At 48.3% G+C, this 71245-nt stretch overlaps 5 protein-coding genes across 5 annotated transcripts; 3 read left to right on the forward strand and 2 right to left on the reverse strand.

Moving 5' to 3' along the window:
- The first annotated feature begins 6043 nt into the window (after positions 1 to 6043).
- On the forward strand, positions 6044 to 7006 carry LOC123355753 (olfactory receptor 52K1-like). Its single transcript, XM_044998393.1, has one exon. The coding sequence runs from the start codon at positions 6044 to 6046 to the stop codon at positions 7004 to 7006; it is 963 nt and encodes a 320-aa protein (XP_044854328.1).
- A 15378-nt stretch (positions 7007 to 22384) lies between these two features.
- Positions 22385 to 23965, forward strand: LOC123348618 (olfactory receptor 51E2-like). The gene has a single exon (XM_044986192.1). The coding sequence runs from the start codon at positions 22580 to 22582 to the stop codon at positions 23765 to 23767; it is 1188 nt and encodes a 395-aa protein (XP_044842127.1). The 5' UTR covers positions 22385 to 22579; the 3' UTR covers positions 23768 to 23965.
- Positions 23966 to 29152: 5187 nt separating this feature from the next.
- On the reverse strand, positions 29153 to 30115 carry LOC123348624 (olfactory receptor 52K1-like). The gene has a single exon (XM_044986203.1). The coding sequence runs from the start codon at positions 30113 to 30115 to the stop codon at positions 29153 to 29155; it is 963 nt and encodes a 320-aa protein (XP_044842138.1).
- Positions 30116 to 41672: 11557 nt separating this feature from the next.
- On the forward strand, positions 41673 to 42629 carry LOC123362024 (olfactory receptor 52E4-like). The gene has a single exon (XM_045002286.1). The coding sequence runs from the start codon at positions 41673 to 41675 to the stop codon at positions 42627 to 42629; it is 957 nt and encodes a 318-aa protein (XP_044858221.1).
- Positions 42630 to 57213: 14584 nt separating this feature from the next.
- Positions 57214 to 58371, reverse strand: LOC123351398 (olfactory receptor 52K1-like). The gene has a single exon (XM_044990711.1). It carries the CDS (start codon positions 58230 to 58232, stop codon positions 57270 to 57272), a length of 963 nt encoding a protein of 320 aa, XP_044846646.1. The 5' UTR covers positions 58233 to 58371; the 3' UTR covers positions 57214 to 57269.
- Between the last annotated feature and the right edge of the window lie 12874 nt (positions 58372 to 71245).

A 71245-nucleotide genomic window follows, 5' to 3' on the forward strand; every position in this document is an offset into this window, starting at 1 on the left:
CATTGGAGATTTTTAAGAGTAGGTTGGACAAACACCTGTCAGGGATGGTCTAGATAAGTTAGTCCTGCCATGAAAGCAGTGGACTGGACTAGACGACCTTTTGAGGTCCCTTCCAGTCCTAGGATTCTATGATTACCTGTTCTGTTCATTCCCTCTAAAGCAGCTGGCCTTGGTCACTGTCCGAAGACAGGATACTGGATTAGATGAGCCATTGGTCTGACCAAGTACGGCTGTTCTTATATTCTTAGGTTCTTAACAGTGATATTGCTGAAACTGGCCTATACCATAATGCTGTTCATTCACTTATGCTAAGTACCCCATAACACCTTGCATTTGCTTAACTAATCATTTGGACATCACTGCTGAGATCCTATGGCCAATTTTCCCTGGAAAACTTCTGATTTCTGGCACTGTGTGGGGTAGCATAAAGAGAAATGGACCCTTGGTCTCCACGACAGAGCTCGAGGTCCTTTCCCCATAGTGCCAGGGGGTATGGGCGGAGTTTGTAGCACTGCGGGGGTGGGGCACTTCCCCCCAAACTGCATATGTTGCTAGTGGGAGAGGGGACAATTTAAAGGTTCAGCTGCCTTCCCTGAACAACTCAAGTCATAGCCCCCACCCTGGGCAGGCCCCTCCCAGCCGCAAGGCACCCGGCACCGCCATGTACAACTGGGAAGTGGACAGCGCTGAGGAGTCCTGTGCCAGGACCAGCCCCAGGCCACCGCTGGTGGAGTGGTGTCGGGCAATGGCCCCCGCCCAGGGCCGGAGGAGCCCAGTGTCTCTGGCAGGTGACAGAGGGCAAAGTGGAGCTGCCAGGAGTGGGCGAGGAGAAGTGGCCGTCCCCGAGAGGAGGTGGTTGCCAGGTGGCTGGAGGATTCATGGCTGTTCCTGCTCTGAGCCGCCGCACCCCATGATCAATGGCTGTTGAGCCCCCTGGAGTATCGGCCCTGCTGCCCCGCAGGGGCTGGGGCTGGGCGGTGCCACTCTGTTTCCACCTGGACAATGCCGTGATCTGGACCAGCATAGGTAGTAGCTGGGCCCCGCATGAGTGTGTCCCTCTGCCCAGCACTGATGGCCCCTGCGTCCTTCAGTCATTCCTGAGCAGGTCTTGCCTGTGAGGTGCACCAGGTTACTGGGTGGTGCCTGCGGCAGGGCTGCCGGGTGATGACAGGGTTGTTGCCGGGTGTCCGGTTTTTGTCCAGAATGTCGAGTCGAAAAGGGAAACTCAGGATTCGGTTAGGGCCTCAGAGGAAGAGGAGTGGGGCAGTCCCGGTCCTGCCCCGAGCTCTTGGAAGCTGGGTGGTTTCCAGCCGTCGCTTCCAAGGCCCCTGCCCCGGTTGTGGACACCTGCGCATTAGCCACACTATGACCATGGTTAAATTCCACCCTCCAGTCCCCGCATCCCTATGGAAGACTTGAACAAACACCAGGGCAGGTGCCTGGCCCCACCGGCGAGCAGTGTCCCCACAGTGGGCCCAGCACTGCAACCCTGGGGTAGGCGCAGAATTTGTCCCACAAATGTGGCCCCATTGTCCTGGCTGGAGCTGCCCCCCAAATACTGAAGTCAAACTATGCCTATGCAGGGGGGGCCTTCTTCCTACCCAAAGAGGAAGTGGTAGCAGCTGCAATTGTGTAGTGTTGCTGCTTATGTTCCACCCCAGACCTGGCTGCATGTCTGCAATGGGCGAGTGGGTCTGTCTAGAATGAGGTTTGGGGGGGTTGTTCTGGATAAAAGAGGCCGTGTACATGTAAGATGTCATTATCCATTCCTTTCCCAAACCAGTGTTCAGTTGGCTTCATAGTCAAGTCCAAGCAGAGCCCTAACACACAGGGTGAAGTCCTGCACACTGTGTGCGCACTTTTTCACCTGCCCAGTTTAGGTATAAGCAGCAAAGAATCCTGTGGCACCTTATAGACTAACAGATGTTTTGCAGCATGAGCTTTCGTGGGTGAATCCCCACTTCGTCGGATGCAAGTAGTGGAAATTTCCAGGGGCAGGTATATATATATACAATATGGCCTACACTTGCATGCACTCTGCTGAGGGTTTGGCCCACACTTTTTCATGTAGCTGTCGATATGAACAGCCACCCAGGAGGAAAGACCTGGGTTAATCTACATTCACCACTTGCTGTGACTCCCTAGGCTCCAAAACAAATGTGCTGCTATAATGACCCAAGTCTCTCAACTCCCACCTGGGGAATAAAGTCAGCAGGGAGTCATTAGAAGGTATAAACACTCTCACCCGGTTGATCCTGGCTGACTGGAGAGTCTGCAGTTTGTGTGTGACTTCAGCATGTGCTGAGAGGGAAGAAGACTCAGCCAGGGTTCAGGTGAGCTGGGGTAGTTTATATTAAAGCTAATCCAGGATCTTTTTAAATATGAGATTTTTAAAGTAAATGTAAAACTTGGGGCAAAATCTGCTGTTGGTCATCCTGGTGTAAAACTGGAATGATTCTGGATTTACACCCTTATCAGTGAGAGCAGAGTGAGTTTGGTCATTTTGAAGGGAACTATTTAATTTCATCAAAAAACAAAGAACCAAAAAAATGATGGGAAGAGTGTTCCAAAACATTGGGGGCATTCAGGTTACACACACACAGCCATAGTTCTCGCCCCATGCACAATTGGATTGTGAGAGACTCTTTACTGTGTAACAAATTTATTTAGCTTATTTTGAGCTTATGCTCAAATAAATTTGTTAGTCTCTAAGAACTTGGAGTGATGATGTATAACCAGCTGTACATGAGGTCCCAGTGCAGTGTGGTGATGAAGAGAACAAATGCCCTCCTTGAATGTATAAGCAGGGAAATATCAAGTGGCTATAGAGAGGTGTGAGGCTTGGAGACACTGTTTCTAGGTCCGGTGTCCACATTTCAAAAAGGTTGTTGACAGATTGAAAAGGGTTCAGAAAAGAGCAACAAGAATGATTTCAGAGCTGGAGAACGTGGCTTATAGCCAGAGACTGAAGAAGCTCAGTTTATTTAGTTTATCCGAGAGAAGGTCAAGAGGTGACCTGATCACAGTCTCCAAGTCCATAGATGGGAAGAGATTTCTGACTGTAGAAGGTTCTTTAATCATAAGAACAGTCATACTGGATGAGATTGTTAGCTTGACAAGCCCAGTGTCCTCTCTTCTGACCATAGCCAATGCCACATGTTTCAGAGGCAAAGAACAGAACAGGACAATGATTGAGTGATCCATTCTCTGTCATCCAGTCCCAGCTTCTGGCAGTTAGAGGCTTAGGACACCCAGATCATGGAAAAGCAGCAAAGAATCCTGTGGCACCTTACAGACTAACAGACGTTTTGCAGCATGAGCTTTCTTGGGTGAATACCCACTTCGTCGGATGCAAGCAGTGGAAATTTCCAGGGGCAGGTATATATATGCAAGCAAGAAGCAAGCTAGAGATAACGAGGTTAGTTCAATCAGGGAGGATGAGGCCCTGTTCTAGCAGTTGAGGTGTGAAAACCAAGGGAGGAGAAACTGGTGTTGGCAAGCCATTCACAGTCTTTGTTTAATCCTGAGCTGATGGTGTCAAATTTGCAGATGAACTGAAGCTCAGCAGTTTCTCTTTGAAGTCTGGTCCTGAAGTTTTTTTGCTGCAGGATGGCCACCTTAAGATCTGCTATTGTGTGGCCAGGGAGGCTGAAGTGTTCTCCTACAGGTTTTTGTATATTGCCATTCCTAATATCCAGATCATGGAGTTGCATCACTGACCATCTGGACTGATAGCCATTGATGGACCTATCCTCCAGGAATTGATCTAATTCTTTTTTAACCCAATTAGACTTTTGGCCTTCACAGCATCCCTTGGCAACAAGGTCTCCAGATTGACTATGTGCTGCATGAAGAAGTACTTCCTCCTGTTTGTTTTAAACCTGCTGCCTATTAATTTCATTGGGTTACCCTGGTTCTTTTATTATGGGAAGGAGTAAATAACACTTCCCTGTTCTCTTCCTCCACATCAGTCATGATTTTATAGACCTCTATTATATACCCCATAGTCATCTTTTCCTTTCTCTGTGCCTTTTCCAATTCTAATAAATCTGTTTTGAGATGTGGTGACCTAAACTACATGCAGTATTCAAGATGTGGCGTACCATGGATTTATATAGTGGCAATATGGTATTTTCTGTTTTATTATCTATCCCTTTCCTAATGATTCCCTAATGATTTTTTGACCGCTGCTGAACACTGAGTGGATGTTTTCAGAGAACTATCCACAGTGACTCCAAGATCTCTTTCTTGAGTGGTAACAGCTAATTTAGATCTCATCATTTTGTATGTGTATTTGGGATGATGTTTTCCAATGTGCATTACTTTGCACTTGTCAACATTGAATTTCATTTGCTATTTTGTTGCCCAGTCACCTAGTTTTGTGAGATATCTTTGTAACCTTCACAGTCTTCTTTGGAGTAATGTCTTGAGTAATTTTGTATCATCTCCAAATGTCACCACTCACTGTTTACCCACTTTTCCAGATCATTTATGACTATGTTGAACAGCACTGGTCCCAGTTCAGATCTCTGGGGGACACCACTATTTACCTCTCTCCATTCTGAAAACTGACCATTCATTCCTACCTTTTGTTTCCTATCTTTTAACCAGTTATTGACCCATGAGAGAACCTTCCCTCTTATGCCATGACAACTTACTTTGCTTAAGAGCTTTTGGTGTGGAAACTTGTCAAAAGCTTTCTGAAAGTCTAAGTACACTATAGCCACTGGATCACCCTTGTCCATGTTTGTTGACCTCCTCTAAGAATTCTACTAGATTGGTGAGGAATGATTTCCTTTTACAGAAGCCAGGTTGACTCTTACCCAACAAATCTTGTTCATGTCCAGAAATTCTGTTCTTTATTATCATTTTAATCAATTTCCCTGGTTCTGGAGTTAGGCTCACTGGGCTGTAACTACAAGAATCGCCTCTGGAACTTTCTTTAAAAATTAGCATCACATTAGCTATCCTCTAGTCATCTGTTACAGAGGCTGATTTAAGTGATATGTCACATACCACATTTGGTAGTTCTGCAATTTGATATTTGAGTTCCTTCAGAACTCTTGGGTGAATCCCATCTGGTCCTGGTGACTTATTACTGTTTAATTTATCAGTTTGTTCCAAAACCACCTCTATTGATACCTGGGACAGTTCCTCAGATTTGTCATCTAAAATGAACAGCTTGATTATTCCAGAAGCCGGTGGGGAGTTCTCCCCCTGACTTCAATGGGAGTGGGATCAGACTCATAGGCTCTTTGGGGATGTCTACGCAATGAGCAGCAGGTAGTCTCACAGCTCAGGTTGACAGATGCAGGCTCGTGCTTCTCGGGGTACCGCACTAAGAATAGCTGTGTAGATGTTGAGACTCGGGCTCTGAAGCTGCTGGGCTGGAGTCCCAAGCTTGTTTTAGGGAGGTACCCCGAATCTGTCGATCCGAGCTCTGAGACCTGCTGCCATGGACTGCCACTTCCTGTGTAGATGTACCCTGGGTCATTGCTGAGCTCAAAATAGCCCTACTCATGCATGTTCTGCAATGTACTACGTACATCCGGGCTGAATACCCAGAATGTGCTGCTGAATGTACCAGGTACATCTTCCTACATGCAGCTTAACATGACAGGTATTTCTGAAAGCATGTTCCGTGTGGCTATATATATTAAGTACTTATTTTTTAGTCTGTAAGGTGCCACAAGTACTCCTGTTCTTTTTGCAGATACAGACTAATGTGGCTGTTACTCTGAAACCAAATAATGTGCATCTCCTAGTACGGAGGTTCACCAGGTATGATACTTGTAACCAAGTGGGGTTCATTATTCAAGACTTGTAATGACATTCTGAAAACTCTAAATGAGTTTGCACAGAAAAATATAAGGGTTTGTATGATTAGTTTTATTGCAACATGACTGATGAACTCAACAAAAGGTCAGTCCACTTCTTCCAGAGCTGAGACTGGCCCCTAGTATGTATTTCATTTACAGGGTCTGTTCATTCCATGTATTATGTTTTGTTGAAAGGAAAGATATTGATGTGAGACTTGCAAAAGATGCCACAACAAGACAACATGTCAGGTCCCAACAGCACAGGCTCTGATCCATCAGTGTTCTTCCTGACAGGCATCCCGGGGCTGGAAACTCTGCACCTCTGGATCTCCATCCCCTTCTCATCAGTGTTCACCATGATCCTTCTAGGAAACTGTACCCTCTTGTATGTTATCAAGACAGAGCCCTCCCTACACAAGCCCATGTTCTATTTCCTCGCCATGCTGGCCGTCATCAACCTGGTTTTATCCATAACCACCGTGCCGAAAATACTGAGCATCTTCTGGTTTAATTCCAGGGAGATCAGCTTTAATGCCTGCCTGGTGCAGATGTTTTTCATTCACTCAATGTCCATGATGGAGTCTGCTCTGCTGCTGGCCATGGCCTTCGACAGGTACGTGGCCATCTGCAACCCCCTGAGATACGCCACCATCCTGACCAATTCAATGATAGCAAAGATCGGGCTGGCAGCTTTGGCCCGGGCTGTTCTGTTCATGGTCCCCCTGCCCTTCCTCGTCAGGAGGCTGCCCTTCTGCGAGTCCCACATCATCTCCCATTGCTCCTGTGATCACATGGCCGTGGCGAAGCTGGCTTGTGCCAGCACTACGATCAATAACATCTATGGGATCATCGTAGCTATCTTCATTGTGGGGCTGGATCTGCTGTTCATTGTCCTGTCATACGTCAAGATCCTGAGGACTGTCTTTAGCCTGGCATCCAAGGAAGAGCAGCTCAAGGCTTTTGGCACCTGTGTTGCCCATGTTTGTGCCATCTTAGTGGTCTACATACCAGGGGTTCTCTCCTCAGTAATTCACAGGTTCAGCCACCAAATCGCCCCGTACGTACATGTCCTGATGGGCACTTTCTACCTCCTCTTTCCTCCCATGATGAACCCCATCGTGTACGGTGTGAAAACCAAACAGATTCGCGACAGAGTTCATCTCCTGTTCCGAAGGAAAAGCTTCTAGGCTGCACCTTGTGTGGAGTCTAGTGCTGGGAAACCCATCAGTAAGTGCCCCACCCCTCTAAATGCACCGGAATCATTAGTGCTGATGTATCTTTCTGCAGCATTTTGCATCCTGAACAAATTTAAAGCTCTTCACAAACCATGGAGTGAAAGTCTGTGCATGCTGGTGTGGGAACACTGTCACCTTTGCAGGGGGCGCAGCATACAGTCCCCATGTTCTCCCTGGGCTGTGGTGGTCACCATGGAAGTTACACGTGGCTGTGGTCCTGTCTCATTTGTCCATCACTGGCAAGAGAGCTAGGCCTGCTCACTCCTTCAATGTAGGGGGGTGAAGTGTCTTACCTAATCTCACCCAGCAGCCCAATGACTGAACTAAGAATAGATCCTAGGTCTCTGGCATCCCAGTCCAGTGTTTTATCCATTAAGCCCTACTGCCTCCATGACAATGAGATTATTTCAATTTTAAGAAAATGATTTCCTGGGTTATAATGCGTGTGAATGGTGTTTCTCTCATAGCCAGTTCCCTACTCTATTATCTTTCAATCTAACTGAAGAATCTTGAACAGAACTTGAATACAATTCAGCACCTTGTTTTTGGCTGAAATAAGGCCCAGCCAAATTCTTACAAAATCAGTGACCTGAAGAAGAACTCTGTATAGCTCGAAAACTCGTGTCTTTCACCAATAGAAATTGGTCCAATAAAAGATATTACCTCTCATACCTTGTCTCTCTAGGTCAATGCGAGTCCATCTATTCACTTTAATGGGCTCATGTCAGTAATGAGTATGAAATGGGATCACATTTTAACCCCTTTCAGATCAAAAAGTTCTGCAAGAACTGTGGGGCTAGTCCTCAGATGCGATGAACTCCCACAATCCTCATTGGCTACAGTGGGAGTTCATTGGTCCCCATCTGTCAGGATCAGACCCCATATTAGTGTAGGCTACCCTAGAAAGCCTTTGCCAGTATAGCTACACCAGCAGAACCTTCTAGAGGAAATGAAGTGCATACCAGAATAAGGAGATCTTTCATTGGTATAGGTAAATCTGCTCCTTGAATGATATAAGCTCTATTGTCAAAAGGACTCTTTTGCTGATATAGTTGTTGTGATGGGATGTACTCCGTTGTTGAAGCCTGGAAGCTGTTGGGACCGCTGTGCCCCCTAACTGTTCAGCTGGGTTGGCCTCTAAAACTTTTCTTCTGATGACCCACAGCCAACCCCTCCTGGTCCTGTTATCACCCAACATGACAGCAGATGGCGCCACACACCCATCTAAGTTACCTGAGTGCTTTACCTAAGCCACTCATGGACCAACAATGGAGGCACCAGCCAATTTCCCAGCTCCCCAGCCTTGCACTCCTACTGGAGTATAGACCGTCTTGCACTGCACAGCGATCTGTACAGCATAAAGTCATTAAATAGTCCGCTCCCCCCTCGATGAGGGGAAGATCTGCACCAGCCTTTGCTAACGGAGCTAAGATTCCCAAACACCTCACTCAAAAACACACTGGTTAAGATAAAACATAAATCAGGTGTATTAACTACAGAAGGACAGATGTTCAGTGATTATAAGTGATAGCAAACAGATCAAAGCAGGTTACCTAGGAAATCAAACAAACTTGCAATCTAAGACTTGTACTCACTAGATAAGGTTGGAATGATCAATATCTCACCCTGACCAATGCTACAAGGAGGCTTACAGATTATTGAGGCACAGGCTGTATCTGCTTTGCAGCCTGGGTTCCTCTCCCCCGTTCAAAGTCCTTTGTCTTCCAGAGCTTCTTGCAGGTGTTGAGTTGTGGGGGAGTGAAGACAAGTGATGATGTCACTCCCCATCCTTTATAGTTTCTTCCCGCTTGTTGGAAGGTCTATGTATGTGATGTGGCGTGTGTGCCCCCATTGGCCAAATATTTTCCATTGTCTGCATGCTCCCTCCGAGGAGGCTTCCTTACACAGAGTTCCTGTGCTAGTGGATTCTTCCCTCAATGAGTGTTGACAACAACAATTAACACCGTCTAGCTACTCCATTGACATACCTGAAAGGCTGGTTTTGGGTGTTTCCAGCCTCACATCCCACTTTAGTAACTCAGACATAGCAAGATTTCATAGCTTCACATACAATGATCACACATACAAGCCAGCAAGATATCACTGTTTAGCAGATCAAGACTTTTAGAATGGTACCCAACAAGGCATACTTTGTACAAAACTTATCATAATTCCATCACCGTGGTAAATATGGGGAGCTTTGGGGTGCAGTGTCACAGTTGTGTCTACACAAGGGTTTTCCTGGCATGGCTATGTCTATCAGGGGTGTGTATTTTTCACACTCCTGACTGGAATAGCTGTGCCAACAAACCTCTGTAGTGTAGACCTGGCCTATCCCATTGGGGTCTGGAGAATCAGTTCATTTCAAGTCTGTGTGCGTGTTAGGGGCATGGGGACGGGGAAGCAGAGAGTGTCTAATCTTCATATTTCAAATATTTGTATTTGTTCTTATGTGTTTTGAAGTGGGGTCCCTAATTACTCATGAAGCCAGGTGTATAGGGCTAAAATAATATGAGATCTGAGCTGCATTCTATTTCAAGAAATAAAGAGTAAAATGTGGTGTCATCAAATAATTTGTACTTTATATTAGTAAAAACCAACAAGAAAAAATCCAAAGAAAAGTCTCCAAGAAGACGCGGGAGAGAGAAGACTCATAAAATATTTAAACAAGCCACCTAACTGAACCCGTCTAGTATCTCTGTGCATCAGAGTGTTTGAAATCTAAGTTCGCTTGCTTCCAGGCTCCCTGCCTAGGATTCATATAATGCTACCGTCTCTCCTCTCCAGGGTTATACCCCACGTGAGCACTTTTACGTGCTTGTTTTATGGAATGAAGATTTAAGCTAGTTCAATAAACTCTTTAGGAAACCTCTGCCTACAAGCAGTGACTGAATGCCCATCTAATACGTGTGGCTAAGATGACACCTCTCTCACTATAAAATGTCCATGATGATTACCTGTTCTGGTCATTCCCTCTGTGCCACCTGGCATTGGCCACTGTCGGAAGATAGGTTACTGGGCTAGATGGATCATTGGTATGATCCAGTATGGCCATTCTTATTTTCTTAACAGTGATATATCTGCAACTGGCCTATACCATAATCCTGTTGATTCACTTAAGCTAAATATCCCATAACACCTTGCATTTGCTTAATTAAGCATTTGGCACAAGCAGATAGAAAACTTGTCAAAATCAAGATTCATTTGTTTCTCTGTCTTAATAAGAGTCAGGAAGTATCTTCTTAGGTCAGTACCTGGAATGCTACTATCTAAAACAAAGCTAAGGAAGGAACAGAACAACAAGGTAGGGAACTGGAACAAATTGATGGGTTGGATTCTACTGATGTGTAACTTGTAAAATCATATAAATAATAGCAGCTGAAATTTGTAATGCGGGGAGCGCACCGACAGTGTAAGGTGAATGCAGTATCGGTGCATGGGATGGCTGTTTGGAGACTGGTATTATATCGAACCGTTTTCCTGCGCCATTTTAATAAACCTGCCTGACATTGGTTATTTGGTCTCTTGAGTATATTTCATAACAAAATAATGAACCAAAGTGCGGTCAAACGATACAATTTATCAACAATTCCAGATAGTTTGAATAACCACATATAGATATCACTGCAGAGATCCTATGGCCCAAATTCCCTGGAAAAGTTCTGATTTCTGGCACCCTGTGGAGTAGCATAACGAGAAATGATCCCTCGGCCTCCACGACAGTGGCTCCCCACTGCTGACAGAGGCCTTTTCCCCATAATGCAAGGGGAGAATGGGTGAAGTTTGGATGTATATGGGGGGTGCTTCCCCTCAAACTACATACATTGACAAGGTCATGGCCAAGATCACCTTCTGGCCAGCAGCGCTAAGCTCATGTAGGGGCCGGTGTATGGCTCCCTGTGAGTCGGAGGTGGAGTTCCCATCCCAGTGTACACAAAGCCCTCACAAACATGCTGCTTCCTGATTGCTCAGCAGCCCCCTCCTGGTCAGGCTAGAAGGTTTTCCCTTGGAACAGGAGAAGAACTCGGTCATGAATCTGTTGGTCTTCACACTGTACACCATGGGGTTCATCATGGGAGGAAAGAGGAAGTAGAAATTGGCCATCAGGATGTATACGTGTGGTTCTACTGGGTGGCTGAACCTGTGAATTATTGAGGAGAGAACCACTGGTGTGTAGACCACTAAGATGGTGCAAAGGTGGGAAACACAAATGCCAAAAGCCTTGAAATAAACACATAAACAGAATACGTACAGAGACTGCAGGGCGCAGGCAGGGGGATATCATGGGAAGGCTGTGGTGAGCACACTGTGGGGTAGGTGACCTGGAGGAAAAAGAGGCCATTTCTGCAGGGGATCATCCAGGTCGGCACTGACCTCTTTGTTTCAGGTGATTTGCTCTGCCAGCCAGTAAAAATGAGAACAACAGTAGAACCAGGAAACTCAGACCTCACTGAATTGGCAGTCACGTATGAATTCCCAAACATATTCAGAGACACAGGATTTTTGCCAAGATGTGGCAAAATACAGAGCTCAGGTTTCATGCGTTGACTGAGGCCCGGTGATTTCCTTAGGGTTCTGTCTGAAGAACATGCTCTGGAATTCAGAAATCCAGAGAAGGGGGGATGTGGGGAATGCACTAAATTAGCCGGGAGCTCTCAAAACAGTGTCTCAGAACAATTCAGAGCAGCGTTTTGTTGTTCTGACATTACCAAGTTCCTTAAAAAACCCTCATTGGGTCTGAAATCCCTTCTTTTGTTTTCAAAAGAGAAGACGCCATCTTGTACGTAATTCAACCGTGTACCACCGGACACTGCCCTCTAGAGTTAAGCTGGTGTCAGTGTTTAGAGGGCACAAGGGAGTGTTTTAAGCTGTTGAGTTACAAGTGATTTTATCCCAGGTCAATATAGTTTAGAGCATAGAAAAGCAAAGCCTGGGAGGGTAACTCCTCATAACTGTTTCGGTACCGATTCAAGGAGGTGACTCCCCCACTATTTTGAGTCACACGTTGTTCTTCTTGTACAAACACTTTTACCATATTTGCCCTCTGACCAACTGGTTTGTACATTTATAACCTACAGTTTCGAATAACCACATTTGCAATTAGAGCAGAGATCCCCAAAGTGTGGGGCTCACTCCCCTAGGGGGGCCGGGAGGAACATCCGGGGGGGCATAGCAGGGCCCGGGCCAGCCCCCATGGGGGGTGGGAAGGTAGCACCACCCAGCCTATTCCCGCCCCCGGCTCTCTTCTGGTCCTGCCCCCAGCAATGTCCCTGGCCCCGGGCCTTGCACCTGGCCCCATCCCTAGCCTCAGTAGGGCTCCGCCTCAGCCTCTACACCCCTGTTTGCATTGCCCCCCCCAAGATCCGTAGCCCAGCTCCTAGCCCAACTCTGGCGGGGGGGGGGGAGGGTTGTGGGGGTGTGGAGAGAGTTAAGGGGGGGCACAACCCTGAAAAGTTTGGGGACTGCTGAAGTAGAGACTTCTTTCAAATACTCTACATAAGGCAGAAATCACCTGAATTCACATTTATAGCTGTTTTTCAAACATAATATAAAAAAAACCTATGAACTCTACCCTGACATCTGGTGGTGAATTGCGGCAAGTTGTGGAAAAGAACTTCAGGGGCTGGTCTTGTTTGCATAGGCACACCCACCCCGCCTAGCATGAGCCCACGGCTGCCCAAATGGTCACTGGATGGTTTGGGATCCCCAGTTTCTCTGTTATTGGGGCAGGAAGAATAAAGTGTTGTTACCCTGATTACGTGAATCAAGGCCAGTGAAACTGTTTTATGACAGAGGGACTCACCATCAACTAAGTAGCACTCACTTGACAAGGGACATGGGTTCCAAAACCTAATAAATGGAGAGGAAGAGGGGGCGTGGCGTGGCGTGGCGTGGCGTGGCGTGGCGTGGCGTGGCGTTGCGTTGTATGGGATGGTATGGACCCCTTTTGAGTGTCTGAAACACCAATTGCACCTCTTCCTCATGGTTTGTGTTATGAATCCTGTTTGTGGTGTTTCCCCAACATAATGCCACATTGTTTCCCTCCTTTAAATGTTAAAAGTAGGGAGATATACCTATCTCATAGAACTGGAAGGGACCCTGAAAGGTCATTGACAGAGGCCTCCTGCATGCCTTTTATTAAAAGGATTTTGCTACACTCAGACTCCATGCTTGTGAGAGGGGAAGTGTTGCCTCTTATTGGTGTCCAGGGGGTGGTATGTAATTGTCCCAGGTCACTGGGTGTGGGCGTGAGCCGTTTTTGCATTGTGTTATTGAAATGGAACCCTTGGATACTGAACCCAGCCCTTGTTGCTGCCTGCTTAGACGAGCAGAAGGGTTACACACATTTAGAAGCAAAGTAGAAGCTGTAAAACTGCATTCCAGGATCTGTGTAAGCAGATAGACATTTTATAGCAAGAGAGGTATCATCTTAGCCACGTGTGTTAGATTGGCATTCAGTCACTGCTTAAAGTCAGAGGTTTCCTAAAGAATTTATTGAACTAGCTTAAATCTTCATTTCATAAAACAAGCAAGTAAAAGTGCTCACATGGGGTATAGCCCTGGAGAGGAGAGACAGTAGCATTTTTATATGCATCCTAGGCAGAGAGCCTGGAAGCAAGCAAACTTAGATTTCAAAAGCTCTGATGCACAGAGATTCTAGAAGCGTTCAGTTAGGTGGCTTGTTTAAATATTTTATGAATCTTCTCTATGGAAGAATTTTCTTTTGTTTTTTTTTCTTGGGGTTTTTCTCTCTAGTATAAAGTACAAATTATTTGACGAGACTGCATTTTACTCTTTATTTCTGGAAATAGAACACAGATCAGATCTTATATTATATTAGCCCTATACACCCAGTTTCATGTGCAATTAAGGACCCCACTTCAAAACACATAACAGGCACACAGACTTGCAATGAACTGATTCTCTAGAACCCAATGGGATAGGCCGGGTCTACACAACAGAGGTTTGTTGGCAAGGCTATTCCAGTCAGGAGTGTGAAAAATACACACCCCCTGATAGACATAGCCATGCCAGAACAATCCCTGTGTAGACACAACTGTGACTTTGCACCTCAAAGCTCCCCATATTTACCACGGTGATGGAATTATGATAAGTTTTGTACAAAGCATGCCTTGTTAGGTACCATTCTAAAAGTCTTGATCTGCTAAACAGTGATATCTCGCTGGCTCGTATGTGTGATCATTGTATGTGAAGCTATGAAATCTTGTTATGTGAGTTACTAAAATGTGATGTGAGGCTGGAAACACCCAAAACTAGCCTTTCACGTACAACAATGGAGCAGCCAGACAGAATCCAGTGCTTATACATTGAAGGAGGGCATTTGTTCTCTCCATCACCGCACTGCACTGGGATCTCATGTATAGTTGATACATCATGACTTCGAGTTCTTTTCTGAGCCCCCCATCTTGTAAGTGTGATGGGGACCTGGTTCCTCGATGCAGGACCTCGGATTTAGTTGTAATCAACTGCAGGTTGTTCAAGTGAGCCCAGTTTAGCAAGCAATTGAGATTGTTTTATAGGACTGCCCTGTCCTAATCATGGTTTGTCTCTCTGCCAAAACATATGTCCCCAGACTGAAATCTCCCATGATAACACAGACACACAGTAAAGAGTCTCTCACAGTGATATTGTACAAGGGGAGAGAACTATGGCTCTGTGTGTGTAACCCGAACATCCCGGATATTTTGGAACACTCAATGGTATCTTCCCATTGTTTTTTTTTGTTTTTTGTTTTTTGATGGAATTAAATAGTTTGCTTCTGAATGACCAACCTCACTCTGCTCTCACTAATACGGGTGTAAATCCAGAATCATTCCAGGTTTACACCAGTGTGACTGACAGCAGTTTTGGCCCCAAGCTTTCCATTTACTTTAAAAATCTCCTATTTAGAAAGATCCTGGATTAGCTTTAATATAAACTACCCCAGCTCACCTGAACCCTGGCTGCGTCTTCTTCACTCTCAGCACATGCTGAAGTCACACACAAACTGCAGGACTCTGCACTCAGCCAGGATCAAGTGGGTGGGAGTATTTACACCTCCTAATGACACCCTGCTGACTTTACTCCCCAGGTGGGAATTGAGAGACTTTATATGGGTCATTATAGCGGTACATTTGCGTTGGAGCCTAGAGAGTCACAGCAAGTGAGTGTTAGGGCTCTGCTTGGACTATGAAGACAACTGAAGACAACTGAACACTGGTTTGGGAAAGAGATGTGTAATGATGTCTTACATATACGTGGCCTCTTTTATCCAGAAGAATCCCCCAAATGTCATTCTAGACCAGGGGTGGCAAACCTGTGGCTCCGGAGACACATGCGGCTCTTCAGAAGTTAATATGCGGCTCCTTGTATAGGCACCGACTCTGGGGCTGGAGCTACAGGCACCAACTTTCCAATGTGCCAGTGGGGGCTCACTGCTCAACCCCTGGCTCTGCCACAGGCTCTGCCCCCACTCCACTCCTTCCCGCCCCTTCCCCTGAGCCTGCCTTGCCCTCGCTCCTCCCTCTTCCCCCCCAGAGCCTCCTGCACCAGAATACAGCTGATTGGGAGGTGTGGAGAGGGAGGGGGAGGCACTGATGGGCGGGGCTTGCAGTGGGTGGGAGGCACTGGGAGGAGGGGCGGGCAGCTGAAAAGGGGGCTGCTGATGTATTATTGTGGCTCTTTGGCAACATACATTGGTAAATTCTGGCTCCTTCTCAGGCTCAGGTTGGCCACCCCTGTTCTAGACAGACCCACTCACCCATTGCAGACATGCAGCCAGCTCTGGGGTGGAACATAAGCAGCAACACTACACAACTGCAGCTGCTACCACTTCCTCTTTGGGTAGGAAGAGGGGCCCCCCTGCATAGGCACAGTTTGACTTCAATATTTGGGGGGCGGCTCCAGCCAGGACAATGGGGCCACGTTTGGGGGACAAATTCCACGCCTACCCCAGGCTTGCAGTGCTGGGCCCACTATAGGGTCGCTGCTGGCCCGTAGGCCCGGGCACCTGCCCTGGTGTTTGCTCAGGTCTTCCACAGTGACCCAGGGTGGGGAGGGGACTTAACCATGGCCACATGGTGGCTAATGCGCATGTGTCCACAGCTGGGGGGGAAGCCATCGCTGGAAAGCACCCAGCTTTCAGGAGCTCAGGGTGGGGCCGGGGCTGCCCCACTCCTGTGCGTGGGTTTCCTGCGGACTCAGAACCAGCCCCTGCTCGGTCACATGGTGCTGCCGGGCTCCTTCCCTGTATGGCAGCTGGTCGGAGCCGAGCCAGTCAAGTGAGCTCGGAGGCCAGGTGAACTGAAAGCTGCACCCCGGGGGAGAGGCAGGAGCTACAGCTGGGCGCGGCAGGGCGAGGGCGGCTTCTTTCTGGGAGGGGAGAGGGAGGGTAAGGGTGGGGCCTTCCTGGGGTGGGGGCGTGACTCAACTTGTTTAGGGGGTGGCCGAACTTTTACATTCTCCCCCCCCCACAAATATATGCAGGTTGATAGTGCCCCCTCCCGCCTCGCCCACCGGGCCGGCAGCTCCCCTCAGACTGACCAAATGGGAAATCAGGCCAGGGGCTGTGAGCACCAGCCTGGCCTCCCCCACCTGCAGGGCGTGCGCGGCCCCTCACCTCAGCTGGGACCAGGGCCAGCCAGAGGGCGACGGGACCAGGCAGGTGCCACAGTCAGACCCCGCCAACACGCTGCACCTCAGCAGCCCACTGTGTGCCTGGAGCTCATCACCGGGGGTTGGCAACTTTCTAATGCCTGAAAGTTGCACACCCCTGTCCCACCCCTCCCCCTGAGGCTCCGCCCCTCCCCACCTCTTCCTCTGAGGCCACGCCCCTTTCCCTCCTGTATCTCCCCTGCATCGCTCATTCCCCCACCCCCGGGACTCACCTGCCACCTGCAGAGCCTGCCCAATTGGGACACTGGTGGGGGGGAGGGGAATAGAGGTACAGCGGGAGGGGGGGGGGTCAGACAGGTTACCACCCCGGCCCCCCAGCCCCGGCCGGCGCTGGTACCTACTTTATGCCGGGAGCAGCCGGGTTGCTTGAGGTTCCAGCTGCAGCTGCTGCTCTTCTCGGCCCCGGTGGCGGAGGCGGGTTACTGCAGCGGTGCTGTCCGGACGCTGACAGCTTCCCCTTCCCGACCGGACATTCCGGTCAAACTGGACACCCGGCAACATCCCTGTCATCACCCGGCAGCCCTGCCGCAGGCACCACCCAGTAACCTGGTGCACCTCACAGGCACCCCCCGCCCGGGAATGATGCAGGGGCCACCAGTGCTGGGCAGAGGGACACACTCATGCAGGGCCCAGCTACTACCTATGCTGGTCCAGATCACGGCATTGTCCAGGTGGAAACAGAGTGGCACCGCCCAGCCCCAGTCCCTGGGGGGCAGCAGGGCCGATACTCCAGGGGGCCCAACAGCCACGGCCCATGGGGTGTGACGGCCCTGAGCAGGAACAGCCATGAACCCTCCAGCCACCTGGCAACCACCTCCTCTCGGGGCCTGCTCCTTCTCCTCGCCCACTCCTGGTAGCTCTGCTTTGCTCTCTGCCACCCACTGGAGATGCTGGGCTCCTCTGGCTTTGGGTGGGGGCCATTGCCGGACACCACCCCACCAGCAGAGGGCTGCTGGCACAGGACTCCTCATCGCTGTCCACTTCTCAGGTGTACATGGCGGTGCCGGGTGCCTTGCGGCTGGGAGGGGCCTGCCCAGGGTGGGGGCTCTGACTTGAGCTTCTTCAGGGGAGCGGCTGAACCTTTAAATTGTGCCCCCCCATTAGTAACCTATGCAGTTTGGGGAGAAGTGTCCCCCATAAGCCTACAAACTCCACCCGTGACCCCTGGCACTATGGGGAAAGGGCCTCAGACAGGAGCTCTGTCATGGAGGCCAAGGGACCATTTCTCTTTATGATACCCCACAGGGTGCCAGAAATCAGAAGTTTTCCAGGGAAAATGGGCCATAGGATCTCTGCAGTGATATCTATGGGTGGTTATTCAAACTACCTGGAATTGTTGATAAATTGTATTGTTTGACCACATTTTGGTTCATTATATTATGATGAAATATACTCAAGAGCCCAAATAACCAGTGCCAGTCAGGTTTATTAATATGGCGCTGGAACAAGGTTTGATACGATACCAGTCGGCCCGTAGGGCTATGTTGCATTCACCTTACACTGACGGTGCGCTCCCCCTGTTACAAATTTCAGCTGCTATTATATATGATTTTACAAGTTACACATTTTGACAAGTTTCATGTCTGCTTGTGCCACATGTTTAGTTAAGTAAATGCAAGTTATTATGGGATACTAAGCTTAAGTGAATGAACAGGATTATGGCATAGGCCAGTTTCAGCGATATCACTGTTAAGAACATAAGAACGACCACAGTAGGTCAGACTAAAAGTCCATCTATCTCAGTATCCTGTTTTCCGACATTAGACAGTGCCAGGTGCCCCAGAGGGAATGAACAGAACAGGTTAACATCAAGTGATCCATCCCCTGTTGCCCATTCCCAGCTTCTGGAAACAGAGGCTAGGGACACCATCCCTGCCCATCCTGGCTAATAGCCATTGATGGACCTCTTGTCCATGAACTTATCTAGTTCTCTTTTTAACTTATCTAGTTCTTTTGCTACAATATTTGTGGTTAATGTTATTGGTAGTTAATGCGTACTACTAGTATATATATTGTGCAGATAATACAGACTATGAATGTGATATATATATATATGCTATCCAGCATATATTAGGCAACAGGAACAAAGGTGATAGCAAAATAGAGCAAGACTTTTCCCCAAGTATTTCATTAACACACACACACACACACACACACACACACACACACACACACACACACACACACACACACACACACACACACACACACACACAGAAACAATACTCTGTTTCATTTATTTATTGACAGTATCAGAAAGTGAACTTTAAATATTTTGTGCCTGAGATCACTCTGGTAAGGATTTGGGGAATTTCAAAGTGCTCTTTGAGGCAGATACAACTTTCCTTGCCCCCATCTCTCGACCTGGTGCGTTGTGCTGCTGTGTGGTAGGGTTAAAACACTGGGGACAGAATCTCAAATGTTCAGACACCACAACTAAGGCCAGAGTTCCCCTAGAAAAGGTTGGCACCAGCAGCTTCCATGGTGGCACGTTTGGGACAGAAGAGCCCAGCACTCAGCACTTATTCTGGTGACTAAATGGCCCTGGGTGTGTTACTGCGTCTTGGAGCTGACGGAATGTCAGGGGCAGATATAGCATTTGTTCCTGCAGCATGCACGTCTGTGGCTGTGGCTGGGTGTGTCAGTAATAAAGGCCAGATGTTCCAGCAAAGCACGAGAACGTGCAAGGAGCTTTCACACTCCTCTTCAGACTCCTTCACACTCCACAGATGGGGCCAAGTGAGGACAAGGTCATGGCCAAGATCACCTTCTGGCCAGCAGTGCTAAGCTCATGTAGGGGCCGGTGTATGGCTCCCTGTGAGTCGGAGGTGGAGTTCCCATCCCAGTGTACACAAAGCCCCCACAAACATGCTGCTTCCTGATTGCTCAGCAGCCCCCTCCTGGTCAGGCTAGAAGGTTTTCCCTTGGAACAGGAGAAGAACTCGGTCATGAATCTGTTGGTCTTCACACTGTACACCGTGGGGTTCATCATGGGAGGAAAGAGGAAGTAGAAATTGGCCATCAGGATGTATACGTGTGGTTCTACTGGGTGGCTGAACCTGTGAATTAGTTACTCAGAAAACCTCTCCTGCATCCTCCGCTTCCTGATCACTCAGCAGCCCCCTCCTGCTCAGCCTAGAAGCTTTTCCCTCGGAACAGAAGCAGCACCCGGTCACGAATCTGTTTGGTTTTCATACTGTACACGATGGGGTTCATCATGGGAGGAAAGAGGAGGTTGAAATTGGCCAGCAGGATGTGTACGTGCGGGGCAACATGGCTCCCGAATCTGTGTATTGTTGAGGAGAGAACCACTGGTGTGTAGACCACTAAGATGGCGCAAAGGTGGGAGCCACAGGTGCAGAAAGCCTTGAGCTGCTCTTCCTTGGATGCCAGGCTTAAGACAGCCCTTAGGATCTTGACATACGATAGGGAGATGAAAATCAGATCCACCAGAGCAGGGCACACTGGCTACCCGAGCTAATTCCGATATTGGCCACGAGGAGGCACTGGAGTGGTGAGCACACCCCCTCACACGTGGATTTATATGAAGGTAATATGATATTTTCTGTCTTATTGTCGATCCCTTTCCTAATGGTTGCTCACATTCTGTTAGTTTTTTTGACTGCTGTGGCACACTGAGTGGATGTTTTCAGAGAACTATCCACAATGACTCTAAGGGGAAGCATAGTTCAGTGGTTTGAGCCTTGGCCTGCTAAACCCAGGTTTGTAAATTCAATCCTTGAGGGGCCCATTTAGAGATCTATGACAAAAATCTGTCTGGGGATTAGTCTTCCTCTAAGCAGGGGATTGGACTAGATGACCTCAGTTCCTTTCTATTCTGTAAGATCTCCTTTTTGAGTATTAACAGCTAATTTAGACCCCATCATTTTATATGCATAGTTGGGATTATGATTTCCAATGTCCATTACTTTGCATTTATCAACATTAAATTTCATCTGCCAGTTTGTTTCCCAGTCACCAAGTTTTATTAAATTCCTCTTTGTAGCTCTTCGCAGTCTGCTTTGGACTTAACTATCTTGAATAACTTTGTCTTGTCTGCAAATTTTGCCACTTCACTGTTTAACCCTTTTTCCAGTATCAGAGGGGTAGCCGTGTTAGTCTGGTTCTGTAGAAGCAGCAAAGAATCCTGTGGCACCTTATAGACTAACAGAAGTTTTGCAGCATGAGCTTTCGTGGGTGACCCACGAAAGCTCATGCTGCAAAACTTCTGTTAGTCTATAAGGTGCCACAGGATTCTTTGCTGCTTCCTTTTTCCAGATCATTTATGAATATGTTGAATAGGGCTGGTCCCAGTACAGACCCCTTGGGGACACCATTATTTACCTCTCTCCATTCTGAAAACTGACCATTTCTTCCTACCCTTTATTTCCGATCTTTTAACCAGTTGCTGATCCGTGAAAGGACCTTCCTTCTAATCCCATGACAGTTTACTTTGCTTAAGAGTGTTTGGTGTGGGACTTCGTCAAAGGCTTTCTGAAAATCTAAATACACTGTGTCCACTGGATCCCCCTTCTCCACATGCTTGTTGACCCCCCTCAAAGAATTCTAGTAGATTGGTGAGGCATGATTCCCCCTTACAAAAACCATGTTGACTCTTCCCCAACAAATCATGTTAATCTATGTGTTGGATAATTCTGTCCTTTACTATAGTTTCAACCAATGTGCCTGGTACTGAAGTTAGGCTGACTGGTACTGTAATTGCCGGGATCACCTCTGGAACCTTTTTTTTTAAAATTATCATCACATTAGCTATCCTCCAGTCATCTGGTACAGAGGCTGATTTAAGCCATAGGTTACATACCACAGTTAGTAGATCTGCAATTTCATATTTGAGTTCATTCAGAACTCTTGGATGAATCCCATCAGGTTCCAGCGACTTATTACTGTTTAATTTATCAATTTATTCCAAAACCTCCTCTATAGACACCTCAACCTGGCACAGTTCCTCAGATTTGTCACCTAAAAAGAATAGCTCAGGTATGAGGATCTCCCTCACATCCTCTGCAGCGACCCATCCTGGCTCACACAACTGGGTGATATTCATTCCTATGTCTCTTAGGCTGCCTTGAGATCAAGCTTAATCCCTTTCCTCCTCAACTGGGTAACAATGCAACCTATAGGGTAAACTGAGGCACGCATAGGGGTCATAAAAATATTGCAGAAAATTCCCATTTCATCACATAGGAAGTAAAAGTAATATTATCCTGCAGCCAAGCACCATTCCTAATGGTCTTCAGTTGCTTGGAGCAGGTGCTACAGATTACATATTAGCACCTTAAAATCTCAGCATGGACTGCAGTGCCTGGAGGTGCAGGACAGAGGGAAATGGAATGTCCCCAGGGCATCCAAGCCAGAGAAGCAACTGAAACATTCTGCAATGGGCACCGCATGTGTTTTTTCCCCCTGCAGCCCTCTCCATGGGGCTACCTACCCCTGACCCAAGAGTCAGACCTGTCCCTGTCACAGGGGAACTGATCCCTATTATCAGACCTGGGCCCAGCCCTCCCACCGCCCGTGTCAGAGCCCAATCCAGCCAGTTGAAAGGGGCTGGGCGACACCTGGGTCTATAGAGGGCTGCAAGAGGCCAGCAGAGGGAGAGAGGGTGACTGGCACAGGCCGTGTCTGGGGAAGGGAAGCACAGTGGAGTGGAGCTAACGCCTGTGGTGGGTCCCTGAAGGAGGAGCTAAGGGCTCGGGGCTCAGGGTGGAAGCCCTGGGCCTGCTGTGCTGACCAGAACTGGGAAGCTAATTTATTGTTAGTAGTCTGGGCGGCGGGTGTCAAAGGCCAGGGCAGGCTAAGCCTCCCCCGACCCAGGCCATAGCCCCACCCATGTTCCGCCCCGAGGCCCTGCCCTCACTCCCCCTCTACCCGGAAGCCTGGGGCGGATGGGGCGAGGCTGGTGGGCCAGCCTCCCCGAAGGAGGGGTTCACCCACCGCCCAGGGTTAGTGGCACCTACTTGCCGTGATCCCGTCAGACGCAGTATCACCAGACGTGCTTCATTACAATACTGTTTCCCTGTCCCTGGCAGAGGGGGGAGACAACATGGAATAGCATCACTGGATTTCAGCCGGCGCACCATGCCCTCTCCCAACAACACCCACTTCAGCCCTTCCTCCTTCGTCTTGGCCGGCATGCCCGGGCTGGAAGCTGCCCGTTTCTGGCTGGCGATCCCTCTGTGCTCCATGTACCTCGTGGCCATTGTAGGCAACGGCGCGGTGGTGTTCATTGTAAAGACGGAGCTGAGCCTCCATGCCCCCATGTACATCTTCCTCTGTATGCTGGCTGCCATCGACCTGGCGCTGTCCACCTGCACCATGCCCAGAATGCTCTCCCTCCTGTGGTTTGACTGGAGGGAAATCAGCTTCGGTGCCTGCCTGCTCCAGATGTTCCTCATCCACACCCTGTCCGCTGTCGAGTCCACCGTCCTGCTGGCCATGGCCTGGGATCGGTACATGGCCATATGCCACCCTCTGCGGCACGCGACCATCCTCACCAATCCGGTGACGACGAAGATAGGCCTGGCCGCTGTGGCTAGGGGCGTGTTGTTCTTCCTCCCTTTGCCCTTGCTCATTCTTCGCCTATCGTTCTGCAGCTCCAACGTCCTGTCGCACTCCTATTGTTTGCACCAGGACGTTATGAACCTGGCCTGCACCAGCACCACGGTCAATGTCGTCTATGGCTTGACTGCTATTCTCTTGGTGATGGGGCTCGATGCGCTACTGATTGCCTTGTCCTACTTCATGATCATCAAGGCTGTCTTGCAGCTGTCCTCGAGGAAGGAGCGTGTCAAGGCTTTCAGCACCTGTGTGGCCCACCTCTGTGTGGTCCTGGGCTTCTACGTGCCACTGATTGGACTGTCTGTGGTGCACAGGTTTGGGAAAGGCCTTGCTCTGCTGGTTCAGGTTGTCATGGGGGACGTCTACCTCTTGGTGCCGCCCGTGCTGAATCCCATTGTCTACGGGGCGAGGACCAAACAGATACGCAGACGGATCCTGAGGTGGATTCTCCATCACTGACCATTTTTAAATCAAGATGAGATATTTTCCTAAAAGACCTGCTCTGGGAATAATTCTGGAGCAGGTCCCTGGCCTATGCTACACAGGAGGTCAGACTAGATGATCACAACAGTCCCTTCTGGCCTGGGAATCCATGAATCTGTAACTTAAGATTGATAATGAAGGAGCCACTCAGACACTTGCCTCCACTTTGTCTTCTGTATCCACCTGTCTTCTCTTGTCTTATACACCTCTACCCCATTATAATGAGGTTGTGGGGAGCCAAAAATCCCTACCGCGTTATAGCTGAAACCTCGTTATATCAGGGTAGGGGCAGCAGGGCTCTGGTGGTGATTTAAAGGGCCCAGGGCTCCCTGCAGCAGCCGGAGCCCCAGACTCTTTAAAGCGCCGCTGGAGCCCCGCTGCTACCACGCTGTATGCGAACTCGTGTTGTATCAGGTCATGTTATAGCGGGGTAGCGGTGTACTGAGATTGGAAGCTCTCTGGAGCAGGGACTGTCCTTTTGTTCTGTTTGTACAGCACCTAGCACAACAGCTGGTCTATAACCGTGGCTCCCAGGCACTGCTACAACACAAATAACACAAATAATGAACCTAACCTGAGAGTGCACATTCATTCTGAAACAAGAGCCAACACTATGGTGACGGGAACCAACCCAGGAACCTGGATAGAGAGGTTTGACGTTATCTGATTAAAATATGACCATGTAGATCATTGTTGCAACCACTGTTATATATTTGCAACAAATCTTGTACACAATGTGACATGTAAGATGTGTATGAAACGGTTATGAATTGCTGGTTATGATTTTGCTATCTGTATGCGTGTGTATTTTTTGTATTTGTAGCTATGAGTATTGGCTCTGTACCTGGATTTCAAATGTTTGCTCCTGAGGTAACGCCCACAAGGTAGTTAGACAGCACATCTTGGAGGGACTATTCAAATGGAGTGGCCCATCAAAAGGACGCTTACCTCAAAATGGACCATAGGAGATGCCTATCTACAGCTAATGGACTTTCCTGCTGTGACTAAACAAAATTATGCATGGACATGTGACTTGCCCATGTGATTCCAAACCGCATCTTGTCACCTGTGATTTTCCGCTAGCTGTGCTGAGGGCTGTGTTTGAAACAGTGGGTTTTCCTGCACATGGCAGAAGCTATAAAAGGCCCTGGAAACACCTCCATTTTGCCTCTTTCCTGCTCAAACCTCTGGACTATGGACTTATACTAATGGGAGCATCTAACCAATGGACTGAGGTCCTGCCAATGATTTGGAAGCAACCAGAGACTTATCCAGCCAGCAGCTTATTCCATCACTGCTACAAGCCTGAACCAAGAACTTTTCAATTACTGTATGTATTTGATTAATTTAACCAATTTTAACTCTCACCTTTCTTTCTTTTTGTAAATAAACCTTTAGATTTTAGATACTAAAGAATTGGCATCAGCGTGATTTTGGTGAAAGATCTAAATTATATATTGACCTAGGTATGTGGCTGGTCCTTTGGGATCAGAAGAATCTTTTATTTGAAGAGATTGGTTTTAAAGAACCACTCATCTCTAAGTCTGGTGTTTTCGGTGGTAATTCAAGGACTGGAGTGCCTAAGGAAACTGCTTTTATGACTTCTTGTTAGCCAGTGTGGTGAAACAGAAGTTTACTTTTGTTGCTGGGTTAGTATATCCTATGGGGGATTAGCCACCAGTCTTGGGGTGTATCTGCCTTATTTCTCAGCAGTTTGTCCTGAATTTGGCGTTCTCGGTTGTGGCTCACAGAGGCACGGTTACAAGAGGTTGCCCTGTGGGGAGGTCTGGATGGCTCAGAGGCTTGTTAAGTAGCTGTACACCCTCCCCTTTCTAGGTCCTGAGATCCAATCTATCCCCGATTAGTGGCTGAGCTGGGTGAACACTGCAAAAAGTTATCAGCTAATAGTCATATGAATTTTCAAATGAATTCTCCATGTTCATGGCTCTTTTGCTTTCACTTTCCAAGTCTATTTTAGCAAACAAGTTTTCTGGCAGGAACATGTGCAGAAACAGTGAATTTGAAGCAAATATGGCTGAGTATTCACAAGAAGCAACTTGATAGGAGCCAAATTTCACATCAGGAACCTGATCAAGAGTCATGTTTCTCCAGTAAGGGACCAGGAACATGTCAGGTGACCCATGTGTTCAAGCGAAACAGCTCAGATTCCTCATCTCCAACTCTCTTAACAAACAACCCATGAACAAGCTACAACCCGAAAGTTATTCTGGAGGCGTGTGTGGCAAATAATGAACACATTCAAGGACATCATAATCCATCTACGGAAAAATAGGAAGTAGTGAACAAATGTAAAATGCATAGGAGCCTCAAATTTGCCATCCCCTCACTGCACTTCCTTTCCACAGAAAACTGCATCAAGTCCAAGATCTTGGTCTTTATGTTCAAGGCTCTTAATGAGTTGGTCGTGGGATGCATAAACAAGTGACTCTTGAGTAGGAATAGAGATGGCATTTTACCTCTGAATTTGACACTGGTGCAACCACTGCTGGAATTCTGTGTTTAGTTCTGGTGGATGTTGATAAATTGGAGAGGGTTCAGAGAAGAGCCACGAGAATGATTAAAGGGTTAGAAAACCTGCCTGATAGTGATAAACTCAAAGAACTCAATCTATTTAGCTCAACAAAAAGAAGTTAAGGGGTGATTTAATCATAGTCTATAAGTATCTACATGGGGAACAAATATTTAATAATGGGACTTTCAGTCTAGCAGAGAAATATCTAACATGAATCAATGGCTGGAAGTTGAAGCTAGAACAATTCAGACTGGAAATGAGGCCTATAATTTTGACAGTAAGAGTAATTAACCATTAGAACAATTTACCAAGGGACGAAGTAGATCCTCCATCACTGATAACTTTTAAACAAGACTGGATGTTTTTCTAGAAGATCTGCTCTGGGAATTATTTTGGGGCAGGTCTCTGACCTGTGCTACACTGGTGGGCAAACTAGATGATCAGTGGTCCCTTTTGGCCTTGGAATCTATGAATCTATACTCAGAAGATTGCCTCTTGGTCTGGGATAAGGACCACAGTTGTTAGGGGGCTTTCCCTTCACCCCCTCCCCTGGTTCTTGTCACGCAGACAGAAAGCAGAAGCCCAGAAGTGCGACGTGCAGACAAGGTGATGTTTATTGGGTTTAGTTCCAAGCAAACACGTCCGCAGCTCTACACGCCGGCAGAGTCTGTTCCCCAGTGTTCTATTCTTCCCCACTCCTCGCCTCCATTCCCTATTCCCCATTCCCACCTCCTCCTCCTTAGCAGGCCCAAATATACCTGCAGTGCACACCCCTAGTCACACCGCTTACAAGTCATGGTCATGTTCCGTTTTGGAGGGTTGTGAGTCTGGGGTCTTCATCCCACCTCTTTTGTACCCCATGGGAGGGGTAAGGAGTGAGGTTGGGTTTCTTTGGCTTTTAGTGTTTCTTATGCCTCTCCCCTCCTCCCCCCCAACTGCTCTTTTCCCTCCTAACTGCTTGCTTGACCTTGCTTGAGAAAAGGAGTTGAGACGGTCTTTAAGCGTGCGCTCATATATGACATTCCCACCGTGCCCAGTAACACTTTAGCTGTATCCCTTATCTTTTCCCATTGTACTAAACGCCTCATCTGGTTGCGGGAAATGCAACACACGGTGTCTTTGTTCATTGTTCTTCACACGTATAAGTATAAGGTATGTGTATGAAAAAGTCAACCCCAAAATTCTATCTCAGGCTGGCAAACAAGCCTATAGACTAAGACCCGAGATCACTCTGGTAAGGATTTGGGGAGTTTCGAGGTGCCCTTTGAGGCAGATGCACCGTTCCTCGCCCCCCTCTCTCGACCTGGTGCATTGTGCTGCTGTGTGGCAGTCAGGGCTGGCTCTAGGTTTTTTGCCGCCCCAAGCAAAAAAAATTTGGGCTGTCCCCAACCCCAGTCCTGGGCTCTCTCTCCCCCCACACCTACACCCCCTGCTGCCCCAGCCCTGGGCTGTCCCCCCCACCCCACCCGCACCCCCTGCCACCCCAGCCCTGGGCTGTCCCCCCCCACCCCACCTGCACCCCCTGCCACCCTAGTCCTAGGCTCCCTCCTCGCCTCCAGCCAGTCTGGTGCTGGCAGGGTCGGGGTAAGCAGCGGGGCTCCCGGGCCATGCCTCAGCCCAGGGTCCCTCCAGCCAGGTCTCCTGCCTCCAGGACCGGCCGGGACACCATCCCTGCCAATCCTGGCTAATAGCCATTGATGGACCTATCCTCCATGAACGTATCTAGTTCTTTTTTTAATTTATCTACTTCTAGCCCAGTATCCTGTCTTCTGACACTGGCCAATGCCAGGTGCCCCAGAGGGAATGAACAGAACAGGGAATCATCAAGTGATCCATCCCCTGTTGCCCATTCCCAGCTTCTAGCAAACAGAGGCTGGGGACACCATCCCTGCCCATCCTGACTCATAGGGTATGAATTGATCTCGTTCTTTTTTTAACTTATCTACTTCTTTTGTTACAATATTTGTGGCTAACGTTCTTAATGTATACAACTAGTATATAGATACGGTGCAGATAATACATATTATGAATGTGGTATATATCTATATGCTACCCAGCATATATTAGGCAACAGGAACAAAGGTGATAGCAAAGCAGAGCAAGACTTTTTCCTGAGTATTTTACACACACACACACACACACACACACACACACACCCCACTCTGTTTCATTTATATATTGTCAGTATCAGAAAGTTAACTTGGAACACTTTGTGCCAGAGATCATGCTGGTAAGGATTTGGCAAGTTTCGAAGTGCGTTGTGCTTCTGTGTGGTGGGGTTAAACCACTGGGGGCAGACTCTCAAATGTTCAGACACCACAACTAAGGTCAGGTTTCCCCTAGAAAAGGTTGTCACCAGCAGCTTCCATGGTGGCACATTTGGCACAGAAGAGCCCAGCACTCAGCACTTATTCTGGTGCCTAAATGGCCCCGGGTGTGTTGCTACATCTCAGCGGTGACTGAACTTCAGGGGCAGATACAGCATTTGTTACTGCAGCATACATGTCCATGGCCGTGCCTGGAAGTATCAATAATAAAGGCCAGATGTTCCAGCAAAGCAAGAGAAGGTGCAAGGAGGCTTCACACTCCTCACACTCCTTCACACTCCACAGACGGGGCCAAGTGAGGACAAGGTCATGGCCAAGATCACCTTCCGGCCAGCAGCGCTAAGCTCATGTAGGGGACAGTGTATGGCTCCCTGTGAGTCAGAGGTGGAGTTCCCATCCCAGTGTACACAAAGCCCCCACAAACATGCTGTCTAATTAACTCAGAAAACCTCTCCTGCATCCTCCGCTTCCTGATCACTCAGCAGCCCCCTCCTGGTCAGCCTAGAAGCTTTTCCCTCGGAACAGAAGCAGCACCCAGTCACGAATCTGTTTGGTTTTCATACCGTACACAATGGGGTTCACCATGGGAGGAAAGAGGAGGTAGAAATTGGCCAGCAGGATGTGTACGTGCGGGGCAACATGGCTCCCGAATCTGTGTATTGTTGCGGTGAGGACCACAGGAATGTAGAATACTAAGATGGCACCAAGGTGGGAGCCACAGGTGCTGAAAGCCTTGAGCTGCTCTTCCTTGGATGCCAGGCTTAAGACAGCCCTTAGGATCTTGACATACGATAGGGAGATGAACATCAGATCCAGCCCCACAATGAAGACAGTTACGACGATCCCATAGATGTTATCAAACCTGGTCTCAGCACAGGCCAGCTTCACCACGGCCATGTGCTCACAGTAGCAATGGGAGATGACGTGAGACCCGCAGTAGGGCAGCCTCCTGAGGAGGAAGGGCAGAGGGATCACTGGCAGAACAGCCCGGGCCAAAGCTACTAGCCCGATCTTTGCTATCACTGAATTGGTCAGGATGGAGGTGTATTTCAGGGGGTTGCAGATGGCCACATACCTGTCGAAGGCCATGGCCACCAGCAGAGTAGACTCCAGGGTGGAGAACGAGTGAATGAAAAACATCTGCACCAGGCAGGCATTAAAGCTGATCTCCCTGGAATTAACCCAGAAGATGCTCAGTGTTTTCGGCACAGTGGTTGTGGATAAAACCAGGTCGACCACGGCCAGCATGGAGAGGAAATAGAACATGGGCTTGTGTAGGGAGGCATCTGTCTTGATAACATACAAGAGGGTGCAGTTTCCTAGAAGGGCCACGGTGAACACTGAGCAGAAGGGGATGGAGATCCAGAGGTGCAGAGCTTCCAGCCCCGGGATGCCCGTCAGGAAGAACACTGATGGATCAATGCCTGTGCCATTGGGAGCTGACAGGTTACCCTGCAGGAGCATCCTCTGCAAGTTTCACATCAATGTCTGTCCTGTCAATAAAACATAGGAGATGGTGAACAGACACTATGCACATGTGTCTGGCTCACGGGGTGCAATTCCATTGGGAACGGATGACAAGGTCTGGCGCTGATAGAAACATTGTTTGGGTAGTAAATATCGAGGACCTCAAATTAATGAAAGCCTGGATCCAGGGGTGTAAGTACAAAGTGATAAGATATCAGTTACCACAGGGCTCTTGAATCTGGCAGGCAAAGGCATAACAAGTTCTAGTGGCTGGAAGTTGAAGCCTTCAGAGTGCAAACTGTGAATTAGATGCAACTGTGCTACTGGAACTAAGACAGAATTAACCAGTTCAAGAGAACCATCAGAGGCTTAGTAAGTTCTCCATGGCTCGGGGGCTTTCAATAGAGATTGGATGTTCTCAGAGAGATGTTCTAGCTCAACCACAAGTTACTGGGCTGCATGCAGGAATCATCGGGTGGGTTCTTTGGCTTGTGATATGCAGGAGGTCAGGCTAGATGGCCATGATGGACCCTTCTTGCCTTAAAAATCTACCACTCTATTATTTCAACAGGCCACTTCTATCAGGTCTGGAGCTGGCTCAACACATCAGATCTGTGATGCCAACCCTTTTTTTCTGAAGACTTTCCAATTTTCCCTGTGTGTCTTTACATTACCTTTTGCATTATCATGAGTGTTTCTTTCAGTGCCATCACCAGAGTACCTGAGTGCTTGGGGGAGACACGATGAACTTCGCACTCCATTTACATCTGCAGTTTCAGATTTCAAATGATATTTTGCTATTTTGGAGTGTTAGGTGCTTGTGCAAGATCAACCTGGATTGGCCCCAGACCACAGAACATATCAAGCAAATCAGCCAAACCCAGATAGTTTAGAAATTAGCAAAACCCTTTCTTCCCTCAGACAGTGACCCACCCCCTGACTCCTACACTTGCCCAGGTGAGAAGTTGGGACAGTAGATATGGGCTTTGCAGCACGGTTAGGGTATTTCTGACCAAGGTTGAGTAGGGACTGAATTCCAAGGGAAGCCCCCTGACCCCAGCCTACTCTCTCTTACGCTGGGGAGTAGGGAGGGGAGTGGGGCAAACTCATTGCCTTTGTTGCCAAGCCCTCTCCTCTCCCCGATCTCTATCACTGCTGACAACACCTCCAGCCTCGCAGTCACTCAGGGCTACAACCTGGCAGACATCTTTGACCCCTCTGACCTGAGTGTGGAGGTCACGTCACTTTCCATCATGTTCCATCATGTTCCTAAGATCCTACCCTTCTATCTACACAACAAAAACTCTGCTCCATCTCCAGCTCCTCATCATCTCCAGCCTTGATTCCGGCAACCTCCTCCACTCTGGTCCACATGCCCCTTCTCACACCTCCAAACCATGAAATCCCTCCACAGGCTCCTTGTCCTCATCCTCAGGGCCCTTCACAGCTCCGTCTCCTTACTGATCCACTCAGTTCTCTTCCTGTGTTGTCCCCTCTCCCCTCCACTCTGCCAGGGACGGAGCACCTACCTGTCTGCTTCTCCCACGTTGCCTCCCTAGCATAGAATAGCCTCCCTGAACCAGCCCCCTCCCCATTCCTGCTTCAGACCCATCCTCAAGACCCACTCAGCCAAGGAACAATGGACCACTGGGTAGAGCTGATATGCATGTATTTAACATAACAGATGCATATAATGGTAGGAAAAATGGTCCATATTTTGGTTTGTATTCCTTTATCTCCCCCTCCGTATGTTACAGAGGGCTTAATGTTGATGAAGAAAAGTATCTGTGTGTGCATGTGTGAGTGTGTGTGAGATAGTGTGTGTGTCTGTACAGTGCCTTGCACATTCTGAGTGTTATCTGAAGGTCAATAATTCTCAATATCTAGAGAATGTACAAAATCCCCCCAAACTTCCCAGTCATTTGGTGGAGGAATTTTAACACGTGGCTCCTGACTCCATCCCATCATTAGCTCTCAGCGCTTTCCACCTTTGTTTGCACCCACAATGATCTGCCAGCAGGAATGTGGGCACGGAGGCCTCTACCCATCTGATTTGTGGGGGCAGCTATTTCCAGGTGCAAATGATGCCTTCAGAACGGAAGGCCAGGTTTTAAAAAAAAGCAAGACTCAAATGTAAGCCGCATAGTCTCTTTCACATAAACTGCATTCCACAACCCCTTTCAGAATACAGGCACCTTAACAGAAAGGAACTAAGACCAACGCTAAAGGCAAGAGAGGTCATCTGCCTGTGAAACGTCTAAAGAGCCACTCAGCACCACATTCTCAATCTTGGGTGTTGAAAGTATTTGCCTTCATCCACGCTTGGGCACATAGCTTGATTTTTAGGAGGTGCTGAACACCCCTATCGATAGGCACCCAATCTGGGTCAGGTGGGGAACGATACAAAACTGCAGATGAAACAGGAAATTAAAATATACAGCAGCAGAATTTGGATCAGGTTTTGAACTTGCCCAGAATGTGGGTGTGTTTGGATCTGAGGTTCTGCTTCAGACCCGTCTATGGCTACAGAACAGTACAATTCCTTTGCCCACATGAATCGGATTTCATGGGTGAACTCACCAGAATCCTGCAGTGCTCCCTTCCTTTCCTAGGGCCTCGCTCTCCCTCACGGGCTGTGTGAGGCTCACCCGGAGCTGCCTGCCTTTGGTGGATTTATAGCCAGGGTGAGAGAACTCGCCTCCTCCCAGCAGGGGGGTCTTGCAGTTCAGCTGGGAATCTCTGCTTCCACTTTGTCCTCTGCATCAGACAGAGTTAACGCTTTCTCTTCAGTCCTGGGAGAAAAGAAACTGTTCCTGCGTCGTGGGAATGAGAGATAGAAAAGCCATTTTCGGTCCCTCCTAGACCAAGATCCCTCCGCCATTGCAGAACTGATCATTACGGTACATTCCCCAGTGCTCTGCCCAGTCTCGTTTTAAACAACCCAAGCAATGAACTCTCTGCTACTTCCCTTAGGAGGCTGTATCCACCCTGGGGAGTCCATTAGTGTCCGGAGTACCTTCACTGGCTACGCGAGAGGGTCACCCTGGCTGGACAAATCGACTGCAGCTGCTTTCTGGCTGAATATTGAACAGTCACTACGAATACAAGCTAGCTACTGCACACCACTCATGGGGAGAGGCCTTAGGAGTGCGAAAAGGCAATACAGCCTCAGAGATATTTACTCCACAGTCGGCCTCCTTATGTTATTATTTTTAGTTTGCATTGGGATAGTGCTGAGAGGCCTCAGCCTGGAAACCGAGCCCCATCATGCCAGGTGCTGTACACACGTGTAATGAAAAGGTGCCCTACAGAGTTTCCCATCTGTGCTGATGTTTCAGTTCCCGGATGCGGTAAACTTCCCAAGAAGGAATCTCACCTCATTTCAGCCCCACACTCCCCTGAGGCATTCAGTAACCTTGTGAACAATGGGGAGACATTCGGTGCAACAAGTGGATCCTCTTGACTATAAATAAGTCTACACTGAAAAAAACCCCCAAAATATGGCAGCATCTCAGAGCCCAGGTCAATTGACTCCGGCTCGCAGGTTTCAGGCTGCAGGGCTTAAAAGAGCAGTGAAGATGTTCCTGCTCAGGGTGAAGTCCGGGCTCCGGGCCTTCCCCCTTCACCGGCTTTCAGAGCCCAGGTTCCAGCCCCAGCAGAAAGGGCTAACTGCTATCTTTAGCCCTGTACCATGAGCCCGAGAAAGTTCACTCAGACTCTAAGACTTGCTCCACAGGGGAGGGGGATTTGCCATGGAGACGGACCCTAAGAAGAGGCAGTTTCACGGCAGTGCTGGCACTTCCTGACCGCAGTCCACCTGCCAATATGGCAAGGCAGCCATTCTTGTGAGATTTCAGCTCTTCTGCTTCCATTTCTAGCTAGACCCCAGAAGGGATGAGGTGCAGTGAAAACAAAAAGCAATTCAGTGGGGTGGAGTTCCCTCGGCTTTTCAAAACCTTCAAAAAGTCTTGGTTGATTTTAAACTTGGGACTGATATTTGGGGGATTTCTTATCCCTGGTGGAAATTCCAGTAGACTCCATAGGAATCCTTGAACTGGTCTTTCTCCTCCTCTCTCTTGATGTCTTCTGGTCTGTGTAGACTTTTACTAGTGTCTCTTGGTTTCCACTGGAGGATCCGTAGCTGAAGGAACCAGTAGATCTGTTACAAATCTTAGTCTGGTACTTGGAACGAGGTGAAAATTTGCAACAGGAATTTCCATTAGAGATTCCTGCACTCCTGGACTGTGTATATGTAGCCAGCACTGAAATGGAACCATGTATCGATTTGACTGAGACAGTCATTGGGCACCCGCTAAACAGCACGCATGGTTAGTGCAGAAAGTGTAGGAGATTGTCACAGACACTATCACATCTCCTACCGGGGGAAATTGAGGCTGCTGGACTGTAAGGATCCAAATTAGAATTCACTCAAGGTACCAGGCTTCTCCCAGCCCCGGTCTTGCTGAACATGAGCTGCTCTAGATACTGCACAGCTATGATAACAGCGTAGGGCAGAGCTATTCTTCCCATTTTACAGCTTGGGAACAGAGAGACTGAGGGACTTGCCCAAGGTCACCTGTGGCCAAGTGAAGAATAGAACAAAGGCCTCCTAAATTACTGCCCTAACCACTGGGCCTTTCTCTCTCTATGGCTACTGTGCTTGTCCTCAGCTGGGAATGTCACCAAGGTGCCAGCTGAGATAGTGGGGGGCGGGGTGTTGCAGACGGTAGAGTGGAAGGTGGCTAATGGAACCCTAGAGCTCTGCCTTGCATCCACCATCCACCATTCCACAGAGGGGAGAGCAACGGAGTTGCAGAATTGTCTGCTTTTCCCTGGTCTAGGAAGTGGGCCCGAGTAGAAATGCCCTTTTCCTGCCACTAGAACATAGCGGTTTATATGCCTTGCCAGGCAGGAACCTAGAAGTCCCCAGACCAGATCCATCTAGTCCAGTATGTTGCCCTCATTGCTGGCCAGTAACCGGTGCCGCAGAGGAAGGTTCACGATACCTTGCAGAGGACAGTGTTGGAATGACTTGCCCACAGAAGGTCTCTCCTTCTCCCCCACAGTTAGTGGCACACATGCAAGAACCCACCAGAAGTTCCCATGTCTCTTTGTTTTTCTGTAGGATCTGTGAGGCCTTTGTGTCCTGCAGGCTGAGGCAGCCTCACAGCCAGACGGAAAGGGAAGTGCTTCACTGCATGCAGGTCCCTTCCCCACTTCTGCATGGCACTTCATCTGAATATCTGACTCACGTTTGATTCCTAATATGGAAAGGACCCAACAGCTGCAGCCAAACCACCTCTGGCCATGATCTCCTCATATTGCACAGAACAAGCAGTTCTGAGCTTTTGGGAACCCGTCTCTGAATGGATCTCCTGGTGTAGGGCACTGGAGGGTCCACCAATTTGTGGGACCTTTTTGGATTGAGTGTGGGATAGTGTGCTCTGCTGATGTGTATATGCATAAATCAGTGTCCTGCCTCCAGTGCTGACTTGTAAGCAATTTGAGCAGGGGAAAAGCACTGTTCTTTGGCCCATGTTCCCAGAATAAATGCAACCTCTCACTCCTCTCCAGTATGCCTTTTGGGGAACTGGGAAGGACGTTCTTGCGGCTAAGGCAGACCAAGGAGAGTTAGGAGATGTGGACTCCGTTTCCAGCAATCCCAAAGACTTCCTGGGCCAGATTCTAATCCCAGCTATTGAGACCAGACTATAGGTCCACACAGGAAAGTCATTTACCCTTTCTGTGCCTCCATTTCCCCACCTGTAAAATGGTGATAATACTGACTTACATTACAGGCTTGTTGTCACTGAAGTTTATAAAGTGCTTCGAGATCCTTAGGGAAAGGTGCTATTTATCCATCCACCCTAACTCTGCCCCTTGTTGCCCTGGATTGGATGGATGTAGTAACCCCAGATGTTGATCAAGCTAATTGCAACCATATTGGGTGCATTCAGCCACCATGAATTAATGAAATAGAACACCACGTAGCTAAGTGATAATTTGAACAAGCAGGGCTTCTGGAGACAAGGTCATAACTAGCTGCAGACTTGCAGTTTCTGTTAAGCAGAATGGGAGGAGGGGAGAAAAGAGTCAACAAATTGAGACTGAAAGAAAATAAGTAGATAGAGACCATGAGTTTGGGCACCTTTGATAAAGAAGCTTATTATGACTTATTATGACTAAGATTGTTTGTTGATAAGTAGTTGATTGAAGTTAGGAGAGGTGATGACCCACCCCCTATGAGTTGTGTGTTTGGTAAAAGTTAGTTAAAAAAGACTAGATAATAGCGTGTACTTTGGAGCTGTTCTCAGAAGCTATCCTGAGAGATTTTTTCTTGACACGATGCTCCCCGGTGGGGAAGCCACCGGCCATCACTGACCTACTGTCAACTACTCGATGCCATCTCGAATTCTTGGTAATGATATGGGATGTTCTAAACCTATTGCTAGTGTCTGTGGGAGCTTTAATACATTGTCATTGTAAATAAAAGCACGTTTACTTGTATCGATCTTTCATCAGCCAAAAGCACTGTGTTCCCACTGATTTATTCCTGGAGTGAAGCAGTTAAGTTACCACTGCTTTGGGTTCTGAAAACCCTGGGTAACGCCCTCTTAACCAGAAAGGGCACTGATGACTTTATATTCGAACCTAAACAGAGCCCTGAACATGCAGGGACAAGTCTTCAAACATCATAGACACTTTTGCGCATGCAGCCCCTCAGTTGTGCAGATCCCCTCATGCAGACATGCCTTAAGGGGTATTTGCACAATTAAACTAGGCACGTCCACACACACACACACACACACACCCTAGCACGTCCTCTCTTGAAGATCAATCCCATACTATTGAATAGAGATGTAGCTATTAAACTCCTGTAAAATAGGAATGGGTTAATTTACTGTTACTATTTGTGGCTATTCCCTACGCCTGATAGCAGATTTTCCTCTGTAATGAAGAAAGGCTCTGAATTCCCAGCTGGGGGAGTAAAGAGGATTTCTTTAAGAGGTATAAATACCCCCAGGCAGGCTGTCCCGGCAGACTGGAGCATCATGCAGATTGTGTGTGACTGTAGCATTCACTGAAGGCAAAGAAGACACAGCCGGAGCCAGGTGAGTTGGGGCAGTACGGATTTAATCAGGGGCCCTGTTAATGCATCATTTTTAAATGCACTGGAAAACTTTGGGCCAAATCCTGTTCTATGTCACGCTGGTGTAAATATAAAATGGTCCCACTGATTAAAGCAGAGCCACTCCGGATTTACAGCCGTGTCACTGAGCAGAATGTGGCTCTTTATGAATGAACTATTTAATAACATGGGAAAAGGACAATGTGAGAATGGGAAGTGCTCAGAATTCAAGAAACGGATGTGGCCAGAGGGACTATGTGCATCCAGGCAGAATGCCCGAGCTGTGCTGCTGAATGTGCCGGGTACATGCTGCTTCACATGCGGGGAGCTTCCTGGGAAAATGTAGGCTAATCATGGGTACAGAGCGCCTGACAAACTGCATCCAAGCTCTCTTCAAACTCCGGCCCTCCGGTGCAGTACTGCTGGGAGCAGCAGGTACAGCCAGACAGAACGAACGCTGCTACTAAAGGTACCAGGGACCTCCCGAGAGAACACACTTGCTGTGCTGAGGAATGTATCTGCCTTGGCTAAGCTCATGCTTCTGCCTGTACTAAGCACATCCAGGGAGGAGACACATTCCAGCCCATCACTAATGGACATCGGCGGCACAGATGTGCAGACAAGAACTAGAGAGGAAAGGGTTAAAAATTAGCCCCTCAGCTCCTGTTCTGCTTTTTACCAATACCGGGAAACTTCCCTCAGGCAAATGACTGGTAATCGAATGCTGCAGCCTCAGCTGCACCGGGCTCTACTGCAATTCATTTATTACCAAGTGAGTTTCCATTTCCGGGCACTATTTAAAATCCCCAAACAGTTTTGCATTTAAAAAAAATTGCAGTTATTTTGCACACAAAGTGAATGAGGTGCAGTTAGCTACCTGTGAGTCCAAAGAGTTGTCTGTGGGGAGCTATTGGAACCCACAGTCAAACCTGTCTAAACTGTGCGCAGAGAGACAAGGTGGGGGAGGGAATCTATTTTATTGGACCAACTTCTGTCTGCGGGAGAGAGGCAGAGTTAGGGAAGGAATTTTCTGCCCAGGCCAAGGGGACAGTCCGTGTGGGGAGTGAGCCAAAGGGATGGGCTATTTCTGAACTTCCTGCTTCCCAAGGGCAGGAACTGCTTCTCCGGATTGTGAGGGTCTAATACAGTGGGTGCGGAGTCTCATGGGGGAGGGGGATGTGCATTCATAAGGAGAGAGTGAAGCAGTGAACACAAGGAGAAACTGGCTCTAGGACAGCACCCTGGGTACAGCATCTAGTGTGCAACATGCATCTCATGGTGCTTTATTATACACGGCAAGATGTGGTACAATGCCAGGAACCAGTGGGGGTATCAGCGCTGCCCAGGGGATAACTTAATGCCAGGAACAGAGAGGCTGAGAAATGAAGTGGTTTTGCAGACACAGGGATACAGAGATGAAGGACGTTCATGGCTGTCCCAGCCAGCTGGCTTTGGCATCTGCACACGCACTGTCCCATTGCAGTCAGGGGGAGCTGTGCTTGCGTACACCAGCTGCAGACCCGGCTCAAAGAACTCCAAGCTCACCTAGTTTATTACCCTGCGGGCTCCATTCTTTCTACAATCAAGTCTCAGAGAGAAAAATATCTGGACATTTCCCCAGTAGTGACGTTGAAATAGGTTGCCTTTAAACTGCAAACCGCACAAAGTGAACCTGGTAACTGTGCTTTGAAATGTTTCTTGGCCTGTGAGACTGAAATTCTCAGAGCGTTTCGGGATAGGGGATTTATCCTCGGGCCTAGAGCACAAAGTCTATATGACGCTTAAGCACTGGAGGACTTTGCTTCCCTCGTTGTCTAATGAGTTTAAGTCCGTACACTGGGAATTCGGAGACCTGTGTTCTATTTCCCATTCTGTAGCTGACCACGTCCCCGCTCTGTGCCTCAGTTTCCCCACCTGTACAGTTAAGGAGAACAATACTTCCCCTCCTTTGTGAAAGATTTTGAGATCTCTGCCTAAAAAGTACTGTAGACGAGCAGTTATTAAAGTATTACGATCATTGAAACTTCATTAGGCAGACAGATAAATATTGAGAAATTTTATAAGTGCCTGTATACAACTGCTAGAAGTCTAAATACTAGGTGGATAAACTTGAGTGCCCGGTATTAAATGATGATATTGCTATAAATAGGCATCGTAGAAATTCGGTGGAATAATAATAATCAATGGCTCACGGTAATACTAGGGTACAACATATTTTGGAATGACAGAGCAGGTTGTGCTGGTGGCGTGTGACAGAAAGCAGAGAGTCAAATATAGTAAAAATCTTAAATGAATCAAACTGTACCATAGAATCTCTATGGATGGAAATTCCATGTTTGAATAATAAGAGTATAGCAGTAGGAATATACTACCGACCACCTGAGCAGGTTGGTGACAGGGATTGTGAAATGCTTCAGGATAATAGAGAGGCTACACATACAGAAAACTCAATAATAATGGGGGATTTCTACTACCCCCCCATTGACTGGGTACATGTCACTTCCGGATGGGATGCAGAGATCAAATTTCTAGGCACTATTAAGGACTGCTCCTTGGAGCAGCTAGTCCTGGAACCCACAAGGGGAGAGGCAATTCTTGATTTAATCCTAAGTGGTGCATCGGATCAGGTCCAAGAGGTGAATACAGCTGAACTGCTCAGTAATAGTGACCATAATATAATTAAAATTTACATTCTTGTGGGAGAGAAATACCAAAGAAGCCCACCACAGTAGCATTTAACATAAAAAAAAGGAAACTAGTTAAACTTCAATTAAAAGGAATAGTCACAAAGATGAAATGCCCACAAGCTGCATGGAAGTTATTTAAAAACACCATACTAGAAGCTCAAACTAAAAATACTAATACATTCTAAAAAACTAATAAAATACAGTAAGATGACCAAACAATGCCATCATGGCTAAACAGCAGAGTAGAAGATGCAGTTGCAGGCAAAAAGGCATCCTTTAAAATTGAAAGGCAAAGCATACTGCGGAAAATAGAAAGGAGCATAAATGCTGGAAAGTCAAGTGTAAAAGTATAATTAGTCAGGTCAACAAAGAATCTAAAGAGCAACTAGCCAAAGACTCAAAACTAACAGCAAAAAAAGTTTTAAGTACATCAGAAGCAGGAAGCCTGCCAATCAGTGAGGCCACTGGATGACTGAGGTGACAAAGGAGCATTCAAGGAAGACAAGGCCACTGTGGAGAAGCTAGAATAGAATGTTAGGAACCATTAGTAAAGGGATAGATAATAGGTCTATAAAACCAGGACTGGTGTGGATAAAGTGAATCAGGAAGTGTTATTTACCCTTCATCAGTATTTCTTCACCCAGCTCATAGTCAACCTGTGGAACATGTTAGCAGAGGATGTTGTGAATGTCAAAAGTCTAACTGGGTTCAAAAAAAGAATTAGATAAGTCCATGGAGGATAGGTCCATCGTTGGCTATTAGCTGAGATGCTCTGGGTCTCCCTGTAACTCTGACTGCCAGAAGCTGGGACTGGACAACACTCAAGGGATGGATCACTTGAAATTGGCCTGTTTTGTTCATTCCTTCTATAGCACCTGGCACTGGCTGCTGTTGGATGACAGGATACTGGGCTAGATGGACCATTGGTCTTACCCAGTAAGGCCGTTCTTATATTCTTATTACAGTTGTCATCTACACACACTGACCTCAGTTAACTCCCTGGAGATACAGGTTTCCATGGCATAATGCAGGACAAAAGGGCCCCACAAATACAAAGTCCATCCAGAAGATGGCTGCTACAGCCCAGGGTGTGTGAAACCCTACCTCCTCCATGGGGCAGCCCCACAACTAACGCTGCTCCAAAAGTGATGGATGAGGCCTGGGGAGAGTGCTGATTCAGTGCTCCCACAAGGCTCAGCCATCACCCGCCCCTGCCCAGAAGGAGATGCTCTTTACACACTTCTAAGGCATAGGGGTGACCCCATTTGTGACCCCATCTCAGGGTTCTACTGAACCTTCCATTTCTCTTGCATTTAAACCTTTCTGGGCTGTCGAATAAAGCCATTCAGACATTGGGTTAGTTGTTGTTTCAGGTCCCCAAAACTGGAACTGGGGGTACAGCTGTGGTCCAGCTCTGAGGGGAAGCAGCAGTGAGAAGAGCATAGAGAAAAAGTCCTTGTGCGCAGCTTGAGCAAATCCTGGGAGAGCTGTAGAAAAGACGGCCATTAAGAACTGGTTCCTGTGGTGAATGAAGCCGGGGAGGCCCAGGAGCTGGTGGAGGCCGGGGTGATGGGGCTGCAATTCTCCATATGGGAGAAGGCAGACAGGGGCATTCTGCATGCACTGGGGTCCAGAGAGGAGCAACCTGCAGCGACAAAACGTTTTCATTACCGACACTAACCTGCCGTGTGGTTTCAATTCCAGCCTCCGAAATGGTCCTAGAAACCGGCCGTGCACCATGTCATGCTACAATCACTCCAACCCCTCCAGCTTCCTCCTAATGGGCATTCCAGGGCTGGAGGCCACCCACTTCTGGATCGCCTTCCTGTTCTGTGCCATGTACGTTGTGGCCCTGCTGGGGAACTTCACCCTCCTCTTTGTAATCATGACAGAGCCGAGTCTGCACTTGCCCATGTACTACTTCCTCTGCATGCTGGCCTGCATCGACCTAGTGCTCACCACCTCCACCGTGCCCAAGATACTGAGCATCTTCTGGTTCCGCTCCCACGAAATTGGCTTCGAGTGTTGCGTGGTCCAGATGTTCTTTATCCACAGCTTCTCTGCCATGGAGTCCGGGGTGCTGCTGGCCATGGCCTTCGACCGCTACATCGCCATCTGCAAGCCATTGCGCTACACCACCATCGTCACCAACACCATCATCACCAAGATTGGGTTGGCCGTCTTTGTGCGGGGCATTGGGCTGATGACCCCCTTGACATGCATGGTCAGTCGCCTCCCGTACTGTGGGCCCAGGGTCATCTCCCATTCCTACTGCGAGCACATGGCCATGGTGAAGCTGGCCTATGGGAACATCACACCCAACTATTTCTACGGGATAATGGTCGCAACCTTTGTGGTGGGCTCAGACTCCATCTTCATCGCCATCTCCTACATCCTGATAGTCCGGGCCGTCCTCAGCCTTTCCTCCAGGCATGCGTGCCTGAAATCCTTCAGCACCTGCGGCTCCCATGTATGCATCATCCTGGTCTTCTACACCCCGGCGCTGTTCTCCTTCTACACGCAGCGCTGGGGCCAGAACATCCCCACGCACATCCACATCCTGCTGGCAGACCTCTACCTCTTGGTGCCGCCCATGCTGAACCCCATCATATACGGCATGAAGACCAAGCAGATCAGGGGCCGGGTGCTGAGGCCATTCTATCCAAAAGCTGAGGTCAGAATTAACTTCTGCTAAAAATAATTACTTGTGTTCATGGTGATTCTGTTCTTCTGGGTCTTGGCCAGGATTGTCAACCTAGCTGGAAGGGAGGAAGCACCAGAACTTTCATGAGAACATCTTCTTGTGGGATTTCCAGCCCGAGAGTCTCCAAGGTTCCTGTTACACTGAATATCACCAATGCTCCTTTTCCCAACAGCACCTGGTAAAAGACTGTTCCCACCTCAGAGGCCAAATTCTACACATGAATCTCTCTCTCCATCCCTTCATCCATCCCTCCTTCCAACCATCTAGCATCAATCTGCATATCTACCTATCTGTTAGCCTTGAATAGCTGCCCAAGTGTGGCTGCTGTTGACTCCAACTAGCACCTCTGTGTGTGTTCAAGCGCAGAATTCCCCCGGATGTATATTGTATCTTTCCACCATAGCTTGCGACTTTACTTGCGCTGTTACCGAAAAACTTAACTCGGCTGTGTTGTGAGAGGAAGGCTAAAAAACATCGCCCTACATTGCTCAGGGGTGTTTTTTTGTGAATCTCAGCCCTGCAAGTTACTCAGAAGCTATTTTAAAAAATCTTAACAATGTCCTGACAGTCTCCTTCTTCCACTTGTAATGTCACCTTGTCTCAAACTTTTTGGTCACCTGTTTTTTGTGTCTTCCTCACCTTTATGCCTGTTTCGTGACAAAGTTAAAGACTAATTTAAGAGAGAAACTGTATAGTGCACAATATGTACAATCACAAGAGCAATGAAAAATGAAATGATTAAAACGTGCCATTTGGAAATTGTGGGAATACTGATTGTGTACAAGGCCCATTGCACTATCCCTTGTTATTATTATTCATTAATATTGGTATTTGCACAGGGTGTCTCAGCAGAGCTCGCAATGGATATGGAAAGGGGTGAAACCAAAGCTGGAATTAGAAGGTATGAGAAAGCCTTTGTCTCTCTGCCATCCCCCAGCGCTGCACACCAGTATCTGAGCACACTCCTACTCAGTGGATTTAAGAGTCACTTTCCAAGCCCCCGTTGAGGTGAACAAAACTCCATTAATCTTCCCTTCTCTAGCCCTCATTGCTGCTGCTGTATGAGATGCAGGACTCAGTTTTAACTCTGATGAATATCATCAGCTATTCCCACAGGATTTAGGCCAGACAAACGGAAATAGCACCAGACCAGCTCCCCCTCATGCGTTTGTCACATGGAAAACACACACGAGAGTAACGCGAGGCACTCAGAACCTGTCTTCCCTGACATCATTATTGTCCCCACTGGTATTCTACTGTCCATCCAACCACATGTTTAATTTTTGATGGATGGTAACATGATGGGACACTCCTGTCAGTCCAGGTTGGGACAATTGATGTGCCTTGAGAATGGGGTCTCAGGAGAGCTGCCTACCATCGGGGAGGGAGGGTATTTCTGTCCAGGCGGAATCTTTAGAAAATGCTCTTAGATTATTCCAAATATTTTCATGTCTGGAACGTTCTTGACTGTCTGCGGAGGGGGAAGGGCCTCTGGGACAGCTCTCTAATCAGTTCTGGTTATGGAGAAAGCTGCAGAAGGAAAGTGGGATACTCATTCCAGCATGTATCTCATGCTTAATGAAGGAGGAAGTTCCCATCACTGGACGGGTCAGGAAGTGCTGTGGTTGCTGGATAGAGCCTGGCCCTGGGAACTAAGTGCTGGTGGGAGAACCCCAGGTTCGTTAAGTGGATCCCCAATCCCAACCTACATTCCTGAGAATACCCTGCTAGACTCCTACTAGGCCCAGACCCCTTGGTTCCCTCCCACAAGCCCTGAGGAGGCAGGAGTTAGCACCAGGCAGAAATGCTGCACTCAGCTAAAAACCAACAATTGAATCTGAGCAAAGACGAGCCCTCAGGCAGTGAAAGGGACCATTCAGGGGCCCCTGTGGGGAGTCACAAACACTGTCCTCCCCTCAGCTCCAGCACAAGTACAGAGTCCTCAGTGCCTCAATATACAGCCTAATACTCACTAATGTGACTGAGTGTATGTCTACACTGGAACGTAAACCCGGGCTTGAGCCCAGGCTCAGGGCTAATCGCTCGTTGCATTTACACTTTAATTGTGCTAACTCAGGGCTTGGACTCAGGGTCCCAGGACCCTGCAGGGCTGGAGGTTCCAAGCTTGAGTCAAGCTGGGACCCAGGGTATGAGCCCCATTGCTTTGCTGGGTAGCGGCAGCCCTGCTTACCTCATGTCCCAGGAGTCCATTGGAAGTATCCCACAATTCCATGGGACAACTTCCTTAGTCTTCTCTATCCCAAAAATCTACAAGCCACTCTATTGAAAACAGAAGACACCCCCTGACCTCAGACAAACAGCAGCGTTAACCCATTCTCTTCTGATCACCAGTCTGCAAACACACTGTCAGAGAGCCTCTATGCTTATAGAAACTTTTTAATTTTAAGAATAACTGAAATGTACAAACATCAAGAAATGGAACTGTGCACCAACATTGGGTGGATCAGCATTTAACAGTGTTACAGCAGGCGACAACTGTACAATGTTAACCCTCGCCCCTTTAGTTCAAAAGTTGGCTTTTCTCGCCTTTGCCCCTTGGAACTGCAGCAAAGCGAGAGAGGAAACGAATGGCCAATGGCACTTTCAAGTGATAAAATAGCAAGCCATGTCAGTCGCTTGTCAGATGCCATCAACCAAAGATATGTTTTAATGAGCCCAAGCTTCAAAAGGTGTGCTCCCCACTCACGACCAGAGATGTCCCTTGGGTAGGGTGAATCGGGGCAACCGCTCCAGGCCCCGCGCTTTGGGGGGCCCCATGGGCCGGTGTGATTGGCCAGTGTGGTCGGTCCCAGAAGACAAATCCGTCACTTCCACCCCGGACCCCGCACCCCGCTAGGGACGGCCCTGCTCACAACTGTGACTGGCAGTGTGAGCAGAATCCTCAAAACTCTCCACACGTTAGGAAAAGTGTCTTTCAGCTTTGCATCATGAATGAATTGGAGAACTTGGAGTGGAGAGCGCTTCCCAGGTACCAAAATGTAATGGATGTTGTTCAATTCAACATAGAAGTCTTTATCACTGATGTCCGAGCATTTCCCATGTGTCAGCGTCCATTGAAGTTCCGTAGGATTGTTCAAGAGTGTTTTCCCATCTGCCGTCAGTTTACTGAGGTCATATAAATGCCCCCAGGTCTTTTTGTGGTGCTTCATTTGTCGAAACCTTTCCTTGAAGGACACTCCAGCCTTGTCAATGAGTGAGCAAAAAAATCCCTCTTGAATTTTTCTTCTGAGCTTCCCATTACTCCATCTCTGCCCTCGTAACCAAACTGTCTCTTCTTCTGATGAATATGAGATTCCTTGAAGACAGGCTCAACTCCTAAGTTTTCTATCATTTCTTTGGCAGCAATGATTGCATCTTCAAATCCGTTGTCTCTGTAGGCCATAACGAGATCAAGGCAGATTCTCATCAAAGTAGTAGCAGTTGCAATGTCCATTGACTGAGTTTGTAATGCCTTGCTTAAAATGTTTACTTGGAACAGAATATCGTGCCAAACCACAAGTGAGACCAGAAATTTGAAGTCAGTAATCTGATTTGCCAGGCTTTGCACCTCGTATCAGATTCTGGCCTCAGGTTTACTTGACTGCACCAGTTCCATCTGGGTATTGTAAACCTCAGTCACTTGGTATCTCACTAGGCTTATGCTCACTCTTCAAGTCTTAAACACACGTACACTTTCACAATTACACAATAAAACAAGGTTCACAATATTGCATCTGGTCTCTCACTTCATTTCGTTCGTATATCTCACTGAATGACTGGCGATGTCCCACCCCTTATCTACACATGAGGGCCTGGCTGACAACATTCTAGGAGGTTCAAAGAAAATATCATTCTCAGAAAGTCTGGAAGGTTCCATGAGATTCTGCAAAGGTCCAGAACATTCTAGGAGGTTAGTGAAAAATGAACCCACATACAGAATGCCTGAAACATTGTACTTCAAACATTCTCTTTTCCCTTTCACGGCTAACAACAAAAACAGCACCCTGAACCCAATGCTGCCCCAAGCCCGGCACCCCAGGTGGTCTCCTGGGTTGCCTGTCCCTAAATCCAGGCTTGGACACGGTTACTTTGACTCGGATCTGTGCACTATAGTGTGGACACCAGAGCCCTAGATTTGAGCACGGGTTAGAAAAGTCTTAACATAGGGTTTAAATACCATGTAGATTCTCCAGCCCAGGGTTCTCTAACACGGGTCAACTGACTCAAGTCCCACTAAGCCTGGGCTTACAAGCAGTGTAGACATACCCTAGAGTCCAAACTGCCCCTCCCACGGTCTCTGAGCCCCCAAACACGGTGCCTCCTGCCTCTTGCAGTGTGAGCTCAGAGTGGCAAGCCCCAGTTTTAGCTGTGTTGCCTGGTGCCCAGACCTCTGGCTGCCGGGCTGGTCCGGGCTCCTCTGCTACATCTGGGCTGGTCTCCCAGCCCGGCTGTGAATGTGCTCTGGCCAGCTCTCTGGGCCAATCCCTTAGCACCTGCACCTCCAACTTCAGGCTGTGTCAGGGCCTCTTTATTCCAGAAGCAGCAGCAACATGTGTTCTCCATAAACCACATAGTTCTTCTCTCTAGCCACACCCCAGAGGTGAGCAACGAAGATGACCATAGGGATGGAATACAAGCCATATGAGCAAAAGCTGAAGGAACTGTGTATGTTTAGTTTGGAAAGAGGAGATTAAGCGGGGAAGGACCAGCGTTCCCTCTAATTTTATACGTCCACGTGCAGAATGAATTTTATTATGTGCACCAATATGGAGGTGATGTGTGACAATCACCTCCATATTGGTGCACATAACAAAATACATGTGGTGGGGGTGGGACCGAGGGGTTTGGAGTGTGGGAGGGAGCTCGGGGCTAGGGTAGAAGGTTGGTGTGCAGGGGGGTGCGGGCTGTGGGGTGGGGCTGGGGATGAGGGGTTTGGGGTGTGGGAGGGGACTCAGGGCTTGGGCAGAGGGTTGGGGTGCGGGCTCCGGGGTGGCGCTGGGGATGACACATGTGGGGTGCAGGCTATAGGGTGGAGGTGGGGATGAGGGGTTTGGGGGTGCATGTCTTTCCCTGCCGCAGCCCTGAGCCCCTGCATGGGGCTTAATAGGTGGCTTCAGCACTGCGTGGCCACGCAGCTTAGAGGGAATTTAGGACATGATAGGGGTCTTCAGATACTTGACAGGCTGCCATAAAAAGATGGGGAAAAGTTGTTTTCTCTTGCCACAGAGGGCAGGACAGGGAACAGTTGGTTCAAACTACAGCAGAACAAATTTGGATTAAATCCCAGGAAAAACTTCCTCATTGTAAGAACAGGAGGACAATGGAGCAGACACCTCGGGAGGTCGTGGAAGCTCCTTCACTGGAGGTTTTCCAAAGGAGGCTGGAGCCATCTGTCCCGGAAGGTGTAGACACAACGAACCCTGCATCTTGGCAGAGGGTTAGACTAGCTGACCCTTGCGGTCCCTTCTCACCCTGGGGGTCTGTGATTCTACGATATCAGACAATTCCAGCATGGCATCGCCCTGGAAACCTTGCTGCAGAGACAAATGGAGCAGAAGTGGCCCAGAGCCTCAGTTCAAAGTGCCCAGCTTCCCCCTCCGGAGGATCTCGTTCCTCTTTCATCCGTATTACTGCCATGCCGAACAATAGAAACGATATTCAAAAAACAGAAAGGCTGAGTCCCGCGGAGCTGTATGACACAGGGGAAGGGCTCTTGGGGGTGTGCACTGGGGGCTAGTGTAGCCCCATCCTGTCAGTTACAGTCACCGTCCGTTTACCCTCTGAGCCACGTGTCTCTCTGTGTGTCGCTGTTCGGGGCTGGACGGAGCAGCAGGACACGGCCCTGAATGGTGTATAACTGCCCATCCCCCAGGCAGGAATCCAGGCACCATTCCTGCCCTGCTCCCCGGCAGGCAATGATGGACGATAGCGCTGCCCCCTCCCCCGTTCTGCCTGCTCACTCGTGGGGGGGTCTTGGCTGCACAGTGCTGCTTCCATCCCACTGTACGGGGGCTCGGCGGCTGTGCCTCCCCCCCACAGCCATGCTGGATGCACTCACAATCAGATCTTTAGTATGTAGATTCTCCTGTTGTGCCGGGGGGCTTGTGCCAGGCCCGGCTGTTACCTATGTTAGGTCCAGATCACGGCATTGTCCAGGTGGAAACAGAGTGGCACCCACAGCCCCAGTCCCTGGGGCGTGGCAGGGCTGATAGTCCAGGGGGTTCAACAGCCACAGATCATGGGGTGCAGCGGCTCGTAGCAGGAACAGCCATGCACCCTCCAGCCACCTGGGAACCACCTCCTCTCGGGGCCAGCCCCTTCTCCTCGCCCACCTGTGGCAGCTCCGCTTCGCCCTCTGCCACCCACTGGAGATGCTGGGCTCCTCTGGCTCTGGGTGAGGACCATCGCCGGACACCACCCCACCAGCAGGGGGGCTGGGGTCAGCTCCTGGCACAGGACTCCTCATCGCTGTCCACTTCCCAGGTGTACATGGCGGTGCCGGGTGCCTTGCGGCTGGGAGGGGCCTGCCCAGCGTGGGGCTGTGACTCGAGCTGTTCGGGGTGCAGCTGAACCTTGAAATTCTGCCCCCCATTAGTAACCTATGCAGTTTTGGGGGATGTGCCCCCCATAGCCCTACAAACTCCGCCCATGACCCCTGGCACTATGGGAAAAGGGCCTCAGCCAGGGGAGGGGAGCCAGGGCGGAGCTCTGTCGTGGACGCCAAGGGATCATTTCTCTTTATGCTACTCCACAGGGTGCCAGAAATCAGAAGTTTTCCAGGGAAAATGAGCCGTAGGATCTCTGCAGTGATATCTCTGGGTTGTTATTCAAACTACCTGGAATTGTTGATAAATTGTATCATTTGACTGCACTTTGGTTCATTATTTTGTTATGAAATATACGCATGAGCCCAATGTCAGGGAGGTTGATTAATATGGCGCAGGAAAAAGGTTCAATAAGATACCAGTCTCCAAAGAGCCGTCCCGTGCAGCGATACTGCATTCACCTTACACTGACGGTGCACTCCCCCGTTACAAATTTCAGCTGCTATTATTTATATGATTTTGCAAGTTACACATTTCTTCACATGTGTACTAGTCCGGTACGGGGGCCGTGCCCTCTCAGGGGCCGCCGGGAGCCAGGCCGCCTCACTACACGGCCTGGATCAGTCTTCGGGTTCTGAAGGTCTCAGGATCCCGCCCCTCAGGCAGGGGCTGAAACAGAAGGCACACGGTCACTGCAATGGGCCCGGCCCTCAGGCAGGGCGGGGCAGCAAACGCTAGTTCCAGGCTCAGATCCTTTCTGCAGGCTGAGCAGTAACACAGTCAATAAACCCCGGCCCCCAGGCGGGGCGGGGCGGCAAACCGGCTCTCAGCTCCGGTCCTCGCAGCCAGGGCTGAGCAGTCACCAAGTCAGCAAGCCCGAGCCCCAGCTCAGGGCTGGGCACCACACAAGGGTCCAAAGGGCTCAGGTTCTTCCTGCAGGCTGAGCACCACAAAGTTAATGAGCCAAGCCCAGGCCCTCAATCAGGGCGGGGCAGCAACACAGCAGTTCTAGGCTCAGCTCCTTACAGCCGGAGCTGAGCAATAATAATAATAGTTCAGGGCTCAGGTCCTTGCCTCAGGAACTGAGCAGTAGCATCAGTCTCAGGAGGCCCAGGCCCTCAATCAGGACGGGGCAAGAAACAATAGTTCAAGGCTCAGATCCTTTTAGCAGGAGCTGAGCAATAATACCAGTTCAGGGCTCAGGTCCTTGCCTCAGGAACTGAGCAGTAGCACCAGTCTCAGGGCTCAGGTCCTTACTTCAGGAGTTGAGCAGCGGCATCAGTCTCAGGAAGCCCAGGCCCTCAATCAGGGCGGGGCAAGAAACAATAGTTCCCGGCTCAGGTCCTTATAGCAGGAGCTGAACAGTAATAACAGTCCCAGGGCTCAGATCCTTGTAGCAGGAGCTGAGCTACAGCAAGAGTTCGGGAAGCCCAGGCCCTTAATCAGGGCGGGGCAATAAACAATAGTTCAAGGCTCAGGTCCTTGTAGCAGGAGTTGAGCAATAACAAAGGGAGGTAAGTGCAGGCTTCGATGCCGGAGCGCTGGTTGGAGCGGGAGTCTGCCACCCGTGAGTGGGGTGGCAGGGGGGACACAGGCCCACCCACTCCACTGTGTCCCAGCCCGGGGCCCTAGCAGCGGCGTGGATCTGCTGCAGTCAGTGGGGATCCTGACCGCAACACACTGACATGGGCACGTCGGTGCCCTCAGCCGGACAGGGGTCGGCTACCCCAGGGCTACACTCCATCTCCCCCTCCTCAGGTACCTGCTCCCCGCTGGGCTCGGCAGCGGGGTCCCATACCATGGGCTCCTCGGCGGGCTGAAGACGGTCTAGGTCGGGCTGCTCCTCCGGACGCGGGTCAGGGCGACGCCCGGGCTGCTCCTCGGGGTATCGGGCTCGGGGCAGGCTCGGCCAGTCCACCTCGGGATACCTGGCTCGGGGCAGGCTCGGCCCGTCTACTTCAGGGTACCGGGCTCGGGGCAGGCTCGGTCCGTCTATGTCAGGGTACCGGGCTCGGGGTAGGCTCGGTCCAGCAGGAGCCCGACCAGGAGCGTCCGTCCTCTCCGGCCGCTGGGCTCCAACTGAGTGCTGAGGCCGGGCTTTTATACTTCCTGTCCTGCCCCTTGACTTCCGGGGGGCGGGAACAGGTGGCAGTGGCTCCGCCCACTGAGGGGGTTGTTCCGGTTCCTCTCTCTCAGGGGCCGCTGGAAGCCAGGCCGCCTCACTACAACACGTCACTAAAATCCAACCCATCAGATTATTCCAGTTCCCTACCTTGTTGTTCTATTCCTTCCTTAGCTTTGTTTTAGATATTAGCATTCCAGGTACTGATTTGGGAAGGTCCTTCCCTGGCTCGTACTAAGACATTAATGAATGTATCTTGATTTTGACAAGTTTTCTATCTGCTTGTGCCAAATGAGTTGTTAAGCAAATGCAAGGTGTTATGGGATACTTAACATAAGTGAATTAACAGAATTATGGTACAGGCCAGTTTCAGTGATATCACTGTTAAGAACATAAGAACGGCCGTACTGGGTCAGACCAAAGGTCCATCCAGCCCAGTATCCTGTCTGCCGACAGTGGCCAGTGTCAGATGCTCCAGAGGGACTGAACAGAACAGGGAATCATCAAGTGATCCAGCTGCTGTCACCTATTCCCAGCTTCTGGCAAACAGAGGCTAGGGACACCATCCCTGCCCATCCTGGCTAATAGCCATTGGTTGATCTATGCTCCATGAATTTATCTAGTTCTTTTTCAAACATATGTCATTCATTTGCAGGGCCGGTGCAAGGATGTTTTGCGCCCTAGGCGAAACTTCCACCTGGAGCCCCTCCCCGCACCACCACCCTGACCCCCCTCCCGCGGCAGCTCCCCCCCTCTTTCCTGAGGCACCCCCCCACGGCAGCTCCCCACCTCCCCCTCCACCCAGAGGCACTCCCCCGCCTCAGCTCACCCCTGCTCCGCGCACGAGCATGAGCACTCCGAGCACGCCGTCGCTGCTTCACTCCTCCCGCCTCCCAGGCTTGCAGCGCCAATCAGCTTAGGCGCCGCAAGCCTGGGAGGCGGGAGAAATGAAGCAGCCACGGTGCGCTCGGGAAAGAGGTGGGGCAGAGGTGACCTGGGGCGGGGAGTTCCCCTGCGTGCCGCCTCCTCCCCCTTACTTGCTGCAGGTGGCCCTCCCCACGCTCCCTTGCCCCAGCTCCCTCTGCCTAAATGCCGGCGGCGACAGGGGCGGCCGAAGATCTGGCTGCTGTGGTCGCTGCTGAAGAAAATGGTGCCCCCAAATCTCAGCGCCCTATATATATATATGGTGCAGATAATACATATTATGAATGTGATATATACCTATATGATATCCAGCGTATATTAGGCAACAGGAACAAAGGTAAAGCAAGACTTTTTCCCCGAGTATTTTATTCACACACCCACACCACTCTGTTTCATTTATTTATTGTTAGTATCAGAAAGTGAATATTGAATACTGTGTGCCTGAGATTACTGTGGTGAGGCTTTGGGGAGTTTTGAGGTGCACTTTGAGGCAGAAACACCCTTTATCATCCGTCTCTCTCGATCTGGTGCGTTGTGCTGCTGTGTGGTTGTGACGTTCCCCTGGTGTTCTCTGGACAAGTGATCTGCTAGGTCTCTCCAATCCTTGACTCAGGGAGCCAGCCTTACCCTGCTCTGCTGTGAGAATCCCTAATCCTTAGGCTGTTCACGCACAGCCTCTGGCACGTGAGCTGCTCCCAGCTACGTGAGTGAGCACTTTTGTCCAGCCACTGCCTGGATTGTGCAACTGAATGATACTAGCCAGTATCTCCGGTCCCAGATGCAACCCTAGGAACCTCCGTCTTGCTGTGTCCAGTTATGCCCACTGGATGATGCAAGCTTATATGAGTTTGTCAATTCAACAAAGAAATTGATATGTACCAGGCTTGTTTTCCCAAGGGGAGTCTCTGACATGCTTCAAACCAAACACACTGCTTCAGGTAGAATAAACAAACAGATTTATTAACTACAAAATATAGATATTAAGTGATTATAAGTCAAAACATAACAAGTCAGATTTGGTCAAATGAAATAAAAGCAAAATGCATTCTAAGCTGATTTTAACACTTTCAGTGCCCTTACAAACTTAGATGCTTCTCACCGCAGGCTGGCTGGTTGCTCTTCAGCCAGGCTCTCCTCTTTGATCAGCACATCAGTCGCTTGGTGGTGGTGGCTGTAGATGGAGGTGGAAGAGAGAGGAAGAGCCTGGCAAACGTCTCTCCCTTTTATCATGTTCTTTCTTCCCTCTCGGCTTCCCCCCCTTCAGAGTCAGGTGAGCATTACCTCATCGCAGTCCCAAACTGACCAAAGGAAGGGGGGGGTGACTCACTTGAGAGTCCAACAGATCCTTTGTTGCTGCCTAGACCAGTGTCCTTTGTTCCTGTGAGGCTGGGCTGGGTTTGTCCCATACGTGCCCTGATGAGGTGTGAACTGCCCCTCTGCTCCTGGAGAGTTTTACCTGGGTTTGTTTTAAGCCATGAGGACACATTTTCAGCCTCATAACTATATACATGAAATTACAACCTATAACATCACCATAACAACCATGCTCAGTGCATCATGAGCCTTCCTAAGACACCCGACATGACAAACTTTGCATTGGATACCACACAATTATTATAAGGATGAACATCGGGATACAGGATGTTCCCCCGAGGTACAGAGTGTCACACCTCCCTGCTTAGTTCACAACAAGAGGGTTAGTCACTGACTAGTTCGAAGGCAGTGTGCCCAGGATCTTCTTTCCTGGACAGGGTGTCTGCTACCAGGTTCTCCCTTCCCTTTATGTGTATAATTTCCATATCAAACTCCTGCAGGATCAGGCTCCAGCGCAGAAGTTTGGAGTTTGTGTTATAGTTCTTTTGGCATCCAGCCATGAAGGCCATGATGCGTTGTGCCTCAGTTTCCCCATTCACACACAGCAAACTAGGTTTTTTTATGGTTTCTCTGCTGTGATAAGCTTTAAATCTGTTTACAGGTATTAACTGAGAACTGGCATTACCTTAATTTTTAACATCAGTATCAAAATTCTTATCCCACGACTTAACATTAATGCCAACATTTTTATCACAGATGGGTGTTTACAAATATCTTTATGATACCACACCCTCCGTTCAGACAGTCTGGTTTGAGGTTGCTTCGTTCATTACTCATGGTGTTCTTTGGCTCTCTTTCCTGTAATCAGTCACTGGCTTTTCTTTCCCTCCAGGGTTCCCCTCTGCCTGGGTTCTTATTCTAATCATGTGTCTGGGATTTTGGTACCTCAGGGTCTGGCAAGATAGAGTTTAGGGAGATCCTGAACATTGGCTGGCCCTTTGGGGAGCGGTCTCCCAACCCCACGACTGTACATATGCAAAAAATCCAGCTCCCTTTTTGGGGTTACCCTGTGTTTTCCCCTCCCAGCACTGAGTCCTTCCCTGCCCCCTAAAGGGCTGTGATCTGTGCCCTCTGGGCTAGATGTGTTTACCCCTCAGTCAGATTCACCTTTTCCCAGTAGCTTTCCCATAACTGTTCTCTGTGTCTCACCAGCCTGGGGGAAAACACCCCCTTCTCTGTCAGTTGGGTGATTTGTGTTCTTACAAACTACCACCTGGCAATGTCCTGGTCCCAACTCCTCTGCTGTCACAGGCGTCGGAGCTGCAGCTTGATGTAAAGAGGCACAGTTACCTTCCAAAAACTTTTCAGAAATAGCATCCTGAAAAACTGGGATCTGGATTCGGGTACTGTCCGCCATCCCTTTCCCTGTCCCTGAGAAGTCAGCTGTGTGACTGCTCCCCCCCAGGAAGTCGGTCACACAGTTCCCTCTCAAAACCTGGCTCATGCGCTGAGTGCCAGGGTGCACAGATGCTGACTCAGGCATTCTGTCCTGGGCATCCTCTCCCAACTGAGCAGTGAGGAAACATTCCTGTACCCCCACTATTCCTTCCCCAGTTTCCTCCTCTGGACCCCCTTCTAAGACTCATTTCTCTGTGCTTCCTAGAGCGGGCTCTGTGTCTGGTTTAGCTGCAACTTGCTGGCAGCTAACAACCTGAGCAGTTGTCTCCCTGGCAGGCATCACACCCCCGTCCCTTCCTGATGTGGTCTTGCCTCCAGCTGCAGTGCAGGAGCTGGTCTCAACTCTGTCCTGCCTGGAATCACGTGGCTTCCCCCTTCTGCAGGAGAATCAAGGAGACTCTCTCTCATTTTCTCAGCAGTTCCTGAGATCTGACCCTTTCTTTTGGGGGTCTCAGCATAAAACTCCCTCCTGCTGCAGGCAAATACTTTAATCTGAGCTACATGGAAAAAATCATTACCAAGGAGCAGGTTGACTAGGAGGTGTTCCATTACCCCCATGTAGCAATGAATGAAGCCAAGTCAGTTAGTTTGTTTTGGTGGAGTGCCCCGAACGGGAGTTTTCCACGTTCTTTTATTATAATGGTTACATAAATTATTTTATTATGCGCATGTACTAACACAAGCCAGCTTCCTTGCCCCCTCTCCTGATTGGTGCTTTATGCACTGCGTACTCCAGTGTTATGCACTTGGTCGGCGCTTTATCAGTGAGTCTCCTGACCGGAAGTGTGTGTGGGGGGTGGGAACCACTTCAGCCGCTCTGAATCCGGGGGCGGCTTTCCAACTTCCTCAGTGCTTAAGAAGTGTAACATTCCTACACCCCCACAGTCAAAACACTTTCTAAATCTTCCCACACCACATGGATTTTAGCTAGTGGTACGAGGAATCTGCTTTCGCCCACCGCCCCAATCTCTGCCATTTGGCCAGGTAACATACTGGCCTTTGGGACCACACTCTGCTTAACCAGAGGGATCTGGGTCCCTGTATCTCTTTGCCCCAAGCATTTCCTGCCATCAATTTGGACAACCTTAACTAGCTCCATATCTGGCTCTGCAGAGGTTAACCTCACAAAACCAATCTGATAGGGTTTCAATTGCTTGGGGGGTTTCTGTGTGAGGACAGAAGAACTAACATGAGTTATTGGTTGATTGCTTCCTCCTAGCATAGGGCATTTATTCCTCAGGGGAGTCAGTGGAATTACACTGATAGAACTTTTTGGGCTCTTCTGCTTTTACAGGAGATTTGGGATGAGGGTTAGAGGAACGGTTCTGGGGAGGTGAGTACCCAGCCTCCCAGCCACCCTCCCTCTTGCTAGGGATAAAATGTGATCGCCCCTTCCTACCAGCTTCAAACCCCTCTTTCTTTCTGTGGCCTCCCCTCAGCATACTCCTCAGCCTGTTCAAAGACATCAGCTAAAAAAGCCATCTCATCCACAGTCTTTACATCTCTATCCCATAGACACTGCTTTATTTCAGCCTTACATATGCTTGAGAAATGTTTTTGAGCAACAAGATCAAGCAGTCCTTCAAAACATACCACCTCTTTACCCTGCTCCCATTTTCCCAACAAATCTTTCATTTTGTTTACATGTTCTCCATTAATCATCCCTCTTAAGATTCCTAAATTTAATTCTATATGTTTTGGGGATAATCTGAAAACTTCATAAAACTGTATCTAAAGCATCTTGAATAGGCATTCCATTGAATACATTTCGAGCTTTACCAGTTAATTTCGCAATGAGGGTATGAACTCTCTTATCATGAGGGATTCCATATATTACGGAAAGCCTTTCAAAGCTAGTCAGATATTCAGCAATATTGCCCTGCTCACTGTATGCAGGACATAGTGTTCCTGTTTGTGGATTTTTGGAGTGATTGGAGTCGATGGCACGTCCGTGGCTGTGTGCAGGTGTATCAGTAATTAATCTCAGATGCTCCAGTACAGCAAGAGAAGGTGCAAGGATCCTTCACACTCATCTTTGTAAATAGCGCTACGCACACGGGGCCAAGTGAGGACAACGTCACGGCCAAGACCACCTTCTGGACAGCAGTGCTAAGCTCGTGTAGGGAATGGTGTATTGCTCCCTGTGAGTCAGAGATGGAGTTTCCATCCCAGCATACACAAAGCCACAGGAATGCTGTCTACGTTACTCAGAAAAGCTCTCCTGCATCCTCTGCTTCCTGATCACTCAGCAGCCCCCTCCTGCTCAGCCTAGAAGCTTTTCCCTCGGACCAAGAGAAGCACCCGGGCACGAATCTGTTTGGTTTTCACACCATATATAATGGGATTCATCATGGGAGGAAAGAGGAGGTAGAAATTGGCCATCAGGATGTGTACATGTGGGGCGACTTGGTGGCCGAATCTGTAAATTATTGAGGAGAGGATCACTGGTGTGTAGACCATTAAGATGGCGCAAAGGTGGGAGCCACAGGTGCTGAAAGCCTTGAGCTGCTCTTTCTTGGACGCCAGGCTTAAGACAGCCCTTAGGATCTTGACATACGATAGGGAGATGAACATCAGATCCAGCCACGCGATGAAGAGAGCTAGAATGATCCCATAGAAGTTATTGAACCTGGTGTTGGCACAGGCCAGATTGACCACGGCCATGTGCTCACAGTAGCAATGGGAGATGACGTGGGACCCACAGTAGGGCAGCTTGCTGAGGAAGAAGGGCAGAGGGATCACTAGCAGAACAGCCCGGGCCAAAGCCGCCAGCCCGATCTTTGCTATCACTGAATTGGTCAGGATGGTGGTGTACTTGAGGGGATTGCAGATGGCCACGTACCTGTCGAAGGCCATGGCCACCAAAAGAGCAGACTGCATCATGGCGAACGAGTGAAGGAAAAACATCTGCACCAAGCAGGCATTAAAGCTGATCTCCCTGGAATTAAACCAGAAGATGCTCAGTATTTTCGGCATGGTGGTTGTGGATAAAACCAGGTCGATCACGGCCAGCATGGTGAGGAAATAGAACATGGGCTTGTGTAGGGAGGGCTCTGTCTTGATAACATACAAGAGGGTGCAGTTTCCTAGAAGGGCCACGCTGAACACTGAGCAGAAGGGGATGGAGATCCAGAGGTGCAGAGCTTCCAGCCCTGGGATGCCCATCAGGAAGAACACTGATGGATCAGAGCTTGTGCTGTTGGAACCTGACAGGTTATCTTGTTGTGGCATCTTTTGTGAGGCTCACATCAATTTCTTTCCTTTCAATAAAACGTAACACATGGAATGAAGAGAACCTGTAAATTAAATACATACAATGGGGCCAATCTCAGCTCTGGAAGAAGTGTATTGACTTTTTGTTGAGTTCATCAGTCATGTTGCAATAACACTAATCATACAAACCCTTACATTTTTCTGTGCAAACTCATTTAGAGTTTTTAGAATGTCATTACAAGTCTTGAGTAATGAACCCCACTTGGTTACAAGTATCCTACCTGGTGTGCTTTCTGCCGTGAAGTAACTAGTATATCTGGCTGCAGAGCACTTGCTTTCAGCCTAGGAATACCTGGCATGTTAAGCTGCATGTAGCAAGATGTATCTGGTACATTCAGCAGCACATTCTGGACATTCAGCCTGGATGCATGTAGTACATTGGGGAACATGCCCACCAGCTTCAGAGCCGGAGCCTCAGCATCTACACAGCTATTCTTAGCGTGGTACCCCGAGAAGCACGAGCCTGTCGACCCGAGCTGTGAGACTACCTGCCGCTCGCTGCGTAGACATCCCCAAAGAGCCTATGAGTCTGATCCTGCTCCCACTGAAGTCACGGGGAGAACTCCCCACTGACTTCCGGGATAACTGAGCTGTTCTTTTTAGGTGACAAATCTGAGGGACTGTCCCTGGTGTCAGAAGAAGAGATTTTGGAACAAACTAATAAATTAAACAGTAATAAGTCACAGGACCAGATGGAATTCACACAGGAATTCTGAAGGAATTAAAATATCAAATTTCAGAACTATTAACTGTGGTATGTGACCTATAACTTAAATCACCCCCTGTACCAGATGACTGGCAGATAGCAAATATGATGTCAATTTTTAGAGAAGGCTCCAGAGGTGATCCTGGCAATTACAGCCCAGTGAGCCTAACTTCAGAACCAGGCGACATTGGTTGGAACGATAGTAAAGAACAGAATTAACAGACATGTAGATGAACAAGATTTGATGGGGAAGAGTCAACCTGGCTTTTGTAAAGGGAAATCATCCCTTACCAATCTAGGAGAATTCTTTGAGGAAGTCAACAAACGTGGACAAATGAGGAGAAATGCAGAGACTATTTTCACAAAGGGAAAAAATATTACAAGCTGCTACAGCCCATATTGATCGAAGGTTGTTGAAAAAATTATTAATTATTTCATTAACTGAGAAAAAATTGTGATCAAATAATTATGGAGTCATAGATTTTCGGGCAAGAAGGGACCATTCTGATCACCTGCTCTGACCTCCTGAGTAAACAAGGGCACAGAATTTCATCAGGTGAGTTCTGCATCTAGCCCATAACGTCACGTGGAGTGAGACCGTATCGCTGAGAAAGGCGTCAAGTCTTGATTTAAAGACTTCAAGTGATGGCAACCAACCACACCCCTAGCTAAGATGTTCCAAATGTTAGTTCATCTTCCTCTTTAAACGTGCACCTTGTTTCTAGCCTAAATTTGTCCAATCTCAGGTCCCAGCCATTGGATCTAATTCTGTCTTTGTTTTCTAGATTAAAGAACCTTCTACAGTCAGAAATCTCTTCCCATCTATGGACTTGGAGACTGTGATCAAGTCACTTCTTAACCTTCTCTCGGATAAACTAAATAGACTGAGCTTCTTCAGTCTCTGCCTATAAGCCACGTTCTCCAGCTCTGAAATCATTTGTGTTGCTCTTTTCTGAACCCTTTTCAATCTGTCAACAACCTTTTTGAAGTGAGGACACCGGACCTGGAAACTCTGTCCAGAGATGGTCTCTCCAAGCTGTACACCTCTCTATTTCCACTCCATATTCCCCTGCTTATACATTCAAGAAGGGCATTTGTTCTCTCCATCACAACACTGCACTGGGATCTCATGTACAGCCTGCTTTACATCAAGACTCCCAGCTCTTTTTTGAGTCAGTCCTTGCTAAAACATTGCCCCTGTTAAAGTTAGACTTAGGACTCACAGTTTGTCAGACCACTTTGTTTTATTAGCACAGCGCTTTGCTAATAACACCCAGATAATGTGAGCACCATGCAAGACACAAACTATTTTATTCATACAAATAAAAGGGTGAGCACTTAACAAGATAACAAAGGAAGCAGAATCTGATGTTTACCTGGGCTAGGCATGCATATCTTATTTTTTTACTAACTATTATTGATCTTCTGTTAATGTTTCGCCATTAGCACCCTTGATTATGCCTAATGGGTTTTTTTCTGGCATCTGTATTTTAACATTTTTTATTTCTGCTTAAAGGTACATACAACATTTCTTTAATTCATTCTTATTTTTACAATATAATTCATTTTACTTTTACAATCCCTCCTTTTGGTCAAGCTTACGCCTGACCAACATTTTACTGGCTTTTCCATATTAACCGTTTTTTATTTTTTTTTGTTTATTAGCAATATTTAAAATTATTATATTAGCACTTTGTTTTCGGGCAGTTACCTGGGTGGCATGCCTTACCCGATTTTGGACACAACAGGAGACAAACTGAAAACATACAAAAATTATTAGGATTTTAAACAGGAGTGTCAGGGCTTTCTGAAACAACCAGTTTTTTATGCCAGAGAAATTGAACAGGTTACTTAGCCACTTTTTATGGGGAAGATATGAGATTTGTTTTAAGTGGCTAGAGCGATTTATTACCTTATTGGTATTGTTAGGTATAAACACACAACACTGTTTTTTAATGAGAGCACGGGGGGTTTTTTTGGCCGCCAGCACTATGTTTAATGCCTGACGGTTTTGGAGGGCCACCTGTCGGATTGCCCCTGTTTATTTGGCCAGGGCTTTTAAACTTTTTTTAGTTTTATTTGCCATTATTTTAACTACTGCTTGTAACCATAGGAGCCTTTTTGCCTGGTGTATTACTTTCCCAAGTGGGATAAAGGAAATGCCAATAGCCTTTTTTCAGGTGTTATTTCTGTTTCATATTGTGTTAAATGGACAAGGTTTTTTAGTGAGGTCTGGGGAACTGAGTGGGATAGCCAGGACAGGAACACCAGTTTGAGAGTGGGCTGGGATGTGGCTGCAGACCAAGCATTTAGAAAAAATAAGGGCCTGAGCTATTTACACTTGCTGCTGGATAAAAGAATTGTTATTGTGGACTTTCCAGACCTTAAGACACCAGCAGCCGAGGAATAGGCACCACCAGAGGCTCATGTTGCAGGCAGGGCCCTCTTGGTTTTGACAGCCTTAACTGAGGAAACCGCAATTACGGTTTTATGTTCAGCAGGCAGCAGGCGCTAGGCTTGCTACTGGTTTTTTTTGGGCCTTGCTTTAGGTTGTTGTTTGCTTCTGGCAACCCTTAGGAGAACGTAGATTGTAAGGTATTGCAGGCTGTTTTTGTACTTTTTTTTTGGAGTTAAAATTGACTCTGTGTGGTCCTGAGGTGATGATTGATTTGCTGGGGGTGGTGCGTTTTTACACTGCGAAGCATGTATTTACTTTGCGATGCCAGACAGTTTAACAGTCGTCTTGCTAGTAAGCAGTGCCTGATGATTTTTTGATGTTTTTAAAAGTTTTTTACTACTTTTTTTTTGACTCTGGCTATAACAATGGCCTTCACACCTTATCTTTTTCTGATGCATACATTTTTTGTTTACACAAACAGATTGAGAATACAAACAGTAGTATTTTATATTGAGCAAAAAGGCATTGCAAATTAAACCTTGCTAAGTTTTACAATTAATAACCAAGACAATTTACATTGAGACCCAGGCCTTTAATGTTTTTTTAATTTACTTAACATAGACACAATAGAGAATTCTGTTTTTTACTACCTAAATTTTAAAACAAAGAGTTAGAGAGGGCCCAATTTGTAATGCGTATGGGAAAACAGAATTTTATAGTCCCAGAGGGTTATTTTTTTTTGCTATTTAAAAAGGATGGCTAGCAGGATGAAATTAAATTATACAGGCATTTTTTTGGAAAAGGGCCCATTTTTTTTAGAATGGCTGCAAAGAAACCAAGAATTCTTTCTTTTTCACATGGTTCTTTTAAACATTTTTACGAAGTTTAACTGTTTAATTTTTCAAGCCTTTGTAGAGTTAACTTTTAACTTTTTTTTTTAAATTACTTGTTTATCTTTTAAAATGACACCTTTATCACCTCAGATTTCACCATTTTAAATATTGTTCCAGGGGTTTATGCCTGCACTTACTGCTTTTTTTACTCCTGACACTATGCCGTTAGGGCTTCCAATCTGTTTTTCAGTTTCTTTATCTGTTGCTTGGCCGCTTTTCTGGGCTCGATCCTGCTTTTTTTCCAATGAACCGTTTGTGAGTGATATTGTGGTCATTTCACAATTTTGAAAGAAATGTTGAAGGAACGGGACCAGGAAGGGTGGGGGCTAGTTGAGGAGCGCCCCCTTCCCCATTGCTGAATTGGTAGTGGAACACTAAAGAATCAGTTTCTGAGGCAGACAAAAAAGGGGAAGAGAACAAGGGGATTTTTGTCCTTTTTACAATGAGATGGGAGTATCTATTGGGTTTCCGGGAAACTGGGCGGGCTGAAGCCCGCCCAATGCTAAAGGATCCCCCCCCCCAGCCTAAGGGCAGGAGCTACAGGACCTCAGAAACCCACTAATTTCGGGGGACAACTAATAAAAGAACAGGGACAGGCGTGCAGTCAAAGGGTCAGCAGAAGGGCGCCTGACGGGGACACCGAGCAGAGAACCCCGGACAGCGCCCACTGCGTCAAGGGAGCCAGTGGACGCCGCCCAGAGGAACTCCACCCGGATACGTATGAAGGGGGCTGGATTGATCCGGAGTGGGGTTTTTTTCAGAAATGGGTATAGGGGAGCGCTCGGTCTGGTGGTGGGAGAGGAGGCTTTTAATGAAGCTTTTAACTTATTATTTGAATATTAGAGAGAGGCGAGTTTTGATTTTGTCCACCTATGATTTGCCTCTTCCCACCACTGCATGAAACAATTAACCTCTCCTTTAGCCAATTTAGTTTTAGGTTGGCCGAGTTTGTCCTTTAAGATGTCCTCTCGGTCTTTGTTTCAAGATAAATAAGACACAATAAAGAGTCTCTCACAATGCAATTGTAGAAAGGGAGAGAACTATGGCTCTGTAGGTGTAACCCGAGCATCCCTTTGAATACTCAGTAGTTTCTTCGCATAGTTTTTTTGTTTTTTGATGGAATTAAATAGTTCTCTTCTAAATGATCATCGTCACTCTTGTCTCACGTATACAGGCGTTAACCCAGAATCATTCCAGTATTACCCCAGTGTGACTGACAGTAGATTGGGCCCAAAGCTTTCCATTTCCTTTAAAAATCTCCTATTTAGAAAGATCCTGATTAGCTTTAATATAAACTGCCCCAGCTCACCTGAACCCTGGCTGCGTCTTCTTCCCTCACAGCACATGCTGAAGTCACACACAAACAGCAGGACTCTGCACTCAGCGGGGATCAACTGGGTGACAGAATTTATGTCTTCTAATGACACCCTGCTGACTTCATTCCCCATGTGGGAGTTGAGACACTTGGGTCACTATAAAGGTACGTTTGGTGGGGGCTGTGACTCGAGCTGTTAAGGGGGGCCTGGTGTAAGGGCAAAAATAATATGAGATCTGAGCTGTGTCCTATTTCCAGAAATAAAGAGTAAAATGCGGTGTCGTCAAATAATTTGTATTTTATATTAGAGGGAAAAATGAATAAGAAAAAATCCAAAGAAAAAAGTCTGCAAGAGGAAGCAGGAGAGAAAAGATTCAGAAAATATTTAAACAAGCCACCTAACTGAACCCTTCTAGTATCTCTGTGCATCAGAGTGTTTGAAATCTAAGTTCACTTGCTTCCAGGCTCTGTGCCTAGGATTCATATAAATGCTCCTGTCTAGTCTCTCCTCTCCAGGGCTATACCCCACGTGACCACTTTTACTTGCTTGTGTTGTCAGAGCGGTACAGGTGTGGTGCTCTGCTTTCTCCTTGTTGATATCACTCGGCTGCGTGTGTGAGTTCCCTCTGTGTGCTGCCCCAGCTCTGCAGATAGCTGACACAGCAGACCCGACAAGAATCCCCAATGACCACAGAGTCCAGTAAGGTGCAAAGTCACGTCAACTAGGTTTATTGCGATCTCGGACACAATTGCAGTTCCCTGTAGGTTTCTTAACCTAATTCAGGGCATACTACGAGAAAGTGCCTCTTGGCAAGGACCCGGCTTAGTGGCGGGACTTTCCACTCCCCCTACGGCCGGACAAAGGCACCTCCCCAGGGATACCTTCTTATACACAGATACAAACAAGTTACACATCACACTTGACGTATTGAGGTGCAACCTCTCTACGTAGCAAGTTACAACCCTTCTACGTATTACGGTACCGCCTTCTACCTTGTACATGTTGGTTCGAACAAAACAACTCTATCCATCATTTTACCCTTTTGCCCCTGTCATTGGGATGGGTCGGCCTGTCCTCCTGTTATCTATGGAATGTTTCAGTATAATATGTTCTAGTGCTGTGTTTATGCTAGGTGAATATATATTTCTGCAGCATCAGCCCTTTTCGTGCCAGCTTCTGTGAACAGGGCCTACCTCTGTCTCACAGCTTAACTTTGCTTTATGTTAGCAAAGTCTTGACCATTACTTTAGTTCAGGCCTAAGGCCTCATACTGGGCCTTTATCAGGGCCTGCACTTACTACAGCTTGTTTTATGAAATGAAGATTTAAGCTAGTTCAATAAATTGTTTAGGAAACTTCTGGCTTTAACCAGCGACTGAATGCCAATCTAACGCGTGTGGCTAAGATGACACCTCTCTCACTATAAAACATCTACAATTTGCCCGCCTGTTTACACAGATCCCGGAATGTAGTTTTACTGCTTCTACTTTGCTTCTAAACGTGTTTACTAGTTTTTTAATATTATGTGCAAACGACAGCTATAAATGTGAATTCAGGTGATTTCTGCCTTACATAGAATATTTGAAAGAAATCGCTAAATCAGTGGTTCCCAAACTTTTGAGGGTCATGCCCTCCCCCTTATCTCTGTCCCAGGCCTCATGCCCCCCCAGCTCCAGAGCTGGGCTGGGAACGGGGCTGTGGCTCGGGGGTGGGAGAACAGCATGAACAGGGGTGTATGGGGGCGGAGGCTGGGGCTGCAGCTGGGGATGGACTTGGGACTGGGAGTGGGACCATGGCCAGGGAGTCAAGGCTGGGTGTGGGAGCGGAGCTGCAGCTGGGCTATGATGGGGGCCAGCAGCTGGCGTGTGGCCAGGTGCAGCTCCACACCCTGCCTCACCACCGGGCTGGGAATTGAGCCACAGCCAGAGGCCAAGGCTGGTGGCTGGAACAGGGTTATAAATGAACAAACCAGTTGATCAGACGGCAAATATGAGAAAAGTGTTTGTACAAGAAGAACCACGTGTGACTCAAAATAGTGGGGGCATCACCTCCTTGAATTGATACCAAAACAGTTATGAGGAGTTACCCTCCTAGGCTTTGCTTCTCTATACTCTAAACTATATTGACCTGGGATAAAATCACTTGTCACTCAACAGCTTAAAACACCCCCTTTGCCCACTAAACAGACACCAGCTTAACTCTAGAGGGCAGTGTCTGGTGGTACACGGTTGAATTACGTACAAGATGGCGTCTTCTCTTTTGAAAACAAAAGAAGGGATTTTCAGACCCAACGAGGGTTTTTTATGGAACTCGGTAACGTCAGAACAGCAAAACGCTGCTGTGAATTGTTCTGAGGGCCCAGTAAATGGATTGGAGAAACTCTTCTCATAGACTCATACAGTCTAAGGTCAGAAGGGACCATTATGATCATCAGTCTGACCTCCTGCACAACGCAGGCCACAGAATCTCACCCACCCAGTCCTGTAACAACCCCCTAACCTATGTCTGAGTTATTGAAGTTCTCAAATTGTGGTTTGAAGACCTCAAGGTGCAGAGAATCCTCCAGCAAGTGACCCGTGCCCCATGCTTCAGAGGAAGGCAAAAAACCTCCAGGGCCTCTGCCAATCTGCCCTGGAGGAAAATTCCTTCCCGACCCCAAATATGGCGATCAGTTAAACTCTGAGCATGTGGGCAAAACTCACCAGCCAGCACCCAGGAAAGAATTCTCTGTAGTAACTCAGATCCCACCCCATCTAACATCCTATCACAGACCACTGGGCATACTTACCTGCTGATAATCAAAGATCAATTGCCAAATTAATTGCCAGAATTAGGCTATCCCATCATACCATCCCCTCCATAAGCTTATCAAGCTTAGTCTTAAAGCCAGATATGTCTTTTGCCCCCACTACTCCCCTTGGAAGGCTGTTCCAGAATTTCACTCCTCTAATGGTTAGAAACCTTCGTCTAATTTCAAGTCTAAACTTGCTAGTGTCCTGTTTTTATCCATTTGTTCTTGTGTCCACATTGGTACTGAGCTTAAATAATTCCTCTCCCTCTCTAATATTTATCCCTCTGATATATTTATAGAGAGCAATCATATCCCCCCTCAACCTTCTTTTGGTTAGGCTAAACAAGCCAAGCTCTTTGAGTCTCCTTTCATAAGACAGGTTTTCCATTCCTCGGATCATCCTAGTAGTCCTTCTCTGTACCTGTTCCATTTTGAATTCATCCTTCTTAAACATGGGAAACCAGAACTGCACACAGCATTCCAGATGAGATCTCACCAGTGCCTTGTATAATGGTACTATCACCTCCTTATCTTTGCTGGAAATACCTCGCCTGATGCATCCTAAAACCGCATTAGCTTTTTTAGCGGCCATAACACATTGGCGGCTCATAGTCATCCTGTGATCAACCAATACTCTGAGGTCCTTCTCCTCCTCTGTTACTTCCAACTGATGTGACCCCAATTTATAACTAAAATTCTCATTATTACTCCCTAAATGCATGACCTTGCACTTTTCACTATTAAATTTCATCCTATTACTATTACTCCAGTTTACAAGGTCATCCAGATCTTCCTTTATGATATCCCGGTCCTTCTCTGTGTTAGCAATACCTCCCAGCTTTGTGTCACCTGCAAACTTTATTAGCACATTCCCACTTTTTGTGCCAAGGTCAGTAATAAAAAGATTAATTAAGATTGGTCCCAAAACCGATCCCTGAGGAACTCCACTCTCTTCTGAGAGACTCCCGGCTAATTTAGTGCATTCCCCACATCCCCCCTTCTCTGGTTTTCTGAATTCCAGAGCATGTTCTTCAGACAGAACCCTAAGGAAATCACTGGGTTTTAGTCAACGCATGTAACCTGAGCTTTGTATTTCGCCACGTCCAGGCAAAAATCCTGTGTCTACAAATATGTCTGGGAATTCATATGTGACTGTCAATTCAGTGAGGTTAGGGTTTCCTGGTTCTACTGTTGTTCTGATTTTTACTGGCTGGCAGAGCAAAAACCACCAGAAACAAAGAGATCAGTGCTGACCTGGATGATCCCACGCAGAAATGGCCTCTTTTTCCTCCAGGTCACCTACCCCACAGTGTGCTCACCACAGCCTTCCCATGATATCCCAGCGCATCTGCCCTGCAATCTCCGTGTGTACTCAGTTCATGTGTTTATATCAAAGATTTCGGCACCTGTTTCCCACCTTTGCACCATCTTAGGAAGTAAGGATGCAGGAGAGATTTTCTGAGTTAATTAGACAGCATGTTTGTGGGGGCTTTGTGTACGCTGGGATGGGAACTCCACCTCTGACTCACAGGGAACCATACACCGTCCCTACACGAGCTTAGTGCTGCCGGCCAGAAGGTGATCTTGGCCATGCCTTGTCCTCACTCTGTCCCTTGTGTGTAGCACTGGTAACAAAGAGGAGTGTGAAGCCCCCTTGCACCTTCTCTTGCTTTGCTGGAACATCTGGCCTTTATGACTGACACACCCAGCCACAGGCACGGACATGCATACTGCCGGAACAAATGGTGTATCTGCCCCTGACATTCCATCAGCTCCGAGATGCACCAACCCACCCAGGGCCATTTAGGCACCAGAATAAGTGCTGAGTTCTGGGCTCTTCTGTCCCAAACGTGCCACCATGTAAACTGCTGGTGCCAACCTTTTTTTTTTTTTTTTTGGAAATCTGGCCTTAGGTGTGGTGTCTGAACATTTGAGAGTCTGTCCCCAGTTGTTTAACCCTACCACACAGCAGCACAACGCACCAGGTCGAGAAAGGTGTATCTGCATTAAAGAGCACTTTGAAAATCCCCAAATCCTTACCAGAGTGATCTCAGGCACAAAGTATTTAAAGTTCACTTTCTGATACTGTCAATAAATAAATGAAACAGAGTGGTGTGTGTGTGTGTGTGTGTGTGTGTGTGTGTGTGTGTGTGTGTGTGTGTGTGTGAATAAAATACTCAGGAAAAAGTCTTGCTCCACTTTCCTCTCACCTTTGTTCCTGTTGTCTAATATATGCTGGGTAGCGTATAGATCTATATCACATTCATAATCTGTATGATCTGCACAGTACATATACTAGTAGTACGCATTAAGTACCAATAACGTTAACTACAAACCTCATAACAAAAGAACTAGATAAGTTAAAAAAAGAACTAGATAAATTCATGGAGGGTAGGTGCATCAATGGCTATTAGCCAGGCTGGGCAGGGATGGGGTCCCTAGTCTCTGTTTGTCAGAAGCTGGGAATGGGCAACAGGGGCTGGATCACTTGATGGTGGCTAACCTAGTGAGAAGGGCTTGAAACTAGGTGTGAAGGGGGCAGGTGAGCAAAGCCCACAGGTAAGTTGAGAACATGGAGACCTGGAAGAAGGTTTTGAATTTGTGGGCGCATAGACTGTTCTAGCAGGGATAAGGGAGAGACAAGATAGAACGGGAGTGGGGGGGAAGCAAATCAGTATCTTAGATGTCTGTATACTAATGCAAGAAGTATGGGGAATAAGCATGAAGAACTTGAACTGCTAGTAAATAAACACAACTATGACATAGCTGGCATCACGGAGACTTGGTGGGATAATATGTGTGACTGGACTGTTGGCATAGAAGGGTACAGCTGGCTCAGGAAGGACAGGCAGGGAAAAAGGGAGGAGTTGTTGCCTGATATATTAAACATCTATACACTTGGACTGAGGTTGAGATGGAAATAGGAGACAGACTTGCTGAAAGTCTCTGGGTAAGGAAAAAAAGGGGTAAAAAACAAGGGTGATGTCATGGTAGGGGATCTACTACAGACCACCAAACCAGGAAGAATACATGGATGAAGCTTTTTTTAAACAACTACCAAAATCATCCAAAGCCCAGGACTTGGTGATGATGGGGGTCTTCAACTACCCACACATCTGCTGGGAATATAACACAGCAGGGCACAGATTTTCCAATAAGTTCTTGGAATGTATTGGAGACATATTTGTATTTCAGAAGGTGGAGACAGCTGCTAGGGGAGAGGCTGTTCTAGATTTGATTTTGACAAATAGGGAGTGTAACCGGGTGTGTCCGGGGCTCAACCCTCCGAGGGGAGGAGGGGAGCCACACCGGCCCGCTGGTCTCACGAGGGCTCTGCCCTGTCCCTTTAAGGCTAGACGACAGAGTCAGAGTCTATTAGGGCTCCGGCCTTTGGCTGCAAGGCGGAGCAGTAAACAGTACAAGGAGGCTCAGGCCTCTCGCAGCAGGGCTGAGCAATAAACAGTGTAAGGGAGCTCAGGCCTCTTGTAGCAGGGCTGAGCAGTAAACAGTGTAAGGGAGCTCAGGCCTCTCGCAGCAGGGCTGAGCAATAAACAGTGTAAGGGAGCTCAGGCCTCTTGTAGCAGGGCTGAGCAATAAACAGTACAAGGGAGCTCAGGCCTCTTGTAGCAGGGCTGAGCAATAAACAGTGTAAGGGAGCTCAGGCCTCTTGTAGCAGGGCTGAGCAATAAACAGTACAAGGAGGCTCAGGCCTCTCGCAGCAGGGCTGAGCAATAAACAGTGTAAGGGAGCTCAGGCCTCTCGCAGCAGGGCTGAGCAATAAACAGTGTAAGGGAGCTCAGGCCTCTTGTAGCAGGGCTGAGCAGTAAACAGTGTAAGGGAGCTCAGGCATCTTGTAGCAGGGCTGAGCAATAAACAGTACAAGGGAGCTCAGGCCTCTTGTAGCAGGGCTGAGCAATAAACAGTACAAGGAGGCTCAGGCCTCTCGCAGCAGGGCTGAGCAATAAACAGTGTAAGGGAGCTCAGGCCTCTTGTAGCAGGGCTGAGCAGTAAACAGTACAAGGGAGCTCAGGCCTCTTGTAGCAGGGCTGAGCAATAAACAGTACAAGGGAGCTCAGGCCTCTTGCAGCAGGGCTGAGCAGTGAGGTGAGGGGGATAACTGCCACCCGTGAGTGGGGTGCCAGGGGGGACACAGGCCCGCCCACTCCACTGTGTCCCGGCCTGGGGTCCTAGGCAGCGGTCATTACCGCTGACGGTCACTGGGATCCTGACCGCAACACACTGACATGGGTATTGTCTGGTCAGCAGCCTGACTGAGGTCGGCTGCCCCCGGACCACTTCCAATATCCCCCTCGGGTCCTACCTGGTCCACGGCATCCGGTCCCGGGAAGTCCCACTGCATGGGTTCCTCACAACCCGGGCTGGGGGGTAGATCTCGTAGTTCCTCGGGGAAGTCCGGCCAATTCTGCTCCGGGGGTTCCTCGGGGTAACAGCACGGTAGCGGGGAAGTTCCTGGTGGCTCCTCCTCATAGGTGGCGCGGGGAAGCTCCGGAAGGTCTTCCCAGTAGCGAGCGAGGGGGATCTCCGGCCAGTCCGGGCAGCTGCCCTGGACTCCAGCAGCTTCCCCGTCAGGAGCTCCCTCAGGCAGGTCTGCTCCCCGCGGTGGCTGGGTGCCGACTGAGCTGGAATGGCCGGCTTTTATCCTTCCGGGTCGCCGCCTGACCCTCTGAGGGGTGGGCTCACCGCTCTGTAGCCCCTTCCTTCCTGTGTCCGGGGCCAACTCTCCCAGGGGAGGAGGGGAGCCACACCGGCCCGCTACAGGAGGAACTGGTTGAGAATTAGAAAGTAGAAGGCAGCTTGGGTGAAAGTGATCATGAAATGGTAGAGTTCATGATTCTAAGGAATTGTAG

The sequence above is a fragment of the Mauremys mutica genome, chromosome 1 (assembly GCF_020497125.1).
Source record: "Mauremys mutica isolate MM-2020 ecotype Southern chromosome 1, ASM2049712v1, whole genome shotgun sequence".
NCBI classification, from domain to species: Eukaryota; Metazoa; Chordata; order Testudines; family Geoemydidae; genus Mauremys; species Mauremys mutica.

Excerpts from the sequence above, each read along its gene's own strand:
- LOC123348618 (XM_044986192.1), top strand. The coding sequence starts at position 22,580 with ATGTTCCGCCCCGAGGCCCTGCCCTCACTCCCCCTCTACCCGGAAGCC.
- LOC123348624 (XM_044986203.1), bottom strand. The coding sequence starts at position 30,115 with ATGCTCCTGCAGGGTAACCTGTCAGCTCCCAATGGCACAGGCATTGAT.
- LOC123355753 (XM_044998393.1), top strand. The coding sequence starts at position 6,044 with ATGCCACAACAAGACAACATGTCAGGTCCCAACAGCACAGGCTCTGAT.
- LOC123351398 (XM_044990711.1), bottom strand. The coding sequence starts at position 58,232 with ATGCCACAACAAGATAACCTGTCAGGTTCCAACAGCACAAGCTCTGAT.
- LOC123362024 (XM_045002286.1), top strand. The coding sequence starts at position 41,673 with ATGTCATGCTACAATCACTCCAACCCCTCCAGCTTCCTCCTAATGGGC.